This window comes from Mirounga angustirostris, unplaced genomic scaffold (genome assembly GCF_029215605.1).
Source record: "Mirounga angustirostris isolate CCGP_5_RB_7025 unplaced genomic scaffold, mMirAng1.0.hap1 SCAF_11, whole genome shotgun sequence".
Classification (NCBI taxonomy): Eukaryota; Metazoa; Chordata; class Mammalia; order Carnivora; family Phocidae; genus Mirounga; species Mirounga angustirostris.
In genome coordinates, this window is record NW_026991719.1 from 41,860,713 (window position 1) to 41,930,873 (window position 70,161).

The 70,161-nt window shown below is 47.6% G+C and overlaps 2 protein-coding genes, 1 non-coding gene and 2 pseudogenes across 8 annotated transcripts; 4 read left to right on the top strand and 1 right to left on the bottom strand.

The window, feature by feature from the left end:
• Nucleotides 1–2,715: 2,715 nt before the first annotated feature.
• RBM3 (RNA binding motif protein 3) lies at nt 2,716–19,639 on the top strand. Of its 6 annotated transcripts, none has more exons than XR_010406106.1 (8): nt 2,716–2,846; nt 3,431–3,550; nt 3,802–3,908; nt 4,552–4,657; nt 4,753–4,846; nt 5,309–5,394; nt 18,842–18,921; nt 19,602–19,639. XR_010406106.1 is itself a non-coding variant. In XM_064574017.1 (7 exons), the coding sequence occupies exons 2-6, from the start codon at nt 3,448–3,450 to the stop codon at nt 5,367–5,369; spliced, it is 471 nt and encodes a 156-aa protein (XP_064430087.1). In that variant the 5' UTR covers nt 2,716–2,846; nt 3,431–3,447; the 3' UTR covers nt 5,370–5,394; nt 5,713–6,278. The 6 variants fall into 6 exon arrangements, 4 of the variants coding, with proteins under 4 accessions (XP_064430087.1, XP_054363823.1, XP_064430088.1 ...); XR_010406105.1 differs by having other exon boundaries at nt 19,232–19,605; XM_064574017.1 differs by lacking the exons at nt 18,842–18,921; nt 19,602–19,639 and adding an exon at nt 5,713–6,278.
• On the top strand, nt 17,861–25,346 carry WDR13 (WD repeat domain 13). Its single transcript, XM_045877345.3, has 10 exons — nt 17,861–18,034; nt 18,842–18,921; nt 19,602–19,842; nt 20,530–20,639; nt 20,753–20,883; nt 21,433–21,740; nt 22,558–22,738; nt 22,841–22,982; nt 24,592–24,710; nt 25,082–25,346. The coding sequence occupies exons 1-10, from the start codon at nt 18,032–18,034 to the stop codon at nt 25,264–25,266; spliced, it is 1,500 nt and encodes a 499-aa protein (XP_045733301.1). The 5' UTR covers nt 17,861–18,031; the 3' UTR covers nt 25,267–25,346.
• Nucleotides 25,347–47,499: 22,153 nt separating this feature from the next.
• On the top strand, nt 47,500–47,603 carry LOC123851534 (U6 spliceosomal RNA). The gene has a single exon (XR_006792629.1). It is a non-coding gene; the product is annotated as a U6 spliceosomal RNA (small nuclear RNA).
• Nucleotides 47,604–63,151: 15,548 nt separating this feature from the next.
• LOC123843768 (single-strand selective monofunctional uracil DNA glycosylase-like) lies at nt 63,152–64,138 on the bottom strand (annotated as a pseudogene).
• Nucleotides 64,139–67,399: 3,261 nt separating this feature from the next.
• On the top strand, nt 67,400–67,493 carry LOC123851595 (U6 spliceosomal RNA; annotated as a pseudogene).
• Nucleotides 67,494–70,161: the final 2,668 nt, after the last annotated feature.

A 70,161-nucleotide genomic window follows, 5' to 3' on the forward strand; every position in this document is an offset into this window, starting at 1 on the left:
AATTCAAAAGTATCAATATTAAGCATTATCTCTGACCATAATACAATGAAATTAGCACAGCAAAAAGCTAAAAAAAAACCCACCATCTTTGGAAACTAACATTACTAAATAACCCTTAGATGAAAGAACAAATCATAAAGGAACTTTAGAAATATTTACAACTAGGCAGCATCTGGGTGGCTCAGTTGGTTCGGCAACCGACTCTTGGTTTTGGCTCAGGTCATGATCTCAGGGTTGTGGGAACAAGCGTGTCCAGCTCTGAGGTGAGCACTAAGTCCGCTTGAGATTCTCTCCCTTTCCCTCTGCCCCTCCCCCTGCTCGCACTCTCTTTCTCTCTCTCTAAAATAAAATAAATAGGGGCATCTGGGTGGCTCAGTCAGTTGAGCATCTGCCTTCAGCTCGGGTCATGATCTTGGGGGTCCTCCAATCGAGCCCCGCATTGGGCTCCCTGCTCGGTGGGGAGTCTGCTTCTCCCTCTCCCTCTGCCTCTGCCCTGCTCACGCACTCACTCACTCTCAAACAAATCTAAATAATTAATTAATTAATTAATTAAAATATTAAAAAAAGAAAGGGGGCCCTGGGTGGTGCAGCCGGTTAAGCATCTGACTCTTGGTTTCAGCTCAGGTCATGATCTCAGGGTCTTGAGATCAAGTCCTGAGTAGGGCTCCGAGCTCAGCAAGAAGTCTGCTAAAGTTTTTCTCTCCCTCTGCCCCTCCCTGTGTTCGTTCTCTTCCTCTGTCTCTCAAATAAATAAATCTTAAAAAAAAAAAAAGATTAACAACTAGGGTACCTGCCTGGCTCAGTCCGTAGAGCATGGGACTCTTGATCTTGGGGTCGAGAGTTCAAGCCCCATGTTGGGCATAGAGCTTACTTAAAAATATAAATAAATAAGGACGCTTGGGTGGCTCAGTCAGTTAAGCATCCGATTCTTGATTTCATGACTCAGGTCATGATCTCAGGGTCCAAGGGTCGAGCCCCACATAAGGCCCCATGCTTGGTGGGGATTCTCCTTGGGATTCTCTCTCTCCCTCTTCCTCTGTCCCTCCCTGCCCTGCTCCCCCCGCCCCCACGCTATCGCAAATAAATAAATAAATAAGAATCTTAAAATAATAAAATGTTAAAAAAGGAAATATTTACAACTAAATAATATAAAAACACTACGTGCAAAATTTGTAGGACACAGCAAGATCAGTTAATACAAGAAACCTGTAGCTTTAAATACATTTATCAGGAAAGAAAGGTTGAAAAAATACACTTTAGGGGCGCCTGGGTGGCTCAGTCGTTAAGCATCTGCCTTTGGCTCAGGTCGTGATCCCAGGGTCCTGGGATCGAGCCCCGCATTGGGCTCCCTGCTCCGCGGGAAGCCTGCTTCTCCCTCTCCCACTCCCCCTGCTTATGTTCCCTCTCTCGCTGTGTCTCTCTCTGTCAAATAAATAAATAAAATCTTTAAAAAATATACACTTTAAACCCAATAAAATGGTTAACTGTGGAAGGAAGAGAACAAAAGTTGGGTGCAGGATTAAAAGAGAATAAATAAAATGAGAGGCTTTTCATGGAACAACAATGAGGATGTGTCATGAACTGTAGAGTATGATCAGAGCTCAGACACTCTGAGAGGCAAGCGAGTACTTCTTTTTTGCATGGGGGCTCAGATTCTCCAAAGGCTACCTAAGACCATTATGTATATGCACAATGTGAAATCTAATCATGTCCATCCTGGGCATAGGAGGCCTGGATATGGCAAAAGTCAGACAAGTTCATTTTGTGGATGCATACAATTGTGCACTCTGAAAGTTAACAAATCTAGTCTGTATTTGGAGGGCTGATCCTTAGAAAGCTGGACAGGTCCATCCTATGGATAAGAAATTTAGAGTTTCTGAGAGCTGACTAACCCAGTCTTCCTTGACGGGGAGCTTAGACACCCTTTGAAAGCTGGACAAGACCAAATCGTGGGCAGTGAGCTCAGCCCCTCCTTGCTTTGGGTAAGTCCACTGTGTACTGTGAAAGTCTTTTCTGTGGATCAAGGGCTCAGGAACCCTGAGTGACAACAAAAATTGTTCTGTGGATTGGAATTTACTCCCTCTGAAGACTGGAGCATCCTGTTTTGTAGAAAGCATCTCGGGCAGTCTACTGGCAGGGAAATCAAGAGACTGGCTTCAGGAGGCTGTCAGATAAGGAGGAGGGCTGAAGTCAGAAATGAGAGGGAATGACGCCAGGCAAAAGGATCCCAGGACAGGCGGCTAGATGCTGGGCAGAGAAGAAAACGTAGGGATCTGCATCAGACACTGAGAAAATGCAGGATCTGACGTTAAGGACTGTGAAGGGTTAGGACGACAGGGAAAGTGTCGAATAAAACATCGGGCCCTTGAGGGATATGAGAGGACTGAGAGGTGAAGGAGGTTACAGTAATTACGTCTTGGGGACCTACAGGAAAATAATTGAGATGGTGAGGAAGACGCCACAACCAATGGGGGACTATGACGTCAAGGATGGCCAGGGTGATGTCAGGGCCGGAAAGGGGCGTGAAAGCGAAAGGGTTCGCGCGCATAAGTGAGAAGATGGCTGGGCCAGCGAACGTATACGACCCCAGGGTGCACCAATCGCACAAGGCTCGCCTCCGTTCCCGGAAGCATGCTGAGCTTATTGGTCCGTTTGCTCTGCCGTCCCTTCCTCCCACCCCCTTGCTGGCTTCAGCCAATAAGCATGAACGCTGGTGCGCGCGGGGGGACGTCTCGTGACGTGTACGCTACGTACGCTTTATCAAGCGTCTTCCCGCGCGGCAATCTTCCCAGTCTCTCCGCTCCTCGACCGTAGCTCTTCTTCTGGTCTTTTTGATTAATTTGCAGGTAAGCAGCACATGTCTTGTGAGGCGGCTGCTCCTCGCCTCACTGATGTGCGCCGCGCCGGCCAGGAGCTAGGTGCGCGAGTAGGGAGAGCAGCGGCTTCTGACACGTAGGCTCGGGCTTCTCCCGAGTGGGCGGGTCCCGTGCTGAGAGGTGACACTTTTCTGTTGGTGGGAGCCTGGCGCCTTATATCAGTGCGAGGAATGCTGGGAAGGACTGGAGACGTCGGTGGCGGGAGTGACCGCGCGACAGCCGAGATTTGCGGGCGCCCTTCTCCCCCCGCCACCACGTGACCGCCGCCATCTTATTCTGCGGGCGCAGAGAGAACGCGAGGGTGTTCTGGACTTGCGCAGCGGCACAAAATGACGGGCGTGGTGGTGATGATATGGGCATGCGCGAAGGCCGCCCCCAAATGGCTGCCTCCTTGATACGGCACCTCCAATTCCCGCCTTTTCTGCTTTTCTTTTTGGTCTGCAGTCGCCTGTTTTCTTCTTCCTGTGGTCTCCTCTTCTTCATCCTTTCTTGGTCCTGCTTTTTTCTCTCATCTCCACGGTTTCTCCCACCCCTTTTCGTACTCTTCTCCGCAGTACTCGAATTCGCTGCCATGTCTTCTGAAGAAGGGAAGCTTTTCGTGGGAGGACTCAACTTCAACACCGATGAGCAGGCTCTGGAAGACCACTTCAGCAGCTTCGGTCCTATTTCCGAGGGTGAGACATGGGCCAGATGTATGATGACCTGGGTATTTGTGAAAGTCTGGGGCCCTTGCGTTTCAAGGAATGGAAGGGGAAAAATCAGGACCCTAGGCTTTCACATACTCCTTTTTCTGTTCCTAGGTCTAAGGTGTAGTCTTACGAGAACCCCCTAACTTTCAATTGAGGACTGGTGGGAGGGGTCCATCCTCTACCTGACACCCTTTGTCGCTTATGTTTTTCTTACCCACATTCTCTCTTTTACCCAGTGGTCGTTGTCAAGGACCGGGAGACTCAGCGATCCCGGGGTTTTGGTTTCATCACCTTCACCAATCCAGAGCATGCCTCAGATGCCATGAGAGCCATGAATGGAGAGGTGAGGTCTCCTGCCTACATAGGGGCCCTGCCCCCATCTGCCACTTCCACCATTCTTTCTGTTTTTCCCTCTGTGTCTGCTAGGGGCAGCGCGGCCACCAAACCCCGCAGTGCCCACTCACAGGAGCATGACTGCCTTCTGTTCTAGGGGGTGGAGGGCAGCGGCAGACAGAGCCGGGCTGCCTGGGAGGCGACGACTGGTCCTGCATGAGGCCGAGAAGCCACCTGTGGATGGTTGACCTGCCCTGGGCTTAGGTAGTAGAGTCTGCAGACCTGCGGGCCTGGCCCGGAGAGGACCTCGTGAGTCTTCTGGGATGGACTCTGAAGTCTCAAACCAAGAGAGGTGTCTTTCTAGCCCTAATAGTGGGGCAGCTTATAGGAGTGGGGAGGAGAACTCAGCCTGAGTTCAGTCAAGATGTAAGTAGTAGCAGGGGGAACACGGTGGATTTAGGTCATTTTGTGGGGTTCTATAGCTCCTGATAAAACCGTTCTGGTCAAAGGAGCTTGTTATGGAACATGGCACCCAGAACCTGGTGCCCAGCAGGAGTTTCTGGGCTCTTTTGCCTACCTGCCCTACCCATTCTTCCCTTACTACTGCCCTGTTTGACCACTAACCCATCCTCCTTGTGTCTCCCCACACATAGTCTCTGGATGGTCGCCAGATCCGTGTGGATCACGCGGGCAAGTCGGCCAGGGGAACTAGAGGGGGTGCCTTTGGGGCCCATGGGCGTGGTCGCAGCTACTCTAGAGGTAAGTGCAGTAGTAAGTTTGGATATGGGGGAAAGTGGCTTATTAGTGACTTAATCTGGACAGCTGCCTTTAAACTTTTTCTTAATCTGCTATAGGTGGTGGGGACCAGGGCTATGGGAGTGGCAGATACGACAGTCGACCTGGAGGATATGGGTATGGATATGGAAGGTCCAGAGACTATGGTGGCAGGTGGGTAGCCAAGGGATTGGGGTACTGTGGTGGTGCTGTTTTCTTTTTAAGATCTCAGCTGCCTGAGAGTTCATACATACCTCATTTTGGTGTTAGCTAATGTTAGCTTTTACAAATTGTAATGAAACTCTTTAAGTATGTCACTCAGTACGTTTTGAGTTCTGTGTAATGCACTAGTAAATTGAAAGATGATGAAGTTGTAATAGGGTAGATGGTAATAACATGTTTATCGTGTCATGTTGGTTTTATGTTTATATTATTAGTGTTTAGTATGTTGTATGCAAGTTATATGTCAAGTAATTATGTGATTTCTGTACTGTATATGTTTGATACATTTGTTTTACACGTTAAAGTACGTATAATAACATACAGAACATGATAGGATGTGTAAATGCGTATGGTTTTTAATACTAAGGTGTCTAGGATATATTCGTGCTAACTGCTATGTATGTTTTCTCCCAGAAGCCAGGGTGGTTATGACCGCTACTCAGGAGGAAATTACAGAGACAATTACGACAACTGAGATGAGGCATGTGCACCTAATGTAGGTGAGGCTTATATGTTGCCACTGAGCGGACCTCTGTCCACCAGCCCTGTTATGTTCCACTCAACCTTTCCTCCTGCCTGCACTTAGTTCACCTGGCCCACCTGACACCATTCCTAGGCCTCCTTTGCTCTCAGGTGCCTGTCAGAATTAGTCTGCTGTTGGGAGGGGATGTCTAAAAACCTGTCTCCCTTGTAATCTCTTGCTGGGCATGGAGGAGATGAAGCAGCATTGCTCAGCAATCCTTATCGACCCTGGGAGGTGAGCGTGTGTGCCTCTGCCTTCCCAACATTACAATTCTCCCCCTTCTTGCTGTTCTCAGATACACAAGGAATAAAACTTCTGGTCCAGGATCATCCTTCCAAATGGCTGTATTTATAAAGATTTTTGGAGCTGCACTGACACATCTGTTTTAGTACATCAACTTCTATTTTTGAACTGAGCTCCCAAGGTAGCTTGTCACAAAGACCTTTTAGAAAGCTCCATGTGTTTTCTAAAATTTTCTCCCTTTTAAATACTAATCTTGGGACATTTGTAGAGTCTGGGTATTTTCCTTTTATCAGTTTTTCAGTTTGGACTCTCAGGATTACTGATTATGGCAAAAAAATGTTTGTTCAGACTGCTTTAAAAAAATAACAGGCATTTAAAAGCCTGTATACAATGTTTATCATGATGAGGAAGAAATTTACAAATAGCAAGTACAAGAAATCAAAATAATGAGAGGTGGGTTTTTTTATTCAAGGTCACCACCCTAAGTATACAGAAATTTCTTAAAATATTTGTGAATGTCCTTTTTTTAGTACTGGAAGAAAAAATATTCTGTTGTGTCTCATTTAGCATTTTAGGATGTCCACGGAGCTGATTAAAAAGTTGAAACATGAAAACAAACGGATACTGATACGTGTTTTTTCCTTGCTCAACCCAGTTTTCAAACTAAAAATGGAAGATCAAGAAGGGAGGCTTTTAGGAAAGAATTTAGTTGGGGGTAGGCAGCAGTTGCCATAAGAGTAGACCTCTCCAGCTCAAAGTTTGGTTGCGTTTGGATATAATGTGAAACGTGGGGGTGGTAGGAGTTACAGAGGAAATAAATAGTCTTGCTGGAATTGGGTTTCCTGAGATGGCCTCTTGGTCCCATTGTTTTGATCAGTGTCAGCTTGGGAATTAGACTGCTTGGGTTTGAGTCTCCCTAGCTTCTCAGCATCAGTGGGTGCCCTTTGCAGGATTGTTCTGAGAATTCAAGCACCTGGTGGGAGTTAAACTCTGTCATAAACAGCATTTCAGTTTCTTCGGACTCTGAAATGTTGGGAGGTGGAGGAAATGTACTAAACTCCCCTTTGTTTAGTACATTCTTTGTTTAGAATCCTGGTTTGAAAACAAGGTTCTAAAAGCTCTGGATTCAGATTCCAGGATTCGAACGAAGTCTCTGCTGCTCTCCAGCTATATTTGACCTTGGGTAGGACACTTAACCCGGTGCGCCTCAGCCTCATGGGCATTTCACATTTCTTCTTGAGGGTTAAGTACATTTAATAGGCATATACAGTCATTGAGAATAGTTAGCAAACCTCTTAGTCACAGGGATTCAGTCTTTGGTGCTATGAGGGTCTTTGGTGGTAAGGTGGTGGTAATGGTTGGGCCTGCTTTTGCACCTGTAGCTGGTCTTCATTCCTTGGTCCTGGTCCTGGTCCTGGTTCTGGCGGTTGCGTTGGAGTCCTATTAGCTTTATCCCTCCTTTTGGAATTTCTAATCAGTTCTGTGAGTGGCTTCCACCTAGTTGTTGGAAAAGTCAAGTACCACCGGATCGCCAGTTCCAGGACACTTTTAACTGCCTTATTTCCTCACTCATGGAGAGTGTTAAGGAACTCAAGGTGTTCCCTCAAAAGTCCAATATTGAAACCCCAATATGATGCTATTAGGAGGTGAGGTCCTTGGGGGGGCAGGGGTGATGAGGATTAGATAAGGTCGTGAAGGGTGGTGCCCTCATGAGTCACAAGAAAACTTCCCCCTTCTGTTCTCAGCCACGTGAGGATACCAGAAGTTGGTAGTCTGGGAAAGCACTCACCAGAGCTCAACTACACTGGCACCCTGATAGACTTCAGCCTCCAGAACTGAGAAATTGATAAGCCACCCAGTCTGGTGTTTTTACGGTTCCCTGAACTGACTGAAACTATAGGTTCCTGTTTTGGAAGAGTCCCAGTATTAGAAGCCTACCTCCCTGGTCCCAGCTAGTTGGGACAGGCTCCAAGGACTCTTCCACCCAAGTAATCATGAATCTGCTTTGGCCGGTGGGTAGAGACTAGAGAACTTTTCACAACTCCTCACTGGCCCACTGAGCCAGGAAAGGGGGCATTGGGGCTACCACCATTGGTTAGGTACTGGGTACTTGGTCTGAGGAGGCTTTCTGTGCTGGGCCTTTGGGGAGCCAAGGCAGTGGGGGCTGGCAGGAGGAGCACCATTACCACCCTGCAAGTAGGCTATGGTGGGAGGCACCTGCTCCCTGCCTGTTGGGAAGTGAAATGGTGTGGCTTGAGGCAAAATTCCATAATCAGCTGCAGAGTTCCTACAACAAAGTGATCCCTAAGTGACATCAATAAAGACCACAGCCACCTGCACCTGCTCTGCTCTCCTGATATTAGAAAGGTGCCTTGCTGGCTCAGTTGGTAGAGCATGTGATCCTTGATTCTCAGGGTTGTGAGTTCAAGCCCCACATTGGGCATAGAGCTTACTTAAATAGAAGATCCCTTGTAATCCAGCCCAGAAAGGCCGTCTCTTGCTGATTATTTGCTTTAAAGAAAAGGGCTTAGAGGACTCTGTTTTCTCACTGCAATTGCTGAATCAATAAAATTTGCAGATATGGGAGTCAAAGCCCCCTTAAAATACTTGTCCTCTGCTTCAGTTTGACCAGAATCTCACTAGTGTGCATGCTCATCAAGAACCCATGGAGACCAGAAACTCCATGCAGAGGTTCCTAAAGAACCTCTGTCCCAAGGCCTGTGAAGACCAGATCCTGGTCTGCAAATACTTGTATTTTCAAGCCTTGGATCTTGTCTAGACCAAAAACTTTGACCCAAACCTTTCTTTTTTTTTTTTTAAGATTTTATTTGAGAGAGAGAGAAACAGCATGAGAGGGGATAGGGTCAGAGGGAGAAGCAGGCTCTCCGACGAGCCGGGAGCCCGATGTGGGACTCGATCCCGGGACTCCAGGATCGTGACCTGAGCCGAAGGCAGTCGGTTAACCGACTGAGCCACCCAGGCGCCCTGACCCAAACCTTTCTTTTAAAACACCCCACCCCCTGCCCATTTCAAGAATAAATCCAAGGCCCTAACCCCTCCCACCCCATGTGAGTTGAAAACACTGTTTTCACATCCTGCTTCACAGTTTCATTTCTCTGCCTCCGGTTCAATGTGAAAAATAGGAATAGTAGTACCCACCAGACGGACATTTTAGGACATGGCAAATTACTGATAGTACACCCATAACCTTGCCCCACACACTCCTGGATTTGGGGGTGTAGGAAACTTGCAATAAGCTTTTCAAAATAAGCTGCTGTGAATACTCAAGGTATGTTAAGAAGGCATATTGGGTAATGATCAGTAGCCAGTGTTGCATGACCGCTTCTCAGGACAAAACCTGCCCCTGCCCAGCTGCGTTCTTCCACTGCCCCCCCCCTCTCCGCTAACATAAAGGCCGTGATCCTTTATAATTCAGAGTGCATAAATATCTGAGAAACTGGAAGTGTTTTTAGTTTTTTTCAAATTGGGTACAAGACCTGACATGGAGCTTTTCATAATCTTTTTAAGTTTGTTTTTTTTTAAAGATCTTATTTATTCATTAGAGCGTGCACACAAGCATGGGGAGAGGGATAGGGAGAAGCAGACTCCCCGCCGAGCTGGGAGCCCGATACGGGGCTCCATCCCAGGACCTAGAGATCATGACCTGAGTCAGAAGCAGACGCTTAGCCATCTGAGCCACCCAGGCGCCCCTTAAGTTTATTTTTTTAAGTAATCGCTACACCCACTGTGGGGCTCAAACCCAACCCCAAGACAGTCGCATGCTCTTCCAACTGAACCAGCCAAGCACCCCAGAGCTGCTGCAAAATGTGGTTATGGAGAGCTGCCCCATATCCTAATGGGTGGTCTTAACATACAGAGAATGCACAAAAGAAAGTTAAGGCTTCTAAATTGTCAAGAGCAGTGGCATTCTGTATAAGCATTCCTAGTACAATGTTGAGTCAAATTTTTTTAGCTCAATTTTAAGCTTCCTTTAAGTAAAACTCATCTTTGGAATTTTCCTTTGCTTTTTCTAGTTCTTAATAGTTGAACACAAGATTTGCAGTCTTTGTTTTTAACCCTTATGACTAATCCATAGTAACAGGTATATTTTTCTTCACTGGAGTCCAGTCCACCCATTTGTCTATGTAAGTGGAAGAAAGGCTTAATGAATGAAGCCCATATCGGGCTCCCAGCTCAGCAGGGAGTCTGCTTCTCCCTCTTCCTCTGCCTTTCCCTCTGATTGTGCTCTCTCTGTCTCTCTCTCAAATGAATAAAATATTTTTTTAAAAAAGATTTTATTTAGGGGTGCCTGGGTGGCTCAGTCGTTAAGCATCTGCCTTCGGCTCAGGTCATGATCCCAGGGTCCTGGGATCGAGCCCCGCATTGGGCTCCCTGCTTCGCGGGAAGCCTGCTTCTCCCTCTCCCACTCCCCCTGCTTCTGTTCCCTCTCTCGCTGTGTTTCTCTCTGTCAAATAAATTTAAAAAATCTTTAAAAAGATTTTATTTACTTGACAGAGCACAAGCAGGGGAGTGGCAGGCAGAGGGAGAAGCAGGCTCCCCACTGAGGGATGTAGGACTCGATCCCAGGACTTGGAGATCATGACCTGAGCCTAAGGCAGATGCTTAACCAACTGAGCTACCCAGGCACCCCCACTTCATTGTACTTAACAAAACAGCTGACCCAAACCTCTCAAATGCTTGTGAAGCCTGCATTTTGAAAAAATGCTTTGTGTTTATAATTGTTGAATCTCTGTGATAGGTACATGAAAGTCATTATATCAACACTCTTGTAAGTTCAAGATTTTCTATAACAAACTGTGAGGGATGTGGTTTGTCAGACCTCAGCATTGGCAGGGGAGGTGGGTAGCCGTCAGCTGTCTTCTGCTGGCCTGCCCTGTCCCCCAAAGACCTCTCCATAGTCACAGGCATTTCTACTCCAAAGGCCTCAAGAAACCCCGTTCTATAAATGCTAGCTTCTCTTTCTTGGCATCTGACACTGTTATTTTCCAGATACTGGCCCTAGAATCCCATCCTGCTTCCCTGCCCCGATCACAGATCTCAGGACCCCTCTGGCTTTTCCAGGCAGAAGGACTACCCTTTGCCCAGCACTGGAGGTCCTGCCTTCCAACCTCCATACCCAGGACCCCTTAAAACCTCTCTCCTGGTCTATAAAAAGGGGGATAATAAAGGCAGTAGCCCATTAAATGAGTTAAGACATGGGAAACACCTAGAACAGTGGTAGTTTCATGTGGTCAATAAATGTTAGCATTTGGTTTTTTTTTTTTCTTTTTTTAAGATTTTATTTATTTGAGAGCACAAGCAGGGATAAGGGGCAGAGGGAGAAGGACAAGCACACTCCCCACTGAGTGTGGAGCCAGATGCAGGGCTCTGTTCCAGGACCCTGAGACCACGACCTGAGCCAAAGTCAGATGCTCAACCGACAGACCATGACCTGAGCCGGTCAGACGCTCAACAGACTGAGCCATCCAGGCGTCCCAAATGTTAGCATTTGTTATGTGTGACATAATTGTAGGGACAGCAATGGATACAACATTTCTTTCCCTCAGGAGTCATGTCATGGTGGGGTCTAAAGACAGTAAAGTAATAAATCAGTGCGTAACATAATGTCAGGGAGTGGCAAGAACTAAAGCCAGGGTTGTGGAGAGTGATGGGATGTGCTATTTTATGCAAGCTGGTCAGGGAAGGCTACTCAGGAGGTGGTCTTTCAACAGAGACTTGAAGATAGTGATAGCAGGGGAGAGCAAGCAAGGAGGATATCTGGTGCAGAGGAATGGTTCCGCCATGGCACTCTGGCTGCCCTGCACGTCCCCACATAGACCACGTAGGCAGGCTGATCTAGGTATTGGCAGAACGCCCTGTGATCCTCAGAACACAGAGCACAAGAGGCTAGTGAGGAACTGCTGTGAGGCCATTTCTCACTCCTTGTCTACCAAAGAGGCTGTCATGAGGCAGTTTTGCATCAGCCATGGATCTGGTCAGGTATGAGGCTTTCTGTCCCTTTCCTCCCCTGACCTATGGCTGTAGAACTGCCTAGCATGGCATTTGCTCCTTGGCAATGGGCTGTGCTACCATCCATGCTGCAGTAATCCGGCCCCTTTCATTTTGGTGTTACCCAGAATGTGGGGCATGGGCTGGCATCTGTGGCTGGTCCTGCTTTCACTGTAAGTAACAAATCTCTCGATCGAAGGAGGGCTCGTTTCCTTCCTGGCCAAATCTGTCAGCCTAACCTTGCCTTGCCATCTGGGAGAGAATTAGAGGCAGAAGAAAAAGCAAGCAAGTACAAAGGCCCCGAGGTGGGAGCTTGTTTGGTATGTTGAGGAACAGCAAGAAGGTCAGGGTGGCAGGAGGCGAGCTTGGAGAAGTGACAGGGGCCTGGTCCTTTAAGGCCTCACTGGCCACAGGGAGAACTGTGGGCTTTTCTCTGAGAGGTGGAGGCAGGACGGGTGTGAGCAGAGGAGGGCTGAGGGCTGCCTTGGGTTGTAGCAGGACCCTCTGGCTGCTGTGAGAGCCAACAGGGAGGGCTTAGGGTAGTTGAGGCGGTGGTGGCAGTGGACATGAAGAGGAGAGGTTGCATTCTGGATGCATTCTGAAGGTGGAACTGACGGGACTTGCTGACAGCTCAAATGGTAGTGGTTAAGAGCAAGGATTCCCAGAGCCAGGTGGCCTGGGTACAAATCCAGCCCCAGCGCTTACTGACCGGCTTTGGGCAGGTCACTTAAGCCCTTTCCCTCCATTTCCCCATCTCTGACACGGCATAATAGTACCCATTTCATAGGGTTGCTGTGAGGATTAAAGGTTTTCTATGTCCATGAAGTGCTTAGGACAGTGCCTGGCACAGAGCACTTGTGATTAGTAGGATGAGTAGAAGTGTTTGCTGAGAGTGCATGGGAGAGAGCGTTCCAGAGCCCAAGAACAGTTTGTGCAGCTTTCAAAGGATGTGCGAGAAAGCCAGCGTGGCTGGAACCTAACAGGATTGAGTAAGAGCAACAAGGGGGCGAAGTTGGAGAGGAGGCCCGAGAGCTGCTCCTCACCACAGCTGGGAGCCATTGTGGATTTCGGGGTGGACCTGTCAGTGCAGAAGGTCAAAAGACAGGAGGGGAAATGGATGTGACACTCGGTGCCAGGGATGTATAGAGAAAAGAGGGATGGAGCGCTATTGTCAACACTGCTGGCTGGTTACCAGGGGTTGCTGGTTTCTGGTGTCCAGGATAAGAAAATGAGTCTAGTTCGACCTCTTGCCTGAGTCCACATGCTAGTTCTAATATCTTTTGCTTCTGTGACCATGGGTGGTTAAACCCCTCCAGGGCTCACTTTCCTCATCTTCACAGCGGGGCTAAATGTCACACCTACCTCACTAGGGTGGTTTGTGACAGTTACAGAAGACGGATGTAGTAAGAGCCTGGTAAATTCAGGCTGACCAGGCAAGGCTGATCTCAGGAAAGCAAGGGCGCCTTAATATTCGAAGAGCAATGAGATGTAGTTCAGTGTTTTAGCAGAAAAAAATGTGAAGAATCAAGGGCTGTATTGCCGGGGAATGAGGTACCAAACCCAGGGTCCAGTCTTTCCCAGGCCCACAATCTGGCCCCAAATCCTTCACTGAGTAAATGGAATTGAGATCTTAAGAGCAGAGCGACCCCAGTCCTGCCCTGTGAAGTGATTTCATCCCCCTCTCTGGGTCAGTCACTGACCAGCTTCATTGGCCTTATCTACACACTCAGCGTCCAGAGCTGTGTGTATCTGGCTCCTTTTCATTCAGGTTCCAACTTAAATTTCTTTCTCATCCCTCCTCCCTTCCCCCACAGCTCAGCAACACTAACCAAACTTCTATTTTAATGATAGTAAGTACCAATTTCTTATATGATCTTACTATTTATCTTTCCAATTACAGTGGCAGCTCCGTGAGAGCAGAAACTGTTTGTTTCAGTTACTACTGTTTTCCCAGTGCCTGGCACCTAGTAGGGGCTTGACAAATAAATACTGGTTGGAAGGCTGGCTCTCTGTTTCAGCTTGCTGGGGGCTGCTCAAGTGGTCTTGAGGCTTCTCCCAACTGCAGGAATCTTGTTTCTGACTCAGGCTATGGAGAGTCCTATTACCATTAGGACTTTGCAGAATAGGGGGCGCCTGGGTGGCTCAGTCTTTAAGCATCTGCCTTCAGCTCAGGTGATGATCCCAGGGTCCTGGGATCGAGCCCCACATCGGGCTCCCTGCTCAGCAGGAAGCCTGCTTCTCCCTCTCCCACTCCCCCTGCTTGTGTTCCCACTCTCGCTGTCTCTCTCTGTGTCAAATAAATAAATAAAATCTTAAAAAGACTTTGGAGATTAGGAGAACTTTGGCTTCAGAAGCAAATGTTTTCCCATCAGGAAATGGTAAGATTTCAGTTACGACCTTATGTCCTAACCCCTACTTGTCCCGTTTAGGAAGAAACTTCAGGGGTAAGATAAGTGAATAAGAACTCTGCACTCCAGGGGCGCCTGGGTGGCTCAGTCATTAAGCGTCTGCCTTCGGCTCAGGTCATGATCCCAGGGTCCTGGGATCGAGCCCCGCATCGGGCTCCCTGCTTCGCGGGAAACCTGCTTCTCCCTCCCACTCCCCCTGCTTGTGTTCCCTCTCTGGCTGTGTCTCTGTCAAATAAATAAATAAAATCTTTAAAAAAAAACCTCTACACTCCAGTTACACCTCAGCTCCATGTCTCCCATTTTGCTCTTTGGTCTTGATTCTCAGCATACCCTTGTCACCCCAAGCCACCCAGGCTTTCCCTCAAATTACACTGCTTTTTGTTCCTGAGGATGGGGCCCAGCTTCAGGCTTGGTGTCAGCCTGTCTTAGTAATGGAAAGTGGACACAGCTAGTGTGGTCCAGTGCTTGCCTTTGCATTTCTAAACTAGGGGGTGCTGAATGGGCAAGAGGCACATGAAGTTAGGAAGAGTCCAGGAAAGACATAGCCCCTGACCGTTTCTGCCACCACTCAAGTCGCTATTGTGATGTGGTGTTATCGTCAAAGAGCTCTGGCGTACCGTCTTTTCTGTCATCTGGCTAGGACCCTTAACCTTAACCATCAGTCTGACAGTAAAATAGCCCAGGTCCTGTTACAGTGAGTAGGACTTGTGGTCCCCTATGGGCTTCAGCTTTTTTATCTAGATGTCGTGTTTGCAACCAAGGTCATTCCCAGCCTCCACGAGCTGCCTCTGATGACTTGATATGCCCAGACCTGAGATCCTCCTGTCCCTACCCACTGACCTGCTGCCATTCTTGCAGATAAATTCTGCAACTTTCTCACCAAGCTCCCAGCAAACTGAAAGTGCCTTCTGTTAACAACTTGTTCAAAACCCCTTTTTAATCCAGTGAGAGTGTGTAAATATTTTAGAAAAAAAAAATGCAAAACACAACAAATGCAAGAGGTGGCTGTGGTTGTTAATTCACATTATTTCTGCACCAGAACTACCTCTGGCAGGTGGATCTGTTATTGGGAAAAGTTCTTTTTTTTTAAAGATTTTATTTATTTGAGACAGAATGAGAGACAGAGAGCATGAGAGGGAGGAGGGTCAGAGGGAGAAGCAGACTCCCTGCCGAGCAGGGAGCCCAATGCGGGACTCGATCCCGGGACTCCAGGATCATGACCTAAGCCGAAGGCAGCCGCTTAACCAACTGAGCCACCCAGGCGCCCCGGGAAAAGTTCTTAAAACAACTGAACATAGATAACCTTTAGTGGGTATTTTCTCTTCTCCAGACGCTCATCTAAGCTTTACAAGTATTAACTCATTTAGTCCTCCCTATAACCCTATGAGGCATTTTTTTTCCAGATGAGACTGAGTCACAAAAGGATTAACTGATTTCCCCAAGATCACAGCTCCTATTTGGCAGAGCCTACAGCGGTGGCCAAGTTATACTGCCTTTTTTTTTTTTATTTAAAGATTTTATTTTATTTTTATTTGACACAGCACAAGCAGGGGCAGAGGCAGGGAGAGGGAGAAGCAGACTCCCCGCTGAGCAGGGAGCCCGATGTGGGACTCGATCCCAGGACCCCGGGATCATGACCTGAGTTGAAGGCAGCCGCTTAACCAACTGAGCCACCCAGGCGCCCCTTATACTGCCTTCTTAAAAGTACTGTAGTACTGGGGCGCCTGGGTGGCTCAGTCGTTAAGCGTCTGCCTTCAGCTCAGGTCCTGATCCCAGGGTCCTGGGATGGAGACCCCCATCGGGCTCCCTGCTCGGCAGGAAGCCTGCTTCTCCCTCTCCTGCTCCCCCTGCTTGTGTTCCCTCTCTCGCTGTGTCTCTGTCAAATAAATAAAATCTTAAAAAAAAAAAGTACTGTAGTACTTGAAAAACAAACTGAGGGTTCTAGAGGGGAGGGGGGTGGGAGGATGGGATAGCCTGGTGATGGGTATTAAAGAGGGCATGTTCTGCATGGAGCACTGGGTGTTATGCAAACAATGAATCATGGAACACTAAAAAAAAAAAATACTATAGTACTCAGAAAAACAGCAAACGTTCACGCAACAGGTGTTGTGAACACTTTCTATGCATTAGCTCATTCCTACTTACATCAACCCTGTCATTAGGTTTTATGTAGTATAGCATTACAGGGGTGAAATTTTAAAATAATTTTTGAAATTTTAACATACAGAATATCGTAAAAACAAAAATCAATTCCAGCAGTTTAAGAGGGTAAGTCTCACTGGCATCCCTGACTTTCCTGTACTTTTTCCCCCCACCATGTTTTTTGGAAGCTGAGTGGTGGTATGAAGGGGTAGGGCCCCATCCAGGGAGGGTCAAGGTGTGAATGGGAAAGGCTTCATTGGTCATAGCATCCTTTATGGCAAGAAAAATACTTGAAAATAAACCCAATGCTGGTCACAAATAGGAGACCAGTTCAATAAGATGTCACCCTTGAACTCCCTGGGCTTCAGCTTTCTTCATCTGTGAAATGGGGGTAGTAAGGGAACCCACAACATTCAGTTATTAGGATTAAATGGATTAATACATGTAAATCACCATGTGTCCAGCATATTATCCAATAAATGTTAGTGGTTACACGTTTGTGCAAACAGTTTATCCTTTAGCAATCATCAAATAGAAGATATTCAAAAACACACCCATAGGGGCCCCTGAGTGGCTCAGTCGGTTGAGTGTCTGCCTTCAGCTTGAGTCATGATCCCAGGGTCCTGGGATTGAGCCCCACATTGGGCTCTCTGCTTAGCCAGGAGCCTGCTTCTCCCTCTCCCTCTGCCTGCCACTCCCCGTGCTTGTGCTATCTCTCTGTCAAATTAATAAATAAAATCATTAAAATTTTTTAAAAGACACCCACAGCTTAGTTACGTGGACAAGGGAGGTGCTCTGTCGATACAAAACAGAGTGGTCTATTTTTGTTAGAACACACAAAGCGCAATACGTGTTTTGGATGTGTCTCCTCATTTCAAGTGGCTTTAAAACTGTTCAGATTATTGTATGTTATTAAAAATAGTGTGAAAAAAGTTTTGAGAATTGTGGCAGTTAATGAATGTTAAGATCCAATAGGAAGCTACTAAACTTCGTATCTCGATTTTGTAAGTTCTGTTCATCCTGACCACACTAAGATGAATAGTTAGAGGGGCACCTGGCCGGCTCATTTGGTAGAGCATGCAACTCTTGATCTCAGGGAAATAAGTTTGAGCCCCACATTGGATGTAGATTACTTTAAAAAAAAGATGAGTAGTTAAGAGTTGCAACTTCCTGTTAGAGCTGAAATAAGGATGGTTCAGATAGCCTTTTGGGATCCAAAGCCTGTTGTGCCTACTTAATGTCTTCTGCCTTTTGAGACTCAGGCCCAGACCAAGCTTCCTGGGACCATCCAACCCGACCCCCCCACAAACACCCCCACCACAAAACAGACTCTTCTCATCCCAGGGTTGTATGGAGGCCTGTCAATCACTTTAAGAACTGGAGAACAGGGGCGTCTGGGTGGCTCAGTCGGTTAAGCGTCTGCCTTGGGCTGGGGTCATGATCCCAGGGTCCTGGGATGGAGCCCCGCGTCAGGCTCCTTGCTCTGCAGGGAGCCCGCTTCTCCTTCTCCCTGCTTGTACTCTCTCTCAAATAAATAAAATCTTAAAAAAAAAAAAAAAAAAGAACTGGAGAACAGCCTAGGAGCCTCTGCATATGTGATTATTATTATTTTTTAAAGATTTTATTTATTTATTTGACAGAGACACAGCGAGAGAGGGAACACAAGCAGGGGGAGCAGGAGAGGGAGAAGCAGGCTTCCCGCCGAGCAGGGAGCCCGATGCGGGGCTCGATCCCAGGACCCTGGGATCACGACCTGAGCCGAAGGCAGACGCCTAACGACTGAGCCACCAAGGCGCCCCGTGATTATTTTTGATGGTATGGCAAGTGATCAGCAGTGATGATGGGAGCCCCTCCTATGCTTCAAATCTTGCTTGGCCAAGATTGTGCTCCTAAGAATCAGTTTATTCCACGGTTTCAAAAGAAAGTCGTATTTCTAATTTTTAGTGAGTGATTCGCATACTCGCCCCTGTCTCTCTGGCCCTTGGATATTATTCTTGTGTATACAAAAAATGCCATTAGGGACTGGGGGTGGGTAGAACTTAAGGGGTGGAGCCTCCATCCTGTGCCGGAAGCGCGCTTGTCCCATAGCGCGCTTGCGTGGTTCTCCCACGCCCTGGGACGGATTCCTATCCATTCGCTCTGTGCTTGGCAGCTCTTCCTGGCAGCAGGCGGCCATCTTGCCTGGAGCCTGAAAGAGGGAGCAGAGAGACCGAAGGAAAGGGCGACACTGGTCTCAGGGCCGCTCCGGGGCCTCAAGAGCCGGAGGCAGCCCCGGAGGTGGTCTCTGAATCCGGGTCCTGCTCTTGAACCCGAGAAGGGAAGGCGGAGGGCGGGGGGAACAAGATGGATGGGGAATGCCAAGAAGGATTGCTAGACGGGAGGAGGGGCGTCGCTATGGTGACCGGGGAGGGGCGGGATCAGATCTGAATCGCTGTTGTGAGTCTTCCGGGAACTGCCCGGGAAGGGCAGGGCTGGGGTGATGACCATGCTAGCTGCCGGGTGGTATTTCGCGACGTCCCGGCGTCGAGGGACTCGGTGTCTACGGCAACGATCGCCTGGCGGAAGGGGAGGAATTAAATCCCTTCACTTGAAACGCTGACATTCCAGGCCCTTGTCCTGCAGGCTCCCGCGGGGGGACACGCCAGAAGAGGAGGCCGGGGAATGGCAGCGGTGTGGCAGCAGGTCTTAGCAGTAGACGCGAGGTGAGGCGTGGGGTCGAAGCCCATGGGAGCGGAAGTTACTGTGGTGCATGCGCAATGGAGATAAGTGAGGCTGGGCGGAGAACTTATGCGGCTGCGTGGGCATGCTGGAGGTGAGCATGCGCAGTAGCAGGGTGTGGGGGGCTTGCCGGCAGAGACGGGCTGGCAAGAGGGTCGTAAAGAGCATGCTGGGAAAATGCGGTCAGATCTGGGCATGCGCAAAGAGGCTGTGCTGTCAGAGCCTTTGGGAGGGGGTGATGGAGCTCAGGCTGGTGACATCCTATTCCCCACCATTGCCCCCCCCCCTCCGCAGACTTCTCTTACCATCATCACTTCCCCAATCTGACCCCATCACCATCCCATACTGACTTCCATCATTGCCCCACACTGACCCTCATCACCATGTTACCCTGAGCCCTACTGTTGTCTACACTGACACCTCATACCAACTCCAGCAAAGCTGCAGACGGCCTCCATTGTCCCCACAGTGACCTCATCGCCATGCCTTTTATTACTGTAGACCCACCCTCATCACAGCACCAGAGGGAGCCCGATCACCACTGCTGATCACTTGCCATCCTGACCCCTCACTGCCACACACCTCACTCTCTTTCACCATCCCCTGAGCTGATTGATTCCCTCTATCCTGTGCCTGCTGCCCACCCTGCCTCCCGCCATCATAGGTACAACGCGTACCGCACACCAACGTTTCCACAGTTTCGGACACAGTACATTCGACGGCGCAGCCAGCTGCTGCGGGAGAATGCCAAGGCTGGGCACCCCCCAGCACTGCGTCGGCAGTACCTGAGGCTGCGTGGGCAGCTGCTGGGCCAGCGTTACGGGCCCCTCTCCGAGCCAGGCAGTGCCCGTGCCTATAGCAACAGCATCGTTCGCAGCAGCCGAACTACCCTAGACCGCATGGAGGTGAGCTCCTCCCCACACTGCCTGCCACGCACGTCACCTGCCTCCATATACGTTCACTCAGCAGACATGTCGGGCACCTCTATATGCAAGGCACCGTGCCAGGCTCTTAGGATAAGCAGAGGGCAAAAAGAGATAATATATGATAGGTCAATAAATGGACAACAGACAAGATGAACAGGTTGATAAATAGGCAATAAACAAGATAAACAGGTCAATAGACATGAGAAACCAGATAAATAAATTAGTAATTAACACAGCTTATAGTGAGGAGTGCTAAGATGGAAAAGTAAAGCAGACTTGGGATAAAATGAGACTCATGTGGGGGACAGAGGGAAGCTATGTCTGATGGGGATGATCAGGAAAGGCCTCTCCGAGGAGGTGACAGTTGAGCTGAGACTGCAATGAAGCAAGAGACGGGGTTGAGTGGTTTTCAGGGGGAAAGTATCCATTCTTTCTCCACAGAACATTTATTGATTATTGGCCGACTGAGAGAGCATGAGAGGGGGGAGGGTCAGAGGGAGAAGCAGACCCCCTGCTGAGCAGGGAGCCCGATGTGGGACCCGATCCTGGGACCCCAGGATCATGACCTGAGCCAAAGGTAGTCGCCCAACCAACTGAGCCGCCCAGGCGCCCCTGGTTCTGGAGGACTGTTTTCAAGATGTGCCCACCCTGACCCTCTGTTTGCAGGACTTTGAGGACGATCCTCGGGCCCTGGGGGCCCGTGGGCACCGCCGTTCCGTCAGCCGAGGCTCCTACCAGCTACAGGCACAGATGAACCGTGCTGTCTATGAGGACAGGTACGCACAGGGGTGGCTGTGAGCCGGGGGCTTGTAAGGGGGAGAGGGGCCGTGGGGCCTGAATGCTAGCACCTACCTCACGTTACCTGCCCCCCACTCCTGTTGGGGCCCAGGCCCCCTGGCAGTGTGGTGCCCACATCAGCGGCAGAAGCAAGTAGAGCCATGGCCGGGGATACTTCACTGAGTGAGAACTACGCCTTTGCGGGCATGTACCATGTTTTCGACCAGCACGTGGATGAGGCAGGTAAGCCAGCAGGTCAGCGGGTTCCCTCACCACTCATTTGCCTGAACTGTGACAACTACTCAGCACATTCTTTCCTGGAACCCAGAGTCTCTGGCCCACCTCCGAAGGAGGAATTGCCATCCCTAAACCTTTCCCCAAGCCCACAAGCCCTCAGCAAAGTAAAGCGGTCTGCAAGATCTCAAGTACTTGGGCTATCGTAAAAGGGCTCGGCAGCTCAAAAGAGGACTTGGCAGGAGGCTTCTGGGGTCGTGAGTTGCTTGGAAGGGTTCAGAGCCTTCGCTACAGAGAACTCCCCTTGCAGCGGGCAGCGCAGGTTTTGCAGACCGCCAAGACTTTGGTAATCGTAAAGCGCTGGCTACAATTTAGGGAGCTTTTGGCAGAGGGCCTTCTCAGGTTCCCACTCCCGTTCTCAGCCAGGAAAGCCCTTGGCGCAGGCCCCTGTGCTTGGCGCAGTGGGTCCCAGCCCCCAGCCCCCGCGGCAGAGCCTTTTATAAATGAAAGCGCCCGGTGAGCATGCCGAGTCGCACCAACGGCTTCTTGGCATTGCAGTCCCAAGGGTGCGCTTCGCCAACGACGACCGGCACCGCCTGGCGTGCTGCTCTCTCGACGGCAGCATCTCCCTCTGCCAGCTGGTGCCCGCCCCGCCCACGGTGCTCCGCGTGCTGCGGGGCCACACCCGCGGCGTCTCCGACTTCGCCTGGTCCCTCTCCAATGACATCCTCGTGTCCACCTCGCTCGATGCTACCATGCGCATCTGGGCCTCTGAGGACGGCCGCTGCATCCGGGAGATTCCTGACCCCGATGGCGCCGAACTGCTCTGCTGCACCTTCCAGCCGGTCAACAACAACCTGACTGTGGTCAGGCTCCGGGGTGCCCGCTCGCCGAGGGCGGGGTGCCGGGCCAGGAGAGCTGTCCCAGGGAGTCAGTGTGGGGGGGGGGTGGGGGAGGGGGGAGGGGGTCCCCTCTAGTCCCTCACCACAGTCCTCCTGTGGTTAGACTCAGAGGGAAACGGGTCAGAACAGGGACACCGTGCTTGGTGGGGTGGGAGGGGGGGCTTGCTGTGATAGACTCCAGGGGGGGACTGGTCAGGAGGCAGAGTCCGGGCTCTGGTACCCCTTGGGTCCCATCAACAGCAGTGCTGCTGTCTTCCAACCCCGGGGGCTGCTGGTCGGCGGGCAGGGTGACTTAGTCGGAAGGCTTGGCTCATCCCAGTGGCACAGCCCCACTGTGGTCCGGCCCCAGGATGGAGAGTCGGAGGGCGGGGGAAAGAAGTGAAAATCTGGCCTGGCCCTGAGCGGGAGAGAGGGGACTGGCTGAGTGAGCCTGTGCTCTGGGATCCCTCCTGCTGCAGCACCGGCCCCAGTATAGTCAAGTGTCCGGCAGGGACCAGGCGGGAAGCAGACCAGCTGTCATTACCAGCCTAGGACGGCCCTGTGGTTTGCCTGTCACGGGGGGTGCTGGCCGTCCTGGTTAGACGGCAAGAGGGGCTGGCTCTAAAGGATCACAGGTCTCGGTCACCTCCCAGTCTACCCGCCACCCCCCCCCACACACACACACACTGGGGTTAGACTCCAGTAGGAACCTGCCAGTTCCATCGACAGCAGCTCCATTATGGTCAGACCCAAGGAGGGACTGGCTGAGAGCAGGATGATGGTGTGCTGGTCTCACCCACAGGTGGGGAATGCCAAGCACAACGTGCACGTCATGAACATCTCCACGGGCAAGAAAGTGAAGGGTGGCTCCAGCAAGCTGACGGGCCGGGTCCTCGCTCTGTCCTTCGATGCCCCTGGCCGGCTGCTCTGGGCAGGAGATGACCGTGGCAGTATTTTCTCTTTCCTCTTCGACATGGCCACAGGTAGGCAGGCCCCAGGCCTGCATCTGGGTATTAGCGCTGCCACCGTCCCAGCGCACAGCCCCCCCCCCCCTTATTTTGCCTCCTCTCCCCCCTTCGCTCCAGGGAAACTGACCAAAGCCAAGCGTCTGGTGGTGCATGAGGGGAGCCCTGTGACCAGCATCTCCGCCCGCTCCTGGGTCAGCCGCGAGGCCCGGGACCCCTCGCTGCTCATCAATGCTTGCCTCAACAAGCTGCTACTCTACAGGTAGGTCTTCCCTGCCCGGGCCGCCTCCATCAGACTGCGATGGCAGCCCTGGCTCCTCGTCAGAGGAGAACCTGTAGGGCCTCAGGGCCGGTCTCCTCCATCAGGTTAATTTGAGTGAGCAGGGGAGTCGGGTCTCCGTATGATAGTACCGGGTATCAGTGGGAGGGGTGGTGGCAGGAGTAGCTGATGCTTACATAGAAAGGGCTGCTGCCAGGCCCCGTGGAAACACCTCATACAGAGCACTCCACTTAATCCTCTGAACAGCACTGTGAGGAGGGGCTGTGATCGTGCCCATTCTACAGATGAGCAACCTGAGGCATGACATAGACTAGGGCCCTCTTGGAGCAGTGGTCCTTCCTTCCTTCCTGCCTTCCTTTCTTCCTTCCTTCCTTCCATCTATCCTTCATTTTTTTTTTCTTCTTCTTCTTTTTTGGTGTTTTTAAACGGAGGAATTTACTGTCCCCACTCACCTATGACACGTTACCCAAATGCAGTTCTCAGTCTGGGCTGCATGCTGGAATGACCTGAAGGGTTTCACAAGGTCATGGCCAGGCCCCGCTCCAGGCCAATGATTTCAGAAGCCCTGCGACGGGCCTGGGCACCTTGGTATATTGAAAAGTTCCCCAAGCGGGGCGCCTGGGTGGCTCAGTCATTAAGCGTCTGCCTTCGGCTCAGGTCATGGTCCCAGGGTCATGGGATCGAGCCCCGCATCGGGCTCCCTGCTCAGCGGGAAGCCTGCTTCTCCCTCTCCCACTCCCCCTGCTTGTGTTCCCTCTCTCGCTGTGTCTCTCTCTGTCAAATAAATAAATAAAATCTTTAAAAAAAATAAATAAAAAGAAAGAAAAGTTCCCCAAGCGACGCCCAGCCAGGCCTGAAAACCACCGCCGCCCAACAGGATGCTTTCTATTCTACTATTTTGTTTTTCTACTCTTTAAAAAAAAAAGTCACACATGCACATAAGACGTATGTGTAATTCTTAATTTAGGCATACTCCCAAATGTGGGGCTATCTCCTCCCCAGTCCTCTCCCTTCTTTCCTCCTCCTTCCTGCCACCTCAGCCAGCAACTCTGTATGTTCCTTCCTACATTTTGTTCTCTCCCCTATAACCCAAGGCGTGCGCACCCACCCCCACATTTCGGAGGGAGGGTCATTGTCTCACGGAAGTGGGCTCCTTGTCCATCCTTTCCCACATCTCGCTTTCCTCACCAGACGGCACCTGTTGAACTGCTCCCACATCCCCTGCAGTGCTGTTGGCTCAGTCGTTCTTTTGAATGGCTCGTCATTTTCCGCATTGCAGGCACGTCCAGTTTGGTCGGCCTTTCCCCTCCTTGTGCCCGTCTTACCACCAAGATCTCTTAGAGACCCCTAGAAAGAGAAACTAGTGAGTCACACTGCAGAGGCTCCCCATTTCCATCAACAGGTAGCTTCCAAACTGTCATGAACGCATGTACCAGCCCATGCTTGTTAGGTATGCGCAGTCTCAGAACCAGATTTTGTGAACCTTGAAAAGAACTTGGGCACCAGGGTGGGGACACAGACTGGCCCGCCCCCCGTTTGTTGCCGTCTGGAGCTGAGGCGATACCCCAACCCGCTCTCATCCTTCCCTCAGGGTGGTGGACAACGAGGGGACGCTGCAGCTGAAGAGAAGCTTCCCCATTGAGCAGAGCTCACACCCCGTGCGCAGCATCTTCTGCCCCCTCATGTCCTTCCGCCAGGGGGCCTGTGTGGGTGAGTCCCGCAGAGTCGGGGGGGGGGGGGTCTGGGTGGCTTGGGGCGGGGCAGGGAGCGGGGCTGGTGCTGATCTGGCTCGGACAGCGCAGCCCCCTGGTGCCCAGACTTCATGGGCCTTGAGAACTCTCACACCCCAACAGCCTCCCACTTTGAACAAAGACCCCCAAGAGTCCAGAAACCTCCCAACGTGAGACACAGCCTCCCCACCCCCCAAACAGCTCAGAGACCTCACACTCTGGACGCGGGACTAAAACAGCTAGGTGACCCAGGTCCAGGGACCGTCCCTCCCAGACCTCCCCACACCCGGGGCCCCCCTGCTGCGTCCGGCAACACCTCCCGACGCCCCTCTGTCTCTCTCCCCCACGCAGTGACCGGCAGCGAGGACATGTGCGTGCACTTCTTCGATGTGGAGCGGGCAGCCAAGGCCGCCGTCAACAAGCTGCAGGGCCACAGCGCCCCTGTGCTGGACGTCAGCTTCAACTGCGACGAGAGCCTGCTGGCTTCCAGCGACGCCAGTGGCATGGTCATCGTCTGGAGGCGGGAGCAGAAGTAGGTCCTGCCGTGTCCGCCTTCCCTCCCGCCTCCCGCTCCAGCCTTGTGTTTGTAAATAAAGTTCCAGTGGTTGTGCCCGTGGCTGGCTCCCAGGTCTCCTGGGGGTGGGCTCGGGGAGGGGGCGGCTCTAGCCCCCGAGTTGGACCAGGGTTCACTTCCGCATTTGTGCATTCCGGCATCGATTTCTTTACTTAGCAACCGGTCATTGAATGCCTCCCGCGTCACGGGCCCCCCTGTAAGTGTTTGGCTCAGTCATGCATTGGACAGACATTATTGAGCACCCACCGTGCACCAGGAACTGTTCTAGGCACTGGGGGTAGAGCCGTAACCTCAACTGACAGAAATGTCTACCTTCATGGGGCTTGCAGTCTATTGCAGGGAGATAATAGACAAAAATATGTCACAGGTCAGCTAAAGGTCAGGGTTAGGAGGACAGGAGGTAGAGGCGCAGGAGTGGGAGGTCACGTGCTCTTTTTGGTGCAGTGATCAGGGACGACGTTCCTGACGGGGACATTGAAACAGGACCTGCAGTGTGGGGGAGAGAAGATTCTAGGCAGAGAGGAAAGGCAGTGCAAAGGCACTGAGGCTGAAGTGTGCCAGAAGGCTCGTTGAAGAGGCCGGTGTGGCTGGACCAGAGTGTGGTAGGAGATGCGGTCGGACAGGCCCGATCCCGGAGAACTGCGTGGCCACAGTGAGAGGACTTGGGCTTTTTCTGAGTGAGAGGTGAGTCGCCCCATTGAGCGGAGGAAGGACGCGATCCCATTTGGTTGTAAGAGGACCCCTCTGGGTGCTGTGAAGCGAACAGACTTGGAGAGGGGGCAGGGGCGGAAGCGGGGAGACCAGCCACAAGGCCCTGCAGGAGTCAGGGTGAGCAGTGCTGGGGACTTGTGCCAGTGTAGTGACAGTGGGGGACTGGAGGAGGGGAGTACTGGCTTCTACCCCAGGAATCTCACGCCGTTAGTCTGCTGCTGGGCTCTGCTGGCTCCTCAGGAAGGCTGAGGCTCCCAGCCTCCCCGCCGAGGCTCTTCCCCACAAACAGGGAGCAGACGAGTTGAGGACGGGCAGTAGGAAGCCCGTGCAGAAACAACCATGGACCCTAAGGCTGAGCTAGCGGCTCCTGCTGGTGGGGGGAGGGGATGGGGATTCTCTCTCCATCCCCAGAGGAACCCCAGACCACCCCTAGCTCCTTCCACTCGCACCCAGGGCCCCAATTCAAGGCCCAGCAGAGCTGGGAGTCTGTAAAGTGATGTTCCAGTTTGAGGGGAGTCCCGAGTGAGGAGAGAAAGCTTGGGATATTGACAGAGGGCCAGAGAACCAAAAGCCCTTGTCAGTGACCTCAGTCACCAGGAAATGTCAAAGTTGCCAGGAATGCCAAGGAGGCTCTTGCTCCGGCCGCTCCCTTCCCTCCAGCTGCATAGGCTGCCATACCCAGGTGCTCAGTGGGAACTGTGGCCTACCATCGTGAGGCCTCAGGGTCAGGCCACAGAGCCACGGGCACTCCAACCTGGCCCAACATTATCCAGCTACCGAACTAACACCAGCAGTCTTGGAGGAGGAAAAATCACCGGTTCGTTGAAGCCACGGTTATTTGACAGTGTGGTTACTTGCAGCCAGAAGCTTTTCTACACGGTGCTTCCATCTTGACCTTAAGGCAAATGGTGATGAGGTAGGGACATCAGCGAGCTGGACGTTCATGATGAAGTTCATGCATCTGTATGTGTCAGAGGTCCCCCAAACCACGCAGACTCAATGATTTGCCGGGAGGACTCTTGGTCTCAGCATACGGTTGTATACACAGCTATGATTTCTTGCCATAAAAAAGATACAGAGCACAATCGGCAAAGGGAAATGGCACCCAGGGTGAAGTCCGCGGGAGACCAGGCACGAGCTTCCAAGGGTCCTCTACCAGTGGAGTCACAGGACATGCTTAATTCCCCCCGTCATGGCTCCTGGCAACCCAGAGAAGCTCATTATTAAAGGTTGAGTGCCCAGGGTTGTTTTGGGGGGCTGGTCACATAGGCACCTCCTGCCTGGCGCACACCCAACTTCCAGATCCTCCAGGAAGGAAAGCAGGTGTTCAGCATAAACCAGAGTGCTTATATGAACAGTTGAGGCACAGAGTGGTGAGAACCGTGGTGAAATCTAAGTTTCCAGATGCCAGCCAAGGGCCATCCTCGAAGCAGGCCTTTCCAAGGAGAGAAGTTCAGGCCTGCTATGTTAACTCTTTCTGAACACTATCCAACACCGAAAAGGTGCTCGGTTTCAACCAAAGTCAGTGGATGAACAAGATCAGTTGGGAGAACTTCATTTTTCTCTAGCACCTTCTTCATTTCTTCACATTCTTCATGTTGTTTATTGAATCTGAATTCAAGATGGCTAATCACAGATACTGTTATACATGATTTGGGGGGGTTTCTTTCTTGTGAAATTTTGAGGTGGCAGAGTTGACATCCTGCTTTATTTTATTTTGTTTTTATTTTTAAAGTGAACTCTATGCCCAACATAGGGCTCAAACTCACGACCCTGAGATCAGGAGGCACGTGTGACTGAGCCACCCAGGCACCCTGACATTCTACTTTAAATTCATTTTTGTGATACCTTTTCTTTTTTAAGATTTTATTTATTTATTTGACAGAGACAGACCGCGAGAGAGGGAACACAAGCAGGTGGGGTGGGAGCGGGAGAAGCAGGCCTCTCGCTGAGCAGGGAGCCTGATGCGGGGCTCGATCCCAGGACCCTGGGACCATGACCCGAGCCGAAGGCAGACGCTTAACGACTGAGCCACTCAGGCGCCCCATGTGATACCTTTTCTTGACTTACAACCTACGAGGAAATAAGTTATGAGCAAACGATTAAAAAAGTCATCTTATTGGTCAAATTTAGGCCTCTGTGAACTTGTCCATCATCCGTGTGCCTCCAGTGTGACATCAGATCTGGAACTCTTAACCATTCCGTCATCAACGCCACTCTAGTCTTGCCTCCAGTCCAGGCCTCCATTAACTGTTATATGCCCTTTGACTTTGAACCCATGTGTTTACTTCATGGAGAGCCTCTCTAGTCAGAGCTTGAAGTGGAGTCTTTGTTAATTATTACCTCATCAGTGTAGCACTGGTCAAATCTCAAACCAGGGCCTCTCTATAATGTTCCACCAGCTGTTGTCTTCTGATCTGACCTTGGATTTCGGATTCTGTCAATTTGTGATCGGTGCCCCTTTGCTTCAGCAAGCATTCCAACCTAGAGGACCCTCAGTCCAGACCTTGAATCTGGGCCTCCATTAATTATTTTACCATTATTCATTTATTTATTTTAAAGATTGTATTTATTCATTTGACAGAGAGAGTGCGCACAAGCAGGGGGTGCAGAGGGGACAGAGAGGGAGAAGCAGACTCCTCCCTGAATAGGGAGCCTGATGCGAGGCTCGGTTGGAGGACCCCGGGATCATGAACTGAGCCGAAGGCAGACACTTAACCGACTGAGCCCCCCCAGGCATCCCTGGTTTTCCTTTGAACTCGAGTCTTTTTAAAAACTCTTCCACCAGCAGCGCTACTGGGGTCTCAACTCTAGGACTCTATTTATAATTCCACCATCCATAACTCTTTGCCCTTGAATCCAGGCTTCAGTTAACTCAGTATCACTGCACCTCAGGTCTGAAACCTGAGCCTCTGGGAACTTTTCCACACTCACTGCTCCTCTGGCTTGACCTCAAGAACTGTACCACTCTCTGTACCCCTATGATCTCAGCTTGAACCCTGGCCTCTCTTTACTATTTTCCTATAATTGCTCCTTTGATCTTACCTTGAACCTAGGACACTGGTAACACTTGTAGCATCAGTCCCCTCTAGGCGGACTTCAGAACCCATGTGCCTGTGAACTATTCCATTATCACTTCCCTTCTGTTCTGACCTTGAACGTGAGCTTCTGTAAACTATTCCACCATCAATACCCCTCTGGTCTTATTTGGAATGGAAATTCTGCTGACTATTCTTTGGTCCAACTGAATCTGGGCCTCTGATTAATATCCACCGCCACTGGCTTTTTGCTCTAACTGGGCCTTTTTGAACTCTAGAACCATCAAGGCATCTCTGGTCTGACCTCAAATCCAGACTCTGTTAGCTTTTACTCCATCAAGACCTCTTTTTTTAAAGATTTTTTTTTTTTTAAAGATTTTATTTATTTGTCAGAGAGAGAGAGCGAGCACATAAGCAGGGGGAGCTGCAGGCAGAGGGAGAAGCAAGCTCCCCGCTGAGCAAGGAGCCTGATGTGGGACTGTATCCCACGACCCTGGGATCATGACCTGAGGCAAAGGCAGACACTTAACTGACTGAGACGCCCAGGTGTGCCAAGATTTTCTTTTTTTAAAAAGTAATCTTTACACCCAACATGGGGCTCGAACTTATAACCCTGAGATCAAGAGTTGCATGCTCTACCGACTGAGCCCACTAGGCCATCCAGGTGCCCCAAGACCTCCTTTGATCTAAATTCTCACATGGGTGTCTTTCAACTAATCCAGCATGACAGGCTTCTCAACCAACCAAAACCCAGAGCTTTTATTAGCTATTCCATTACTGGTGCCCCTCTGCCCTGACCTCAAACACAGACCTCTCTATAAACTGTTCCATCATCATCAACCCTCCACATTGAGGCCGCCTGATCTGGTTTTGAACTATTCCAAGGTCCCTCCTCTCTGGTGTGACCTCTATTAACAACTCCCACCATCAGTGCCCTTCTGGTCTGCCTTCACAACAAGGGTCTCTGTTAAATATCCTACCATCACTGCTCCTCTCACATGACCTTGAATCTGAGTCTTCCTTTCATATTCTAACAGAAAGACCCCTGCGTTTCCTTCGAACTATTCAACCTGCAGTCCTCTGCAATCTGACTTTGAACCCAGGCCATTTTAACTCTTAAGCCACAGTGCTACACTGGTCTGACCTCAGACCTGGTCCGCTATTAACCACCATAACGTCAATGTCCTTCTCATCTGTTCTCAAGCCAGGATCTCTTTTATTGTCATTCCACCTTCAATGTCATCCTGGTCCCTAATCAAAGCTCTTCCGCCATCCTTGTTCTCTTGTCTGTCTGATTCTCAACCAGGACTTATTTACTCTTCCATATTCAAAGTTCTGCTGGTCGAAAATTATCCAACACAGCCATTCAGCTATTCCCAAATCCCTCCATTCCAGGCCTGGCCCCAAACCCGGTCCTTGATTCAGTTTACCACCCTCAACTCCCCTCTGGTTTGACCTCAAACCTGATCCTCTGATATCTGCTGTGTCACCAGTGCCCTGTGGGTCTGCCATTGAGCTTACACGGTTATTTCTTCCAACACCAGTGCCCTTCAAATCTGAACTCCAACCCCAGACTCTGCTAAATATTTTAGAATCTATCCCCCTTTTGACTAAACTCAAACCCATGTATTTACTCAATTGTTCCCATCCCTCTTTCTCTGGTCTGACCCTAAAACAGGGCTTCTGTTACGTATCATACCCTGAATGCCCCTCTAGTCTGAGTTCAAGCGTTTGCTAACTAGTCTAATAGCAATATCTCTCAGCCTCGATATTCAAACTGTTCTTTTGAGTTGTTAATTAATTGCAAACTAATGAAAAATCCTGGCCCCGCCTACCTTGACCTCAAACCTGGGTCTCTTTATCCCACCGTCAGTGACTTTCTGGTCTATTATTGAACCCTGTGTACTCACTCCTCTACCATCAATGTCCCTCTTATCTGGCTTTGAACCACAGTCCCTGTTAATTCGTCCACTGCCAATTCCCCTCTGGTGGTGTTGCCTTTCACTGATAAGGCTACCACTGTTAATGCTCCCTTGGCCTGAGCTCAAACAAGGGCTTTTGTTAGTAACTTCGCCATCAATAATACTCTGTTGTTTTGGAGTGCTGACCCTGACTCCTGTTAACTAGTCCATCATCCATGCCCTGTTTTCTGACCTTAAACCTGGACTGTTGTTAAATTAAGTCTTCCAACATCTGTGCCCCTTTGGTGAGATTTCAAACCCAGGCTCATGGTAAATATTCTGGCAACAGTAGCCTTCTGGTCCAAACTCAGATTTAGGAGAGGAGCACCTACTAAACGTGTAAGGACTTCAGAGTGGTCACGACTGGTGAAATAGAGCCTGCAGTCGGATATAATGGGGTGAGAGGTTATTATGTGGACACAAGTGTTCGCAGAAATAAATGGGGACTCTAGTGGAGTCACAGACTGGGATATGGACACTCTCATGATCCCTACCTGACTCGGTGTGAGCCAAGGAATCTCCACAACCCAGTCTGTGTGACCCCAGAAGGTCCATCCCCCAGTATGTATGTACCCAGAAGTATCCACATTCCAGTCCCTGTGACCTGAGGAGCGTTGACACCCCAGTCTGTGCAACCCCAGAAGCATTCATAGTACGGTCTGTGTGACACCAGGAGTGTGTGTCTGTCTGACCCCAGTGTTTCCAAATTGCACTCTGTGGGACTCATGGGAGTCCACATCCCAACCTGTGTTACCCCAAGTGGGCCAACACCCCAGTCTGGGGGACTCTTGCAGTGTCCAGACTCCTGTCTGTGTGACCCCAGGAGTACTCACACCGCATTCACAGAAGAGAGAAGGAATGAATAGTCTTTCATTTCTGCTGCTGATAATTAGATAAACATAGAGTCAAATAAGTTTTTAAAAAACTTACAGGTACTCATAAGTTGAATTAAAAACAGGAGCTAGAACTTCCAGATCACTTGAAAAAATGATTCTGTAACAAAAAGTAGACCACTAAGGAAATACGAAGGAAGCATAAAAAATACTGAAAATATAAGGCACCTGGCGGGCTCAGTCGGTGGAGCATGCGACTCTTGATCTCAGGGTCATGAGCTCAATCCCCGCATTAGGCGTAATTCCTTTTTAAAAATTTAAAATTTCGGGGAATGCCTGGGTGGCTCAGTTGGTTAAGCGTCTGCCTTCAGTTTGGGTCATGATCCCAGGGTCCTGGGATGGAGTCCCACTTCGGGCTCCTTGCTCAGCGGGGAGCCTGCTTCTCCCTCTGCCTGCCACTCCCCCTGCTTGTGCTCTCGCTCCCCCTCTCTGTCTCTCTGACAAATAAATAAATAAAATCTTAAAAAATTAAAAATTAAAAAATTTTTTAAAATTCAAAAGTCAAATAATATCTAAATCAAAATGATTCAGAAAGGTTTTTTTTCAGTGATAAATATAAACGTGTGAGAAAAGACAGAGAAAAGAGCAGTTGCAATATACATTCAAGATAAAATTAAGGAAAAAAGCAGCAAACACTCAAAAAGGACCCTTTTTATAAGTCAAGGGCATGCTCAACATTGAAAGTATAACAGGGGCGCCTGGGTGGCTCAGTTGGTTAAGCGACTGCCTTCGGCTCAGGTCATGATCCTGGAGTCCCTGGATCGAGTCCCGCATCGGGCTCCCTGCTCGGCGGGGAGTCTGCTTCTCCCTCTGACCCTCCCCCCTCTCATGTGCTTGCTCTCTCTCATTCTCTCTCTCTCAAATAAATAAATAAAATCTTTAAAAAAAAAAAAAAGAAAGAAAGTATAACAGTCATGAATTTCTGTAGTCCACATAACAGAGACCAAGCCTTTAGCTAAAGGAACAGAAGACAGCCAAAGGAATCCTTGCCAACTTCTTCATATGGCTGGATCAAGTGGAGCAGTGTTCACACCAGACATTAAAAAATGAAATAGGCCTATAAATTAGGTTTAGCAGATAATGGAGGAAAATAGAGGAAGTGGACCCATGGTCTACCCATTTTCCCCACCCCTGGGCCCAAGGACAGATACTCTTGTGGCCTTGGATGTTGTCTCTTGCAGTGAATACGAATGGCCATAGGTACCATGTTGAACACTCCTATTAGATCTTGGCAACCCTAGGTCCATCTTCAGGAGCTTAGTCAATGGGAGAAGTCACTGATGGTCAAATTCTACCTCCAGCCTCGTCTGAATAAAAAAGATGTGCGGGGCGCCTGGGTGGCTCAGTTGTTAAGCAGCTGCCTTCGGCTCAGGTCGTGGTCCCAGGGTCCTGGGATTGAGCCCCGCATCAGGCTCCCTGCTCGGCGGAGAGCCTGCTTCTCCCTCCCCCTCTCTCTGCCGCTCTGCCTACTTGTGCTCTCTCTCTGTGTGTTAAATAAATAAAAATCTTAAAAAAAAAAAAAAAAAAAGATGTGCACCACCTAATTACCGAACCACAAGAAACCGTCAAGTTATTAGAAGAAAAAAAATTCTTCTGCGATGTCTCTTAAATCAAAGGAGCTCTGTTCTGATTGGCATGTAGAGATAAATATGCACTGGTACAAATCAAAATTCCCCAAATTCCAAGAAAATGAGGATATGGAATTTTTAATACCTTAAGCGTGCTAGATTTGAAAAGATTCTTTTAGAAGCAAAGAGAGTCCAAGGTCACGTAACTAAGGTAAATCTTTGGCAAATGAGACTCATTTAATAGTTGGGCTTCATAAAAATAATACGCTTTCTCTGATGATCGATGTTCAGTATAACACAAGTAGGCATTTTGTTCTACTTGGGTTTGTTTTTTCCTAAATGTATGCAGGTTCACTGACCAAATAAGCTACTCCTCCTCCAAAATAATGTTTGAGATGATGAAAAACTGAAGACTTGACTGGGTCTGGGGTGAAGGGTTCACTTCTGAGAGGTGCCACTCATGTGGCTGGCTCTGGCATCAGTCCTAGCTGCTGGCTGGGGTGCCCTCATTTCTCCTCCCCGCACCCTCCCTTCCTCCAGAACTCTCTTTCTCATGTGGCCTTTCCAACAGGAGAGCCTGGACTTCTTGACATATTGGCTGGGCTCAAATTGAAGGATGGAGTGAGAGAGAGAGAGAGAGAGAGAGAGAGAGAGAGAGAAAGCAAGCCACCAAGTGAGAGCGAGTACACCTAACATGGAAGTTGCAGTTTTTTATAAACTAATGTCAGTGATGCTATCCCCTCACTTCTGCCATTTTCTCTTTGTTAGAAGTCAGTCAGTAAATTCAGGCCACACTCGGGGAGGGGATCACACAAAAGCATGAACACCAGGAGGCCAGGATCCTTGGGGACCATCTTAGAAGCTGTCTGCCACATTGCCCCTAAGGTATGTGGGACCCCAAACCAATACTTGTTTACAGGATCTGTCTATATAAACACTTTGAAATGCATTATGAAGTCATGGGTCCATATGCAGAAGTGTGATTTGTTGAGGAAGATTTAGAACAAAGTGTAGAGAAGACGCACTTAGGTATTTGTTTATTGTCCACTCAAGGCACCCGAAGAATCCTTACAGAGTCCAGGCTCTATCTCTTCCTGTTCGGGTGTAGGAACCAACTCCTGATGTTCTTTATTGCCAAACGTGCCTAGAAAGGAAAAGCAACTAGTTTTTCACCTCTATGTAGAGAAGAACCCAGTTTTTCACCTCCTGTGTTTCTTTTTCTCGGATGTCTTTTTTGTGACTTGCCCAGAGTACTCACAACATTGCAGACAGCAGGGGCGCCTGGGTGGCTCAGTTGGTTGGGCGACTGCCTTCGGCTCAGGTCATGATCCTGGAGTCCCTGGATGGAGTCCCGCATCGGGCTCCCTGCTCGGCGGGGAGTCTGCTTCTCCCTCTCCCACTCCCCGTTTGTGTTCCCTCTCTCGCTGTGTCTTTCTCTGTCAAATAAATAAATAAAATCTTTAAAAAAAAAAAACATTGCAGACAGCAGATGTGGGAGGGTTTTCTCCCCCACACCAAGCAATTCTCTGCGACCCCAGCTGGGTGTCCTACAATTGAACTCAATTCTGACACCGTCTACCCAGAGAGAGTGTCACATCCCCAGGTTAAGGGCTCGGTCCCACAAGACTGTCCCGCCCACAACTTCAGATGCCAATCACAAGTAGTAGATCTCCAGGTGACCCACAACTTCTGTCAGATTTGGCTATAAATCAGAGGTTCCCATGACCCCCTCCTCAGTTTTGATTAACTTGCTAGAGCAGCTCACAGAACTCAGGGGAACATTTACTTACATTTACCAGTTTATTAAAGAATATGATAAAGGATACAGATGAACAACAGCCAGATGAAGAGATACACAGGGCCATGTCTGGGAGGGTCCCAAGCAAAAGAGCTTCTGTTCCTGTGGAGTTGGGGTGCATCACCCTCTTGGTGTGGCTGTGTTCGCCAACCTGGAATCTCTCTGAATCCCATGCTATTGGGATTTTTATTGGAAGCTTCTTCACACAGCCATGATCGGTCATTAACTCCATCTCCAGCCCCTCTCCCCTCTAGAGAACGGAAAGGGATGAGAACTGAACAGGAGGGATGAGGCTGAAAAGGCTTCTGATAAAGTCTTGGCCTTCTGGTGACCATCCTCCATCCTGGAGCCATCCAGGAGCCCACCCAGAGTCACCTCAATAGAATAAAAGATGCTCCTAGTGCTCTTATCACTTAGGAAATTCCAACGGTTTCAGGAGCTCTGTGTCAGGAACCAGGAGCAGAGACCAATCTATATTCTCTATTATCACACAGTACCATGGCTCTTTAGAACCTGTTTGTACTGGAAAAACATAGATCTTCTTACCTCTTCAGGTCCCTAAGCCATTTATTTAGTGCCAGTCACATCTTCCTCATGACACTGCATCATCCATTGGGCTGCCCATAAATACTGGCTTCCAGGGACGATTCCTACAGAAGTTGTCCCCGTGCTTTGTCGATAAGGACCACAAAAGCAAGTCTTCTGCAGAGTATGCAGGAACACGTAGACAATCCTTCATTTTCTGGTCATGTTAAATTTACCGTTTGGAATTTTATGGCAAAAATATGAAAACACACATCTTTTTTTTAAATATTTATTTATTTGAGAGAGAGAATGAGAGAGAGAGAGCATGAGAGGGGGGAGGGTCAGAGGGAGAAGCAGACTCCCCGCCGAGCAGGGAGCCCGATGTGGGACTCGATCCCGGGACTCCAGGATCATGACCTGAGCCGAAGGCAGTCGCTTAACCAACTGAGCCACCCAGGCACCCAGAAAACACACATCTTCTAACCATGTCTTCTCTTGAACTCTTTAAACAATAATCACCGCATTCTTAGAATGAGATCTGCTGCAACCTCAATTGCACCCCTGCCTTCCACACTCCACCGCCAGTGGGGAGGATAGGCAAGGGGCCCATGGCAGTGAGAAGAGAAGTCCCGTTTGTACAAAGAATGTCCATTCCTCATGTGGTATGGCTTGGGACCGACCTGGGGGAGCACAATGTCACCGCATTGATGAGCAAAGACATGCCGTTGGAGTTGTGGAGCAATCATCTCGAAGTCCTTGGAGGAGGTAGACATGGCCAAAAGGACTGCCTGATTCCTGATGCAGAGCCTCTGGAGGGAATGACTTCTCTGGGTGCCAGTGGCAGGGGACAAACTGGGTCCTGCCACCACTTTTGCCACCTTTGGGGGCTCTAGCCTGGAGGCTACCCCACAGCTGGAATGATGATGTGTAGGGATTGATACATGGGCCTCCATATGCAGCGCAACCCCAAGAGTTGGCAGTGGATTGTTCAAAACTAAAGCTTTGAATATGACCTATAAACGACATGAACAAGAGTCACACAAAATCGGTATGTCATCACCATTCTGATGGCCCGGTCTCATGAAATCCTGTAAAAGAAATGCCACACCAGTCAACAGGAGCAATCTCTTGCCAGGTCACCCCCCTGGAACTGACCATGGAGCACGGGGTCAGCACCATAGGTATAAGAACCAGAGTTCAGGGGCGCCTGGATGGCTCAGTCGGTTAAGCGTCTGCCTTTGGCTCAGGTCATGATCTCAGGGTCCTGGGACCGAGTCCTGCGTTGGGCTCCCAGCTCGGTGGGGAGCCTGCTTCTCCCTCTCCCTCTGCTCTTCCCCCCAGCTTGTGTGCGCTCTCTCTCAAATGAATAAATAAAATCTTAAAAAAAAAAAAGAGCCAAAGTTCATCAGGGCATCTATCTGACCCCATACATAAGGTAGAGGGTAAGAGCATCTCCAAGAGGGAGAAATGGGGATCAGGGCCCATGTGGGTCATGGTCCAGACCAGGGACTCTTCATTCAAATGGTACATCTGGCTCCAGCCACCAGAGGAGGGTTTAGACCACTTTGAGGAAGGCACTCCAAAGCATGGGGCCCCCTGCGGCTCAGGGACCAGAGCAAGGGTCCTCCTTGCACTGCCTGTGACTTACATGGAAAATATATATTACGTATAAAATATAAATTCCATATCATCTTTCATTAGGAAATTATTACAGTTAACTTATACTATATTAGAGTGGTAGTTTTAGAATACATGCATGAATTCTTTAATATTCCTCCACTCAAGCGACAATACTTAATACCCCTCCCCTTGAGAGTGGGCTAGACTTAGTGTCTCACTTCCAATGAACAGAATTTGGTGCAGGGACGGTGCATAACTTCTAACAGTAGCTCATAAAAGGCACCCATTGAGGCTTCCTTCTTGCTTGTTCTAGTGTTCCTGCATGCTCTACCATGCTCACTCTCTCTTCCTTTCTCTCTCTCGCCCTCCCCCTTGTCACCTGCTCTAGGGGACGACAGACACCTTATTGCAAGGACATATCAAGAAGACCTATGGAGGGCCCATGTGGTAAGGAGCGGAGGCTACCTGCCAACAGTCATGTGAATAAGCTTGAAAGCAGATCCTTCTGTGCAAACGAGCCTTGAGATGAGACCCCAGCCACCATTCTGGCCGACACCTCACGAGGGAGCAAGAGCGGAAGCCAGAACCACCCAGCTAAGGTACTCCTGCACACCAGCCCTCTGAAAATGTGCAAGATAATAAACTGTTCTGGTTTTAAGCCACTAAGTGTTGGGCAGCAGGTGATTTGTTACACAGCAAAAATAGCTGGTACAAATGTTATTGGTTAAAAATATTCAATAACACTTTGTAAATTCAGGTCTCCTGTTCACAGGTGGGATGAAGCAGAAGAAACAGAAGGAAAATATTTGCCTTTCTGACAAAGAACGCTCTTCATGTTTAAGTTTGTCAACTGCTGGGCGCCTGGGTGGTTCAGTTTGTTAGGCGTCTGCCTTCGGCTCAGGTCATGGTCCCAGGGTCCTGGGATCGAGCCCCGCATCGGGCTCCCCGCTCAGCGGGAAGCCTGCTTCTCCCTCTCTCACTCCCCCTGCTTGTGTTCCCTCTCTCGCTGTGTCTCGCTCTGTCAAATAAATAAATAAAATCTTAAAAAAAAAATAAAGACTATACTTAAATTATAATTAAAGTTTACAAAGAGTTTATTCTTGTCTGTTTAATCTGGAGAAGTGTTTGTTTATGTTTTTGTACAGAGGTTGCTTTCCATAGACACACTTAACGATGCAGCAGACTTGTTACACAGCTTGGTGGATAAGGCAGTGCCATGAGATGTCAGGAGCTGGGATCCCTGAGTCAAGGATTGGAGGAGAGCCACCTGCCCATTAGGAATACACATTTTAAACTTTACTGCTTCCTGCAGTCAGCTCCCAGGGCTAGGATGAGGCAAATAAAGTGTCTAGAGTGCAGAATTAATTTTTTTTTAAGATTTTATTTTTGGGGCACCTGAGATCGATCCTGCTCTACGGGAAGCCTTCTTCTCCCTCTCCCCCTCTCCCTGCTTGTGTTCCCTCTCTCGCTGTGTCTCTCTCTGTCATATAAATAAATAAAATCTTTAAAAAAAAAAAAAAAGCTTTTATTTTTAAGTAATCTCTACACCCAACGTGGGGCTCAAACTCACAACCCTGAGATCAGCAACGTGTGCTCCACCAACTGAGCCGGGCAGGAGCCCCTAGAGTGCAGAATTTAAGGAGACACTTCAACTAATGAGTGGCTAAATGAAATGTGGTCTATCCCTATGATGGAACAGTATTCAGCCATAAAAAAAGAGCGAAGTACTAATGCATGCTACAACGTGGATGAAACTCAAAGACATCACTTGATAGTGAGAACTTGAGGTTGCCAGGGAACCCCAGAAGGAGCTGAAAAATGAAGACAACGTAGAGAAGGCAAAGCTGAGGAATGCAGGGATTTCAAGCCCCTGGATCCAGCCTCGTCCAGAGTCAAACTACGCCTGAGCTTCTTGGTTGTATGCTGTGGGTCCGGAATTCAGAAGAGCAGCACTTCAGCGATAATGGCTTGTCTCTGCTCCTCTTTATCTGGGGTCTCAGCTGGAAGACTGGGAGGCCGAAGACCGGGTCACCTGAAGACTCCCTCACCAGTGTGGCAGCTGATGCTGGTTGTCGCCCACGTTTCACTTCCTCTCCACATGGACCTTTCCCCACCGTTGTTTTGGGCTTCCTTGCAGCATGGTGGCTGGGTTCCAAGTCCAAGCATCCTGAAAGAAAGGCAGGTGGAAGTTGGATCATCTTCATGACCTAGTTTTGGAAGTTATGTAGCATCACTTCCCCTGAACCCAAGGCACTGAGGCCATCACAAGGTCCCGCCCAGGTTCAGATGGAGAAGAAATAAGATTCTGGTTTTTTTTTTTTAAGATTTTATTTATTTATTTGACAGAGAGAAAAAGTTAAAGCACAAGCAGGGGGAGCAGCAGAGGGAGAGGGAGAAGCAGACTCCCTGCTGGGCAGGGAGCCCGACGTGGAAGGCTGATGCTTAACCAACTGAGCCACACAGGCGCCCCAAGATTCTATTTCTTGATGGGGAGTGACATGGTTCTGGAAAAGCAGATGGGACCAGAAATATTGCTGTGACCATTTTTGGAAATTATAATCTGCCACACTAACCACATAAGATACCAGGGATTTGTTTTACCTCTCTGGGCCTCAGTTTCCTCATCAGTAATGTGAAGATAATAGGGGCGCCTGGGTGGCTCAGTCGGTTAAGCGTCTGCCTTCGGCTCAGGTCATGATCCCGGGGTCCTGGGATCGAGCCCCGCATCGGGCTCCCTGCTCCGCAGGAAGCCTGCTTCTCCCTCTCCCACTCTCCCTGCTTGTGTTCCCTCTCTCACTGCCTCTCTCTGTCAAATAAATAAATGAAATCTTTTAAAAAAAATAAAAGTAATGTGAAGATAATAATAATGTCTATAGTGTAGAGAGAGAATCACATGAGATAATGCATATAATGGACTTAGCATAGTTCCTGCAACATGGCACGTGCTCAGTGAAAATTAGAAGTTATTGTCAACAGGGGCGCCTGGGTGGCTCCATCAGTTAAGCATCCGAATCTGGATTTCAGCTCAGGTCATGATCTCGAGGTCATGGGATCTAGCTCCGCGTCCAGCTCTGTGCTCAGCGTGGAGTTGGCTTGAGTGTCTCTCCCTCTGCCCCTCCCACCTGCTCGCACTCACACTCTCTCTCAAATAAATAAATAAAAATCTTTATTTAAAAAAAGAAGGTATTGTCAAATACCACTAATATTGAACAATCAGGTGTCTTGGTACAGCTGAAATAGGATGTTGTGGGTTGAATTGTGTCCCCCCTCCCGAAAGATACAGTTGACCCTTGAACAACAACACAGGGGTTCAGGGCCCCAACCCCCTGCACAGTTGAAAACCCATGTATAGGGATGCCTGAGTGGCTCAGTCGGTTAAGCGACTGCCTTCGGCTCAGGTCATGATCCTGAGGCCTTGGAATCGAGTCCCACATCAGGCTCCTTACTCAGCAGGGAGCCTGCTTCTCCCTCTGCCTGCCAACTCTCTCTCTCTCTCTGACAAATAAATAAATAAAATCTTAAAAAAAAAGAAAATCCATATACAACTTTTGACTCCCCCAAAACTTAACTACTAATAGCCTACTGTTGACCAGAAACCTTACTGATAACATAAACAGTCCATTAATATATAGTTTGTATGTTCTATGTATTATATACTGTATTTTTACAATCAAATAAACTAAGGAAAAGAAAATGTTATTAAGAAAATCATAAGTAAGAGAAAACACATTTACAGTACTGTCCTTTTTTATCAAAAATGTCTGGGGGCACCTGCTTGGCTCAGTGGGAAGAGCATGTGAGTCTTGGTCTCGGGGTTGTGAGTTCGAGCCCCACGTTCGGTGTAGAGATTACTTAAATAAATAAACTTTTAAAAATTAAAAAGAGAGAGAGACACACACACACAGAGACACACACAGGAAAGACTCACGTGACAATGGAGACAGAAATCAGAACATTACATCTGCCAGCTAGGAAGCACCAAAGATTGCTGGGAGCCACTGGAAGCTGGACGAGGCAAGAAAGGACCCCACTCTGAGAGCCTTCAGAGGGAGCATGGCCCTGCCAACACCTTGATTTCAGACTTCTAACCTCCAGAACCATTAAATAATACATTTCTGTTGTTTTAAGGGGAAAAAAAAGAGTCGGCCGACTTTTACTGGGAGCTTGCTCTGTGCCAGGCACTGGAAATAAGAAGGCGCCTCGGGTAAGGACCCTGCCTCTGAGGGGCTGACAGCAATTCCCGCAGTTAAAGCAATAAATGGAGGGGCTTTGAGAATGATGGTGTGGTGCTATGTAGAAGACGCTTTGTGTCCGGGGACCCCAAGACCACCCCCAGCCAGGTTCGATGATTCACTCTGAGTGACTCCATGTAGTTGTACTCATGGCTATGATTTTTTTTAAAGATTTTATTTATTTATTTGTCAGAGAGAGCACAAGCAGGGGGTGCAGCAGGCAGAGGGAGAAGCAGGCTCCCCACTGAGCAAGGAGCCCAGGACCCTGGGATCATGACCTGAGCCGAAGGCAGACGCTTAACCAACTGAGCCACCCAGGCGTCCCCTCATGGCTAAGATTTATGACAGCAAAAGGACACAAAGCACAATCAGCAAAAGGAAAAGGTGCGTGGGGCCAGGTCTAGAGGGAGCCAGGAACAAGCTTCTAAGACCCTTCTCCCAGTGCAGTCACACAAGACATGCTTAATTCTTCCAGCAATGAACTGTGACAACACATGTGACATTGTCTGTAGGGAAACTCACCTGAGCCTGATAGTCCAAGACTTTTATCAGGAGCCAGTCATGCAGGCACCCTCTGGCTAGTATGTGCAAAAATCCCAGATCCCAAGAAGGAAAGCAGGTGTTCAGCATAAACCACAGTGTTCGTAGGGACAGTTTAGGCACAGTGAGCCACTCATCATTTAGGGAATGGTGGGAACCCTCCCAAAATCTGAGTTCTCAGATGCCACTGTATCAGTCAGCTCAGACTGCCGTACAGGATACCACAGACCAGGCAGCTTAAACAACGGAAGGTTATTTTATCACAGTTCTAGAGGCTAGAAGTCCAAGGTCAAGGTGTCACCAACGTTGGTTTCTGGGGAGAACTCTCTTCTTTGCTTATAGACAACCATCTTCTTTTTTTAAAAAAAAGATTTTATTGGGTACCTGGGAGACTCAGGCGGTTAGGCGTCTGCCTTTGGCTCGGGTCATGATCCCAGGGTCCTGAGATAGGGCCCCGGGTCCGGCTCCTTGCTTGGCCAGGGGCCTGCTTCTCCCTCTCCCTCTCCCTCTCCCTCTGCCTCTCCCCCTGCTTGTGCTCTCTCTCTCTCAAATAAACAAATAAAATCTTAAATAAATAAAATCTTAAAAATAAATAAATAAGGATTTTATATATTTTAATATTTATAAAAATATAAAATATAAATATAAAATATAAAAAATATTTATAAATATTTATTTATTTGAGAGAGAGAGAGAGAGCACAAGCAGGGGGAGAGGCAGAGGGAGAGGCAGACTCCCCGCTGAGCAGGGAGCCCGATGCGGGGCTCGATCCCAGGACCCCAAGATCATGACCTGAGCCGAAAGCAGACAGTTAACTGAGCCACCCAGATGCCCCAAGGTTTTTTTTTTTTTTTTTTTTTTAAGTAATCTCTACATTCCATATGGGGTTTGAACTCACGACCACAAGATTAAGAGTTGCACACTCTTCCGACTGAGCCAGCCAGGTGCCCCTGGGTGAGATCTCTTCATATAAGGACACCAGTCCTATTGGATTAGAGCCCTGCTTATGACCTTATTTAACCTTAATTACCTCCTTAAAGGCTCCATCTCCAAATAAAGTCACACTGGGGGGTTAGGGCTTCAACATATGAATTTGGGTAGGGGGTTGGGGGACACAATTCAGTTCATAACACTAACCAAAGGTCAACCTTGCAAGCTGGTCTTTCTAAGGACAAGCAGTCTCTAAAGTCTCCAGACTGCTATGTTAACTCTTTCCTGCAGAGGCTCCACACCAGATTCTAGAAGCCTTGAAGTGGTTGCCAATTACATTGCTCCCTGGGAGGAAGGGGGCCTCATCTGGTGCTTGTAATATAAAGATTTTTTTAAAGTAATCTCTACACCCAGTGTGGGGCCCGAACTCACAACCCCAAGATCAAGAGTCGCGTGCTCCACCGACTGAGCCCGCCAGGCACCCTGGTGCTTGTAATCTAGATTACAATAGCTCTTTCCTCATGTATTGAGAAAGTTCCTGGCACCTTGACCACAACTATGAGACCAGAAGTTGATGTGTGAGCAGAAGGCAGCCTTACACGGACACAATGTAACAACTCACCCCTAAAAAGGGACATGCGTATTGGGGTGACAGTGATCAAAACCTCCCTTTGAGAAGTGACATGCAAGGGAGGCATGGTAGACAGCAGTTGATGACGTGAGCTTTGGAGGAAGACAGCGAAGTTCAAGCTGGATTGGATTTGTGGCTCTGAAGCTCTTATTGACATGACCCATGCTGCTATTTAATAAATATTTGAAGAAAGTTTTATTTTTAAAAAAGGTTTTATTTTTTTTTTAAAGATTTTATTTATTTGACAGAGAGAGAGGGAACACAAACGGGGGGGGGGTGGGAGAGGGAGAAGCAGGCCTCCCGCTGAGCAGGGAGCCCGATGTGGGGCTCGATCTCAGGACCCTGGGACCATGACCTGAGCCGAAGGCAGATGCTTAACGACTGAGCCACCCAGGCACCCCTAAAAAGATTTTATTTTTAAGTAACCTCTACACCTGATGTGGGGCTTGAACATACAATCCTGAGATCAAGAGTCGCACGCTCTACTGAGTCAGCCTGGTGCCCCAATATTTGAAGAATGCTTTAAATGGATGTTGTTTACCCTTGGTGAAATTAACTTGTCAAGTCTCAGTTTCATCATCTGTAAAACTTACGATGATAATATTCTCACAAAATTGTTCAATACGTTCAAGGATTAAAGTGCTGCTCCTGATGCCTGACTCAAGGTACGTGCTGAAAAGAAAGACAACTAGCATTAAATATAAATAGTCAGGGGATGATGGACAGTGACCTATGGGTCATACGAATGCTGGTAATTTCCCAATGATGCTGAGCCATCCTGGGGCTGCACTAAGCCATCAGCTTTGGAAGCGATGGAATTCCAAATGGCCGGGCGATGATGAGACAATAAGAACCTTCCCGACCTTACTATATGTTCTCATGGATCCTTGTAACAAATCTCCAGCACTTACCATGTGTTTAGATTTGTAGTAGTTGGATTCTTGGAAGCCTAAAGAAAAGGAGCACATAAATAAACACTCAATGGCACCATATCAGATGACCAAAAAGCAAAAAATGACCTAGTTCAGAATTTAGCCCTGGAGAAACAGAATGACTCCAGAAGCACTTATAATGCTAAGTGGGACAGTTCATAATAATGCTCCAACTGTCATAAATCTGTATGTACTGACTAGTAGAATGGCAATATGTAAAATGTGTAACTTCAGGAAATGCAAGAAATAAATGATGGAAACACAACAGCAGTAGGAGGCTTTATATTAATCAGCCTAGGATAGATGTAGTAGACACAGCAAAAATTGTACAATTAGGGGCACCTGGCTGGCTCCGTTGGAAGAAGATGCAACTCTTGATCTCGGGGTTGTGAGTTCAAGCCCCACGTTGGGTGTCGAGATTACTAAAATATATATATGTGTGTGTCTTTTGGTCAGTGACTATGGAACATTAAAAATTATTGACCCTCGGGGCGCCTGGGTGGCTCAGTTGGTTAAGCGACTGCCTTCGGCTCAGGTCATGATCCTGGAGTCCCGGGATCGAGTCCTGCATCGGGCTCCCTGCTTGGCAGGGAGTCTGCTTCTCCCTCTGACCCTCCTCCCTCTCATGCTCTCTGTCTCTCATTCTCTCGGTCTCAAATAAATAAATAAAATCTTTAAAAAAAAAAAATTATTGACCCTCATATTAGACCACAAGGAAAAGTTCAATAAATTCCAAAAAGGAGAATGGATACACACCACGTTCTCTGACCATAGTGCAATCAACTGAGATTCTTTTTTAATAGCTTAGAAAGAAACTTTAAAAAATACCTCTTTTAAACAACTCTTGCACCAATTTATCAATACACCAAAATTTGCAAGAAATCTAGAATAATAAGATTTAAAATTTCTCTGTAATGAAAACATTACATATCCAAGTGTACAGGGTATATAGCTAATGGGATCCCAGAGCAAAATTCACAGTTTAAGATATACTATACAAGATATCGTTGAGAAATTTCTAAACGACTAAATGTTCCCAAACCAAAATCAACAGACAAGTGATAAGCTGGGAGAAATGCTTGCAGTACACGAAAGACGGCAAAGGGTGCGATGTTGTGATTTATAAGGAATTTGGTCATTCATCTCTCACAAACATTTGGTCTTTGTCCACAGTTCCTGAATCACAGCTCCCCAAAGCCTTGGAATTTCCTAAGTGGGGGTAAGTGATAAATATATCTTTTGTTATGTTAATGAGAGGACTTTGGAAAACACTTTAGGATGGGGGCTGGTTGCTGGGGGAACCAACAGGTGTTTAGAGGGCTGGAAATTTCAGCCTCTTCCCCCCTCCCCCCGACTTCCGGGGATGGAGGAGGATCTGGAGATTGAGTGCAAACACCAACATCAGAGATTTAATCAATCATCCCTATGTAATGAAGTCTCCATAAAAACCTAAAAGAACAGGGTTCGGGGAGCTTCCGGGTTGATGAACACATGGAAATTTGGGGAGAGCGGCGTGCTCAGAAGGCTTGGAAGCTCTGAGGCTTTCCCCCATACCTCGACCTATGTATCTCTAACATCCAGCTATTCCTGAGTTATATCCTTCCATAATAAACCAGTGATCCAGTGAGTAAAATCTTTCTCTGAGTTCTGTGAGCCGCTCTTGCAAATTAATGGAACCCAAGGAGGAGATGGTGGGACACTCCAATTTGTAGCTGGTTGGTCAGAAGCACAGGTAATCCTGGACTTCTGACTGGTATCTGCCTTTGTGGTCGGGGTGCGGTCTCCTGGGATTGAGGCCTGAATCTGTGGACTCCGATGCTATTTCGGGGTAGATAGTGTAAAATCGAACTGAAATTGTGGACACTCAGCTGGTGTCCAGAGAACTGCCTGTTGGATGCAGGCAGTGGATTTGGGTCCAACACCCAAAAGAATGAGCTGCCTTTGTTAATTTATAAATCAATAAGAAAAGACAAAAAGTGAATAGAGATGGACAAAAGATATGAATGGAAAGTTCACAAAAAAGGGGAATAGCCAAAAACCCATGAAAATATGCTCAATTTCATTCATAAGTGAAGAAACCCTAACCAGTGCAATATTCTTTTCATTTGTCAGATTGATAAAAATGTATGTGTTTCATAATATCCAGTGTAGACAAAGGTATGAGGAAACGTGACGAGGATACTAGGCAGAAGGATAGACCTGAACAAGAGTTTTGGAGAAAGTATTTGGAGGAAGTTTGGCAATATTTATCAAAGTTTTCTATTTGTATACATTATGATCCAGGAATTCCGTTGCTAGGAAGTTACTTTGATTTGATTTGATTTTGTTTATTTTATTTAAAAAATATTTTATTGATTTATTTGTCAGAGACAGAGAGAGAGCGCAAGCAGGGTGAGCGGCAGGCAGAGGGAGAAGCAGACTCCCCGCTGAGCAAGGAGCCTGAGATCATGACCCGAGCTGAAAGCAGATGGTTAGCGGACTGAGCCACCCAGGCACCCCAGAAGCTACTTTTTAAATTTACGTTTTGAAAAAGTAGCTGTATATATGTTTTTAATAGGAGGGTTAACCAAAAATATATACATAGCTGTTTTTTAAAAAGTCAATAAAGGGGCGCCTGGCTGGCTCAGTTGGTTAAGCGTCTGCCTTCGGCTCGGGTCATGATCCCAGGGTCCTGGGATCGAGCCCCGCATCGGGCTCCCTGCTCAGCGGGGAGCCTGCTTCTCCCTCTGCCTGCCGCTCCCCCTGCTTGTGCTCTCTCTCTTTCTCTCTATCAAATAAATAAAATCTTTAAAATAAATAAATAAATAGTCAATAAAGTGCTCACTTGAGCAGCACATATACTAAAATTGGAACAATACGGAGATTAACACGGCCCCTGAGCAATGAACACACACAAATTCATGAAGCATTTCATATATATTATGACAAAGAATACCACAGGCCCCAAATGGCGTCACTTATATTAAGGCCCCATCAGTAAACCAAGACTTCACACCTAACCTAACTGCAGTTTCAGCCCCCCAAAAATGTCCTTTAACAAACAGTCAACAGGGGAACGTCCTGGTCAGCAAAAGGAAATTTGCTGATAGACCCCTTCCATTCCCCTTAGGAGGGTGACCTTGCCTAAAACAATGGTTCTTTGCTAATAATTTCCTTTTCTCCACTCCCTCTCTGCATTTAAAAACCTTTCCTTTTCTGTAACCCTTTGGAGCTCTCCTCTACTTGCTAGACGGGATGCTGCCCAATTTACGAATCAATTAATAAAGCCACTTAGATCTTTAAAATGTACTCAGTTGAATCTTTGTTATTTAACAATATAAAAAAGTAATAAAAGAATTGAAAGTCTGTTAAAAAGGTAAGATAAAATGGCTTCTTATGGGATGACGGGAAAGATTGAAGAGGGAAGAGACAGTCGAAGGTAGATTTCTCTGAAATATACCATACTGCTGTTGAGTTTGGAACCATGTAAATATAATAATCATATTATATAATTATATTCTATTTTAAAAGGCTTGTCATACCCCAAAGCAAGGGAATTATTGAAGACTACTTCAGTCATATCAACCAAGTTTAAAAGGCTCCTACCAGGGGTGCCTGGGTGGCTCAGTCAGTTAAGCGGCCGACTCTTGATTTCGGCTCAGGTCATGATCTCAGGGTCTTGTGATCAAGCCCCACGTGGGGCTCTGCACTCAGTGTGGAGTCTGCTTGAGATTCTCTCCCTCCCTCTCCTTCTGACCCGCTCCCTGCTTGTGCTTGCTCTATCTCTCTCTAAAATGAATAAATAAAGTCTTAAAAAAAAAAAAGTAAAAAACATAAAAGGCTTCCATTGGCTAAAGATGGGTCAATCTGAGCACCAAAAAGAAAAGTAACTGCAATGGATTGAAATACATCAACTAGCCACGAGATCATAATGATGCTTAAAAAAAATGTCATTGGCCACCTCTGGAGGATGCTAGTGAACCACTGCATTCTTTTTTTTTTAAGATTTTATTTCTTTATTTGAGAGAGAGAGAGACAGAAACAGAGCATGAGCAGGAAGGAGGAGGCAGAGGGAGAGGAAGAAGCAGACTCCCCACTGAGCGGGGAGCCCGACACGGGGCTCAATCCCAGGACCGTGGGATCATGACCCGAGCTGAAGGCAGATGCTCAACCGACTGAGCCACCCGGGTGCCCCCCACTGTATTATTCTGAAAGCTGGTAAATAAAGAGAGAAAAAGTACCTGACTAGGTAACTGATGATATTAAAGAATTATTGTTTAATTGTTGAGATAAGACAATGATGTATGGTTAACTTGTTCAAAAGAATTATTGCTTATAGCAACATCTTGAAATGATATCTGGGTTTGTTTCAAAGTAATCCAATGGGTATGGAGAAGTCGGTCAAGGTATGAATGAAAGATTCTTTTAAAGATTTTACTTATTTATTTATTTACTTATTTATTTATTTATTTAAGAGCGAGCCGGGGGGGGGGGGGCAGCAGAGGGAGAAGGAAAGGGAGAGGCAGAGAATCTCAAGCAGACTCATGTGCTGAGTGTGGTGTCCCACATGGGGCTCTATCTCACCACCCCAAGATCATGATCTGAGCCCAAATCAAGAGTCAGACACTCAGCCGACTGAGCCACCCAGGCGCCTCAGCATGGTGACTTAGAATTCTATGTCACTTCTCACAGAACTGAAAGGAATGTCTGGAGTCAGATAGCCTGGGTTCAAAACTCAGTTCTGCCATTTACTGTGTGGCTCTGGGCAAGTTACTCAACCTCTCTGTGCTTCAGTTTCTTCATCTGCAAAATGGGCATTGTAGTACCTACCTCGTGGGTTGTTGTGAGGATTCATGAATTAACACGTGCAAAGTATTTACAACACAGAGTGCCTGACACATCATAGGCTCTCGCTAAGCATTGGTTCTTGTGATTATACTTGTTGGGGTGTATCCTACAGGAAGACATGATGACGGATGAGGCAAGAGAAGTGGGTAGGATTGTAGGTTAAAGAAGGAGTGTGGCTTTTATTTGGCAGGAAGTCATTGGAGGGTTTTAAGCAATGCTCACAGCTAACACTGCGGACTGAGGACAGAAGCTTCATGTCTCACAAGTGGTTGCAACATGAATTTCCTACGTGTGCAATTAACTGCAAAATGCTTCAGGGCGAGCTGAAAACCTCCGACTGTGTTTACTAGAACCCTAGTCATTCCACACACATACAAAATGCAGTACCGCACTAATCCTAGTCTGTCTCAACTAGAAAAAGGAAAGCTAAACGTGGGCCAAGCTGCTATTTCCTTAACAGGAAGGTGTCCTGGGCTTGGGAAATGACTTATAAAGGGTGACATGACTCAGGATCCTATGAAGCTGGGACATGCAGAACTTTATTAAGTCACATTTCGTGCAAGCTATATGTATATTGGTTATATAACTGGAGTATGTTCTAGGAGTGTGTTCAAAGCTAGGTCTGATTAAGAGCACTATGCTTCTAAAAGGCACAATTCCAGGGGCACCCGGCTGGCTCAGTCAGTGGAACGTGTGACTCTTGATCTCATGGTCGTGAGTTCGAGCCCCATGCTGGGTGTAGAGATTACTTAAAAATAAAAATGAATGAATGAATGAATGAATGAATGAATGAATGAATGAATGAATGAATAAATAAAAATTTAGGGGCACCTGGGTGGCTCAGTCATTAGGCGTCTGCCTTCGGCTCAGGTCATGGTCCCAGGGTCCTGGGATCGAGCCCCGCATCGAGCTCCCTGCTCCGCGGGAAGCCTGCTTCTCCCTCTCCCACTCCCCCTGCTTGTGTTCCCTCTCTCGCTGTCTCTCTCTCTGTCAAATAAATAAATAAATAACTTAAAAAAATAAAATAAAATCTTTAAAAAAATAAAAAGCATAATTCCAGTCATCAGTTTTTATTTTGGCAAATTAGAAACATACCACAAGGGGTGCCTGGCTAGCTCAGTAGGGAGAGCGTGCGACTTTTGATCTCGGGGTTGTGGGTTCGAGCCCCACATTTTGTGCAGAGATTACTTAAATAAATAATTATTTGTGTAAAAAAAGAAAGAAACATTCCACAAGTTTGGAGAGCAGCAAAAATGAACATTCTGGATCCACCCCACCTCCAACCTGTCTGTACTCACGGCCAGTCTTATTTCATCTATGGCCCACCTACTAGGCATGCCTCAAATTATTTTGAAGCAAATTCCAGACATCATATTATTTCATCTAGAATATGTCAGTATGTGTTTTTGAAAGATAAAGACTCTTTAGAAAACCTAACCTCAATACCATTTTCTCATCTAAAAATAATAATAATTTGGGGAGCCTGGGTGGCTCAGTCTAGGTTAAGTGTCACTATCTCATGGGTCCTGGGTTAGATCCCCAGGTTGGGCGTCCTGGTCAGCATGGAGCCTGCTTCTCCCTCTCCCTCTGCCCCTCCCCCACTCGTGCTCGCTCTCTCTCTCTCTCTCACTCTCGTGTGCCCTCTCTCTCAAATAAATAAAACCTCAAAAAATTAATAATAATTTGTAAATAGCATCAAATACACAGTCAGCCTTCACATTGCCCTGATGTTGTATATATATTAGGGGAGGCTTTCATAAGGATGCTGTGTACTGGGACACCTGGGTGGCTCAGTTGGTTAAGTGTCTGCCTTCAGCTGAGGTCATGTTCCCCGGGTCCTGGGATCGAGTCCCGCATCGGGCTCCCTGCTCAACAGGGACCCTACTTCTCCCTCTGCCTGCTGCTCCCCCTGTTTGTGCGCGCGCTCTCTCTGACAAGTAAATAAAATCTTTAAAAAAAAAAAGGATGCTGTGTACCTCCATAATTAGGCATGTAACTGTTAGTGATCGCTTTCTGTGATATCATCAATCACTGATGAGCAGAGGTTGGATCATTTATTCACAAGGGGTGGCAAAATGGAATGTTTTGATTCCCTCATTCCTTCTTCCTTTATTAGCCCAAATATATCTATAAAGGAGAACTTCCCCTGGCCAACTTTTTGGCGTGTATAAGAAAAACAGGAGAGCTGCTCGATTCCTGCCTCCTCTTTACCAGTTTTCAGTATCAAGTGTTGTTTCCCTGAGCATCCTCTCAAGGAAAACCATGAGCTATTTTTATTTAATGAGCTATTATTATTTATTCGTGAACTTGTAAATTTCATATTGTTTTAAATTATAATTCCAATAAATTAACATGCAGTGTTATAGTAGCTCCAGGTGTACAGTATAGTGATTCAATAATTCTATATATTTCTCAGTGCTCATCAAGGTAAGTATACTCTTTAAATTTCACCCATCCCCCACCCACCTCCCCTCTGGTAGCCATCTGTTTGCTCTCTATAGTTAATTAAAAGTCTAACTTGTGGGTTTTATTTTTTAAATTTGTATTATTTTTAAAAATATTTTATTTATTTTTAAAAAATGTTTTATTTATTCATGAGAGTCAGAGAGAGAGAGAGAGAGAGAGGCAGAGGCAGAAGGAGAAGCAGGCTCCCCGCCTAGCAGGGAGCCTGATGTGGAACTTGATCCCAGAACCCTGGGATCATGACCTGAGCCAAAGGCAGACGCTTAACCATCTGAGCCACCCAAGCCCCCCAAAAATATTTTATTTATTTGATACAGAGAGAGAGCACAAGCAGGGGGAGAAGGAGGCTGAGCAGCGAGCCCCGAGGTGGGACTCGATCCCAGGATCCGGGGATCATGACCTGAGCCCAGGGCAGGTGCTTAACCGACTGAGCCACCCCAGTGCCCCTATTTTATTTTTTTTTTAAGATTTTATATTTCATCATCTCTACACCCAAGGTGAGCCTCAAATTTAGAACCCCGAGATCAAGAGTTGCAGCTCTACCGACTGAGCCAGCGGGGCGCCCCTAACTTGTGAATTTCAAACACGTTTATAATTAATGTGTTTCTTTTAAAAAAAAAAAGATTTTATTTATTTGAGAGAGAGAATGAGATAGAGAGAGAGAGAGCATGAGAAGGGGGAGGGTCAGAGGGAGAAGCAGACTCCCCGCTGAGCAGGGAGCCCGATGCGGGGCTCGATCCCGGGACCCCAGAATCATGACCTGAGCCGAAGGCAGACGCTTAACCATCTGAGCCCCCCAGGCGCCCCTAATTAATGTGTTTCAATCCATTGCAATCATAAGCCTCGTGGACGCTCCAATTGCCCATCTACAATCAGTGGGATCATCTTGAACTTGGCTTCTGGATCCTTTCTCAGAACTTCCCAATTTTCTGCTCTAACAGAGCGTTCCTTTCTTTCTGGTAGTGCTGGCTCATCCGGTGGGCCCAGGGGCCTTGAGGCTTTGTCAGAGTTTCCTCTTGGTGACAGTGTTGCTCCAGAAATACCAAGAAGTCCGCCGGCCCTCCTTCCACCCCCTTCCACACTCGGCCTCTGCTCCCGCCCTTCGGGTCTGGAAAAAAATGCCAAGGAGCCGCAGGGCCTCGGGAAAGGAGGCCACCTGCTGCCGGCTTTGCAGGAAACCAGCTGGCTGGACTTGCCTTTCTTCTTTGACCCCGAAATCAATCTGAGATCGAAATGGCAAACTCTCATCAGACATCATTTCTAGAATTCCATTTCTACCCCCGCCCTCGTTGACTCCACCTGAGATCCCTGCCAAGTTACCGTGGTGCCGAGCAGTGCTGGAAAGTCAAGGCCTGGAGGAAAGAAAGCAGCCCCCTAGGTCGGGGGGTGGGGGTGGGGGGCTCACCCACCTCCCAGGCCCCCGGGTGTCCGCCTCCAGGTGCGGATCCCAGTACCGAGGCCCGGGGTTCTCAGAGTGCGCTGGGTGGCTCAGCAGCATCTGCATCCCTGGGAACTTACTAGAAATGCAAATTCCCAGACCCCAACCCAGACCCCCTGGATGGGAAACTGGGGAGCCCGTGTTGAAGCAGGCCCTCCAGTGGATCCCGAGAATCACTGCACCAGCCCAGGTGTGCTCAGTGGGAAGTAGCTATCTGGGGCAAGGCTGCGGAGGACCGGTTAGACGGTCCGGACCGGTTGGTCAGTGTGCACCATGCACGGCTCAGGGGACGCGCCCGGGCGCTCCACGCGGAGGGGAAGGACAGTTTGCTCTTGTGGTTTTATCACTGATACTGGAACCCGCACCCTTTCTCATGCCCTTAAACAGCCTTCCATTGCTTCCCATCTCCTTTACTTTCATTTCAGAAAGAGTGTTTAATATTCTCATTGGAAAAGTCCACTCCCCGAGTGCCTGGCCGGCTCAGCCCGTGGAGAGTGCGACTCTTGCTCTCCGCCCCGAGTTCGAGCCCGAGGCTGGGGTAGAGAGTACTTTTAAGCAGGCTTCCCGCCGAGCAGGGAGCCCGATGCGGGGCTCGATCCCAGGACCCTGGGACCATGACCTGAGCCGAAGGCAGACGCTTAACGACGGAGCCACCCAGGCGCCCCTAGAGAGCACTTTTATTTTTTATTTTTATTTATTTATTTTTTAAGATTTTATTTATTTATTTGAGAGAGAGAGAATGAGAGACAGAGAGCATGAGAGGGAGGAGGGTTAGAGGGAGAAGCAGACTCCCCGCCGAGCAGGGAGCCCGATGCGGGACTCGATCCCGGGACTCCAGGATCATGACCTGAGCCGAAGGCAGTCGCTTAACCAACTGAGCCACAGAGGCGCCCCTAGAGAGCACTTTTAAAAAAAGAAAGGCCATGCTGCTCAGAAGTTTTTCAGAAAACAAAGAACTGTATCGGAGATATTTCTACATTTCCATGTTTATATTTACATAAATGTTTTTATAAAATTGGGTTCACTTCTACATATTATTTCAAAATTTTATCTGTTCACTTTTTTATTATTGAAGTGTTCTATTCGTTTCAGCTGTACAATACATCATTCAAAAATTCTATATATTACTCTGTGTTCATCAGGGTAAGTGGAGTCAGCATCTGTCACCAAACAATATTATTACAATATTATTGACTCTATTCCTTATGCTGTACTTTTCATCTCCGTGACTTATTTATTTTGTAACTGGAACTTTGTACCTCCTGATCCCCTCTTATCTATTTGTACATATCATTTTGGATGGTACTGTTACACAAGATGTAGTTTTCCAGTAACTATAACTCGTGAAGGCATATTTTACAATTTTAAAATAAAAATGTAATAATCAGGGGCGCCTGGGTGGCTCAGTCGTTGGGCATCTGCCTTCGGCTCAGGTCATGATCCTGGGGTCCTGGGATCGAGCCCCGAATTGGGCTCCCTGCTCTGCGGGGAGTCTGCTTCCTCCTCTCCCTCTCCCCCTGCTTGTGTTCCCTCTCTCGCTGTGTCCTTCTCTGTCAAATAAATAAATAAAATCTTTTTTAAAAATGTAATAATCACAATGAAGAAATTAGAAATACAGAAAATATTTCAAATCTCAAATTTCTAGAAATATATCCAGTATTATTGGCTTTATTTGCATAATTTCAGATTCTATTTACATACACTCATTCAATTATATCTAATATATGTGAGCAGGGATACAAAATGCCCAGGGTTCATCAGTATAATCCATATAATACTCATCATTCATCTTGTAAGATATATTTAAGTGTATATGTAAGCATATTTATAAACAATACACATTTTTTCTTTTATACAATTAAGACCGTGTCACATACAGTGTTCATGCCTGCAATTCATCATTTATCCCACGCCCCATATTATGACAATGTCCCTTATAGTTGTTCTCAAAGTGCCTATTTATTTTTTATAGATTAAAAAAGTGTTTATTCTAATTGGAAATTCAACACATTCATTTACAAAGTTTAGAAAAGTTAGAAATGATTTAATAAGCAAATAATTTACATATTTAAAAATTTTAGGTGCAAGGGGCACCTGGCGGGCTCAGTCAGTGGAGCGTGTGACTCTTGATCTGAGGGGTGTGAGTTCAAGCGTGACCCTCCCCCCCCCCCGTTTGGGTGTAGAGATTACTTAAAAATAAAATCTTTAGGGGAGCCTGGGTGGCTCAGTCCGTTAAGCGACCTGCTCTTGATTTCAGTTCAGGTCAGATCCCAGGGTTGTGAGATTGAGCCCTGTGTCAGGCTCCATGCTCAGTGGGAGTCTGCTGGATATTCTTTCCTTCTACTTCTCCCCCGCCATTTTCTAAAATAAATAAATAAATCTTTAAAATAAAATAAAATAAAACCTTTTTTTAACTTTTTTAAAGATTTTATTTTATTCATTTATTTGAGAGAAAGAGCACAAGCAGGGGAAGGGGAGAGGCAGATTCCCCATTGAGAGGGGGAGTCCCATGTGGGGCTCCATCCCAGGACCCTGAGATCATGACCTGAGCTGAAGGCAGACCCTTAACTGACTGAGCCACCCAGTCGACCCTAAAATAAAATCTGTAAAAAATAAATACATAGGGGTGCCTGGCTGGCTCAGTCGGTGGAGCATGTGACTCTTTTTTTTTTTTTTTTTAAGATTTTATTTATTTATTTGAGAGAGAGAGCACATGAGAGGAGGAAGGGTCGGGAGGGTCAGAGGGAGAAGCAGGCTCCCTGCCGAGCAGGGAGCCTGATGCGGGACTCGATCCCGGGACTCCAGGATCATGACCTGAGCCGAAGGCAGTCGCCTAACCAACTGAGCCACCCAGGCGCCCCAAGAGCATGTGACTCTTGATCTCAGGGTTGTGAGTTCAAACCCCATGTTGGGTGTGGAGCCTTAAATAAAATAAAATATAAAATAAAATTTATAAATTCATTTCAGTTTAGGCTTTTATAATATTTCTATTTCATATAAAAGTGGAATTATTTTCTACAGTTTCTTTTTAAAGATTTTATTTATTTATTTGACAGAGAGAGAGCACAAGCAGGGAGCACAGCAGAGGGAGAGGGAGAAGCAGGCTCCCCGCTGAGCAGGGAGCCCAATGTGGGGCTCGATCCCAGGACCCTGGGATCATGAACTGGGCTGAAGGCAGACGCTTAACTATCTGAGCCACCCAGGCGCCCCTATTTTCTACAGTTTTATAGAATATTTCTCCATCACGTTACGATCATTACTCATAAGTTTGTATTCCCAGAATTATCCAAAAAATAAAGGCTTAAACAGGCTAATCCTATTCTTCAGACCCAATGACTTTTTAACTTAATCAGCAGCCATGATTTTTTTTTTTTTTTTTTTAAACTTTGCTTTCTTTTTTTTTTTTTTTTTTTTAAAGATTTTTATTTATTTGACAGAGAAAGACACAGTGAGAGAGGGAACACAAACGGGGAGTGGGAGAGGGAGAAGCAGACTCCCTGCCGAGCAGGGAGCCCGATGCGGGACTCGATCCAGGGACTCCAGGATCATGACCTGAGCCGAAGGCAGTCGCTTAACCAACTGAGCCACCCAGGCGCCCTCAGCAGCCATGATTTAATTCAATCTATATGTACATTTGTTTCACTTCCTGGATTGATTTAGGGGTTTTTATTCCATTTTTTCTCCCAATGCCTTGGAAGTTATATTTTCTATTCTTATTATTTTAATCTTTATATAGAATTCTTTTCAAACTTAAACTTACCTACATTTTCTTTTCTTTTCTTTTAGAAGATTTTCTGGGGCACCTGGGTGACTCAGTCTTTAGGCTTCTGCCTTCTGCTCCGGTCATGATCCCAAGGTCCTGGGATCGAGCCCCGCATCGGGCTCCCTGCTCAGCGGGCAGTCTGCATCTCCCTCCCCCCCTGCTTGTGTTCCCGCTTCTCACTGTGTCTCTGTCAAATAAATAAATAAAATAAAATAAAAAGATTTTCTTTTATTTTTTAAAAAATTTTAAAGATTTTTATTTATTTATTTGTCAAAGAGAGAGAGCATGAGCAGGGGGTAGAGGAAGAGGCAGAGGGAAAAGCAGACTCCCCAGTGAGCCAGGAGCCCGATGTGGGGCTCAGTCCCAGGACCCTGGAATCATGACCGGAGCCAAAGGCAGATGCTTACCCAACTGAACTACCGAGGAGCCCCAAACCTACATTTTTTTTTAAAGATTTTACTTATTTATTTGACAGAAAGAGAAACAGCGAGAGGGAACACAAGCAGGGGGAGTGGGAGAGGGAGAAGCAGGCCCCCTGCGGAGTAGGGATCCCAATGCAGGGCTCGATCCCAAGACCCCGGGATCATGACCCGAGCCGAAGGCAGATGCTTAATGACTGAGCCACCCAGGCGCCCCCAAACCTACATTTTTTTTTAAAAGATTTTATTTATTTATTTGAGAGAGAGAGAATGAGAGACAGAGAGCATGAGAGGGGGTAGGGTCAGAGGGAGAAGCAGGCTCCCTGCCGAGCAGGGAGCCCGATGCGGGACTCAATCCTGGGACTCCAGGATCATGACCTGAGCCGAAGGCAGTCGTTTAACCAACTGAGCCACCCAGGCACCCCCAAACCTACATTTTTAAAAAAAGATTTTATTTATTTATTTTGACAGAGAGAGACAGTGAGAGAGGGAACACAAGCAGGGGGAGTGGGAGAGGGAGAAGCAGGCTTCCTACTGAGCAGGGAGCCCGATGCGGGGCTCGATTCCAGGACTCTGGGATCGTGACCTGAGCCTAAGGCAGACGCTTAATTACTGAGCCACCCAGGCGCCCCAATCCTACATTTTCTTAACAATAACTAAAGTTAATAAATTATTGTCCATTTTAAGAAATTTTTATTTTTATTTATTTTAAGATTTTATTTATTTGAGAGAGAGAGAGCACTTGAACAGTGGAGAGGAGCAGAAGGAGGAGCAGACTCCCCGCTGAGCAGGCAGCCTGACATGGGGCTGATCCCAGGATTCTGGGATCATGCCTGAGCCCAAGGCAGGCCCCCAGGTGCCCCTATGTGCTCTTTTTTTTTTTAGTAATCTCTACACCCACCTTTTGTCTGGAATCAGCATCTTCCAGTAATTCACCAAAATGATCAACACAAAGGGAAAGAGGAGAGGTACCTGCTATATGTTCTCTAGCCCTTTTAGAAAACATGGAGCTGTTCCTTTGGCCACATAGATGCAAATTTACGAGAAAGGTGATATTGTGGACATCAAGAGAATGGGCACTGTTCAAAAAAGAAGCCCCCCAAATGTTACTGTGGCAAAACTGGAAATCTACAATGCTACCCAGCATGCTGCTGGCATTCTTACAAACAAGTTAAGGGCAAGATTCTTGCCAGGAAAATTAATGTAAGCATTGAGCATATTAAGCCCTCAAAGAGCGGAGATAGTTTCCTGCAGGCATGAAGGAAAATGATCAGAAAAAGAAGGAAGCCAAAGAGAAAGGTACTTGGATTCAACGGAAGTGCCAGCCTGCCCCATCCAGAGAAACACACTTAGAACTGATGGAAAGGAGCCTGAGTTGTTGGAACCCATTCCCTATGAATTCATGGCATGATACATGTAAAAAAAAAACGGGGGGGGCACCTGCCTTCGGCTCAGGTCATGATCCCGGGGTCCTGGGATCGAGCCCCGCATCGGGCTCCCTGCTCGGCGGGGGGTCTGCTTCTCCCTCCCCCACCCCCCTGCTTGTGTTCCCTCTTTCGCTGTCTCTCTCTGTCAAATAAATAAAATCTTTAAAAAGAAAAGACCTCAAGATTGTACAAAAAAAAAAAAAGTAATCTCTACACCCAACATGGGGCTTGACCTCACAACCCCAAAATCAAGAGATGCATGCTCTTCCAACTGAGCCAGTCAGGCAGCCCTCTTTTTTTTAAATTGTAGTTGACATATTAGCTTCAGGTGTTCGACATGGTGATTCAACAACTGTATACACCGTGAAATGCTCACTACGGTGGGTATAATCACCATGCATCACCACACCCAGTTATTACAATAGTATTGTTTTTTAAAGTTTTTATTCACTTATTTAAGTAATCTTTACACCCAGTGTGGGGCTCCATCTACCCACCCTGAGATCAAGAGTCACACACTTCACCGACTGAGCCAGCCCAGAGCCCTGACAATGTTATTGACTAGATTTCTTGTGCTGTACTTTTCATCCCCGTGACTTCCTTATTTTATAACTGGAAGTTTGTACCTCTTGATCCCCATCCCCTATTTCACCCATTCCCACCCCCCTGCCCTCTGGCAACCATCAATTTGTTCTCTGCATTTATGAGTCTTTCTCTCTCTCTCTCTCTCTCTTTTTTATTGCCTGCCTTTTTTCCCCAATGTATTTATTTGTAAGTAAGTAATCTCTACACCCAACGTGGGGCCCGAGCTCAGGATCCCAAGATCAGGAGTCCACACGCTCCACCGACTGAGCCAGCTAGACGCCCCTATTTCCTGCTTTTGAAAAGCTTAATGTATCACTTTGCTTTAACAAGAAAAGATTCATCGGGACCACAGGATACTGAAGGTTAACTGGGCAGTGATATAGACCTAGGTTTAAAACAGCTTTTAAAGAAACTACTACAATCAGTCACGTAAGAAGTATTTATTGAGTATTTACTATGTGCCTGGCCCTGTTCTACGGACTGTAGACATCAAAGGAAAAACTGCTCTAATATTCTGCATTCAACTGAATGAGAAATGAGATACCACGGTGATCCATATTCTTACAAATTTAATCTGGTTTTTTTTCTGAACTTTTTCAGGATTTTTTTTTCTTTTGATCCTTGTTCTCTCGAAGTTTCACTACTATTTCGATGGCTCGGAGAAAGCATCAAGCTAAGTGGACTAGAAATGTCAGGATTGGGGCGGCTGGGTGGCTCAGTTGTTAAGCGTCTGCCTTCGGCTCAGGTCATGGTCCCAGGGTCCTGGGATCGAGCCCCGCATCGGGCTCCCTGCTCCACGGGAAGCCTGCTTCTCCCTCTCCCACTCCCCCTGCTTGTGTTCCCTCTCTTGCTGTCTCTCTCTCTGTCAAATAAATAAATCAAATCTTTAAAAAAAAAAAAGAAAAATCAGGACTACCAGAGCAGATGGTGGAAGAAGGGTCAAAGATGAAGGCCTGCTGGACTGAGTCTATGATGTGGATCTGGGAAATCCCCACAAAAACCCACTGAGGACGATGTCCCCTGCGAGGGCCCAAGGGATCCTCTGTTCACCAAAGTGATAAGGAATGCCTTGGTGAGGGGCCCCCGCATCACTAACAGGATGGATGGTGGCGCTCCTCTGTCAGCCATGGCCAGTGGGCGCCAGTCAAGGAAGGAGGTGGATGGTGGGGCTGGGTGGGGAGTAAGGGGAACAAGAAGGGCCTTGGGATCAGCCTGGGGTGCTCCACCCACCCTTCAGGTTGCCCAACACGAAGGTCCATGAGGGGTTCAAGATCAACAAAAACATCTACTCTCTTTTTTTAAAAGATTTTATTTTTTATTTTTTTATCTTTATTTTTATTTTTTTTTAAGATTTTATTTATTTATTTGACAGAGAGAGACACAGCGAGAGAGGGAACACAAGCAGGAGGAGTGGGAGAGGGAGGAGCAGGCTTCCTGCTGAGCAGGGAGCCCAATGCGGGGCTCGATCCCAGGACCCCGGGATCATGACCTGAGCCGAAGGCAGACGCTTAACGACTGAGCCACCCAGGCGCCCCTATTTTTTATTTTTTTTTAAAGATTTTATTTATTATGTTGACCATCTTTTTATCTTTTTTTTTTTTAAGTAGGCTCCACGCCCAACATGGGGCTCAAAGTCACAACCCTTAGATCAAGAGTCATTGGATGCTCTACCCACTGAGCCAGCCAGGCACCCCAGTGTTGACCATCTTTTTATGAGCTTGTTTGCCATCCTTATAATCCCTTTGGTGACGTATCTATTCAAATCTTTTCCCCATTTAAAAAAAATTAGGCTTAAAAATATAAAAAAAAATTAGGCTTCTTTTCTTTTTTTTTTTAATTTTACTAATTTTTTTGACAGACAGAGATGGAACACAAGCAGGGGGAGTGGGAGAGGAAGAAGCAGGCTTCCCACTGAACAGGGAGCCCAATGCGGGGCTCGATCCCAGGACCCTGGGATCATGACCCGAGCCGAAGGCAGATGCCCAAGGATTGAACCACCCAGGCGCCCCAATAAATAAAATCTTAAAAAAAAAAATCGGGCGCCTGGGTGGCTCAGTTGGTTAAGCGACTGCCTTCGGCTCAGGTCATGATCCTGGAGTCCCGGGATCGAGTCCCGCATCAGGCTCCCTGCTTGGCGGGGAGTCTGCTTCTCCCTCTGACCCTCCTCCCTCTCATGCTCTCTGTCTCTCATTCTCTCTGTCTCAAATAAATAAATAAAAAATCTTTAAAAAAAAAATCGGGGCGCCTGGGTGGCTCAGTCGTTAAGCGTCTGCCTTCGGCTCAGGTCATGATCCCAGAGTCCTGGGATCGAGCCCCACATCGGGCTCCCTGCTCGGCAGGAAGCCTGCTTCTCCCTCTCCCACTCCCCCTGCTTGTGTTCCTGCTCTCGTTATCTCTCTCTGTCAAATAAATAAATAAAATCTTTAAAAATAAAAAAAAAATCTTGTTTCTTGGTTTTTCTCTCTCTCTCTGCCCTTTGCTCATTTGTCTGTTTCTTAAATTCCACATGAGTGAAGTCATATGGTATCTGTCTTTCTCTGACTGACTTACTTAACTTAGCATAATATTCTCTAGCTCCAACCATGTGATTGCAAATGGCAAGATTTCATTCTTTCTTATGGCTGAGAAATATATATATATAAACCACTTCTTCTTTATCCATTCATCTATTGTTGGATACGTGGGGGGCTTCCATATCTTGGCTATTGTAGATAATGCTGTTATAAACATAAGGGTGCATGTATTCCTTTGAATTAGTGTTTTTATATTCTTTGGGTAAATACCCAATAGAGCGATTACTAGAAGGCAGTTCTGTTTTTGATTTTTCGAGGAACCTCCATACTGTTTTCCAGAGCGACTGCACCAGTTTGCATTCCCACTGACAGTGCACGAGGGTTCCTTTTTCTCTACATACTTGCCAATACTTGTCTCTTTTGTTTTTGGTTTTACCCATTCTGACAGGTGTGAGGTGATATCTCATTGTAGTTTTGATTTGTATTTTCTTGATGATGAGTGATGTTGAACAGCTTTTCATGTGTCTGTTGGTCATCTGGATGCTTTCTTTGGAGAAATGTCTGTTCATGTCTTCTGCCCATTTTTTAAATTGGATTAATTGGTTTTTGGGTGTTGAGTTGTATAAGTTCTTTATATATTTTGGATAAGAGCCCAATATTGGAAAAAAAAAAAAAGAACCCTATATTGGGTATGTCACTTGCAAATATCTTCTCCCATTCTGTAGGCTGCCTTTTAGTTTTTTTAAAAGATTTTATTTATTTATTTGACAGAGAGACACAGCGAGGGAGGGAACACAAGCAGGGGGAGTGGGAGAGGGAGAAGCAGGCTTCCTGCTGAGCAGGGAGCCCGATGCGCGGCTCGATCCCAGGACCCTGAGATCATCACCTGAACCCAAGGCAGGCGCTTAACGACTGAGACACCCAGGCACCCCTTTTTTTTCTTTTAAAGATTTTATTGATTGATTGATTGATTTGAGAGAGAGAGCACGAGTGGGTGGAGGGGCAGAGGGAAAGGGAGAGGGAGAAGCAGACTCTCTGCTGAGCGGAGAACCTGAGAGATCATGATCTGAGCCAAAGGCAGCCGCTTAACCAACTGAGCCACCTAGGTGCCCCGGTTTAGGAGTTTTTAATGCTTGGAATGAAAAATCACAGGCTGGGTTTTCATAAAGTTATTGGTCCATCTCTGGCAGGGCAAGGATCTGCCCTCATCCAGCAAGGTCTTCGAAGTGGGGGGAGCTCCTTCTGTAGCGTGGTACAGTGACGCCCCAACCAGGAGGCAAAAAAGCAAGAAGTATAAGGAGCACCCACCTGCCAGGCCCAGGCACGACACAAGGCACTTTCAAGTGTTCTCTTACTTAATCCCCACACCTACCCCATGAGGTAGGGATCCCCGTTTTACCGATGAGGATCCTGAGGCTTGGAGGGGTTCATCAAATTTGTCCAAAGTCATAAAGTTCACAAAGTCATCAAGTCTCAAAGCCGAGATGAAGAAAGCCAGGTCTTCTGGTCTTCCCCACTCTGCCACGCTGAATTCTTTCTCTGATCCAGCCTCAGTGTCCCCTAAGAGGTTCACTCTTAGCATCCGTATCCCTCGCTTTGTCCTGGTCCCTCTGACTGAGGGCACTCCAGTCCCAGCACTGGTTGCTTCGGGTGCTCTTGGGGCGGGGTCAACACAGGTCCCCCAATGCTCAACCGGTCCTGGACTATGCTCACTTCCCCAAAGGGCACCCCAGTCTGGGCCATGCCAACGGGCCCAGGGTTCATGCCCAGGAAGAGCACTTCTTTGGGGCCCTGGCAGTACCAGGTCACCTAGCTGCGGTGAGGCTCCCACACATACTCCGCAGGATTGTAGATGATGCCCACAGGCTCTGAGAATTGCAGTTGGCTCAGTTCAGCACTAAGCCGCAGCTCCTCCTCCAGGAAGCCCTCAGCCACGCTTTGAGGGCAAGGCTGGGGCTCTATCAGGGCCCTGGGAGGCTCATGGAGGGGCCCCAGTGGATAAGCCTGGGGCACAGCCATGTCACTGCCCCCCTTTTCTTTTTATTTATTTATTGATTGATTTATTGATTTTTTATTTTTTTAATTTTTTAAATTTTTAAAAAATTTTTTTATTTTAAAGGTTTTATTTATTTATTTGACAGAGAGAGACACAGTGAGAGAGGGAACACAAGCAGGGGGAGTGGGAGAGGGAGAAGCAGGCTCCTGGCTGAGCAGGGAGCGGGATGCGGGGCTCGATCCCAGGACCCTGGGATCATGACCTGAGCCGAAGGCAGACGCTTAACGACTGAGCCACCCAGGTGCCCCTCACTGCCCCCTTTTTCAATCCTGTTTAAAACGACCTTCTACCAAGGAGTCTTTCCCGATGGACTCCTCTCCATTTCTACAAGCCTGAGTTCACTCCACGCTCAGCTGCCCACTTTGCACTCCAATTGCTCCTGAGGGTTTGTCCGGCTCTGGGTGTGTTTCCATCATGTCTGGGCCTCCCATGGGGCAGGGATCAAGGTTCTTCTCCCCCATGGGACCTCGGGGTTGACAGAACAGCTTGATCCATCAACCTGTTCTCCGACCCTAGCCTGGTTCAGCTCTCCACCCGGTTTCTGCCTTTTAGTTTTGTTGACTGTTTCCTTCGCTGTGCAGAAGCAATTGTTCCAACACTGTTGAAAAGACTCTCCTACCTCCATCGAATTTCTTTTGCATCTTTGGCAAAAATCAAATGTCAGCATTTGTGTGAGTCTATTTCTGAGCTCCTCTGCCCCATGATATGTGTGTCTGTTCCTTTGCCAGTACCACGCTGTCTGGGGTACTGTAGTTTTGTGGGTGTTTTGTTAAGATTTTATTTATTCATCTGAGACACAGAAATACAGAGAGAAAGAGAGCATGAACAGGGGGAGCGGCAGAGGGAGAGGGAGAAGCAGGCTCCTCGCTGAGCGGGGAGCCCGATGTGGGGCTCGATCCCAGGACCCGGGGATCATGACCTGAGCCGAAGGCAGTCGCTTAACCAACTGAGCCACCCAGGCGCCCCACCCAGGTGCCCATTGTATATTTCTTTGGTTATCAATTCTACATCGGTTTCCAATGCGATTGAATTTTGTTTGTTGACCTTGTACACTGCAACCATGCTAAGCTTATTCATTAGTTCTAGGAGGGGTTTTTTGTTTGTTTTTCTTTTGTAGATTCCTTGAGATTTTCTACGTAGACAGTCTTGTTGTCTGTGAATAGAGGCAGTTTAATTTCTTCCTTTCCAATCTGTATGCCTTTTATCTTTTTTTAAATTTAATTTTTTAAAAATTTATTTATTCATGAGAGTCAGAGAGAGAGAGAGAGAGGCAGAGGAAGAGGGAGAAGCAGGCTCCCCGCCTAGCAGGGCACCTGATGCGGGACTCAATCTCAGGACCCCGGGATCATGACCTGAGCCGAAGGCAGTTGCTTAACCATCTGAGCCACCCAGGCGCCCCTTAGCTTTTTTTTTTTTTTTTTGTAAGCTCTATGCCCAATGTGGGGCCAGAACACTCAGAACCCCATGATCAAGAGTCATTTGCATGCTCCACTGACTTCTAGGCACCCCTTACCTTTTTTTTTTAGAGAGGGAGAGAGAGGGCAGGGAGGGGCAGAGGGAGAGAGAGAATCTCAAGCAGGCTCCATGCCCAGCCATGGGGCTCGATCTCACAACCCTGAGATCATGACCTGAGCCAAAATCAAGAATTGGATGCTTAACCAAAGGAGCCAGCCAGGCACCCCCAAGGTCTTTGTTTTCCCAAGAAGTTCCTGAATGGTCCTTGATTGCTTCAGTTTCTTTTCTATGCTCCAATTCAGCATCATACTAAAGATCAGATGATTTGGAGAAAAATTAATTTGTGCAAAACATAACCAAGGAAGATTTAGTTAAATTATAGGTTTTCTCTCTTTCTTTTTTTTTTTTTTTTTTAAGATTTATTTATTTATTTGGGAGAGAGACAGAGACCATGTGCCGGAGGGGCAGAGGGAGAGGGAAAGAGAATCTCAAGTAGACTCTGAGCTCAGTGCAGAGCCCAACTCGGGGCTCGATCCCATGATCCCGAGATCACGACCCGAGCCAAAACCAAGAGTTGGAAGCCCAACTGACTGCACCACCCAGGTGTCCCTATAGGCTTTATTTCAGCACACTCGGTTGATAATAAAATTTATAATTCAAGTAACATCCAGAGGTCTTTAAGCATTTAATGGTTAGAGACCAAACCTATTTGGGGTAGATCATGGAAATGGCCCTAATTCTCCACTCTTCCCTATATCCATGCCCATGTGCACTGTGACTTCAACAGTTTCTCCCATCAAGAGGTGGTCTACTTTTTCACCCTTTGAATCTCAGCTGCCCTTGGACTTGCTTTGGCCTATAGGACAGTAGCAATGTGATATAAGCAGAGGCTTGAGACAGGCTTACATATGCTGTTTTTGGGAACTCTAAGCCTAGGCTGGACTGCTGGAGCAGGGTTGAGCCAAGCCAACAGAGGCCGCTCTTAGACTTACCCGCCTGCCATCTGCCAGATATGTGAGCAAGGCCATCCTTTACCCTCCAGCCCCAACTGAGAAGGTACCCGAACCACCCAGCTAGCCCACAGAATCATGAGAAATAATTTAAGGTTTATTGTTTTAAGTCACTAAGTTTGGGGACTGTTTGTTATGCAGCAAAAGCCAGCTAATAGGGGCGCCTGGGGGCTCAGATGGTTAAGCATCTGCCTTCAGCTCAGGTCATGATCTCCAGGTCCTGGGATTGAGCCCCGTGTCGGGGCTCAGCAGGGAGTCTGCTTCTCCCTCTCCCACTCCCTCTCGCCTTGCTTGTGCTCTCTCTGTCTTTCTCAAATGAATAAATAAAATCTTTAAAAAGCCAGCTAATAGACAATTCTAGAATGATTTATATAACACCAACATAAAAATGGAAAAAGATATTTTTAAGTAACCCCTTGCTGTCGTTCAAACATCATCAAAAAAATCTTTGCATAGAGCTTCTTTTTGGAAATGAAGGAAAAGTTTATTTCTTTTTTTTAAGATTTTATTTATTTATTTGACAGAAAGACACACAGCGAGAGAGGGAATGCAAGCAGGGGGAGTGGGAGAGGGAGAAGCAGGCCTCCCGCCGAGCAGAGAGCCTGATGATGCGGGGCTCGATCCCAGGACCCTGGGATCACGACCCGAGCCGAAGGCAGACGCCCAACAACTGAGCCACCCAGGCGCCCCTAAATAAAATCTTAAAAAAAAAAATTTAAGGTGTTTGCACTTCAAAAGACACTAAGAAAAGGAACAGGCAGTGCTTGCTTTGGCAGCACATACACTAAAATCGGAGCAATACAGAGAAGATTACCGTGATTGACACACAAATTCGTGAAGTGTTCCATATTTTTACAGAAAAAAAGTAATACCCATTAAAATGATAAAATTAAGGGCTCAAGCCGACAGAGCAAGTGACTCTGTTTTTTAAAACAATTTTTAAAAATATTTTATTTATTTGAGAGAGAGAGAGAGCACAAGCAGGGGGAGCGGCAGGCAGAGGCAGAGGGAGAAGCAGGCTTCCCACCGAGCAGGGAGCCCGATGCGGGACTCGATCCCAGGACCCCAGGATCATGACCTGAGCCGAAGGCAGACGCTTAACCGACTGAGCCACCCAGGCGCCTTCATAGGCTAGTATTCATAGCAGCGTTATTCATAAGAACACAAATCCAGAAACTATCCATATGTCTATTACTGATGAACGGATAAACAAAATGTGGCACCTCCGACACGCAATGGATTCCTAACAGCAATAAAAAGGAACAGAACACTGACAACATAGATGAACCTCAACAACATTACACTAAGTGAAAGAAGCTAGATACAAAGTTCCATATGTTGTATGAGTCCATTTATATGAAATGTCCATAAAAGGCAAATCCATAGAGCCAGAAAGGTCAGTGGTTGCCTGCGACTGGGGGTCGGGAGTGGGCAGTGACTGCAAGTGGGCTCGCGGGAAATTTTGGAGCTGATGGAAAAGTTCTGAAAGTGGCTTGTGATGATGTTGGCGCGAGGCTATAAATGTACTAAAAATCATCGAACTGTACACTAACAATGGGTGAACTTTGTGATATGGAAGCTATACGCTGATGAGACTATAAAATGTGCCCAGTGCCAGGAAAGACGGGCAGGTTTTATCTTGCCCCTGCAGCCCCGGCACCTCCAACCACAGTGTGTGTGGCCGGAAACCAAGACCAGGGTTCACCCTCGCGCCACAGATGAGAGAGAGGGAGCTGGGGGGTGCTGCAGCCGTAGCTGTTCTCCTGACCAGACACTGCCAACCTCCCCAAGGCCTGGCCATTAGAAATGTGAGGAGCTTCTCCAGAAGTCTTTGCGACAAAATCTTTCTTTCTCTTGGCTTGAAATCCGACTTTTCCAGGCTTCCACAAATATACCAGGGTTTCTGTACTATCTCCCTGTTTCCCCCCCCAATTGTTACCGATGACAAGTGGGGTATGGCCACATCACTTTCTTCCTTTTTTAAAAAGATTCTATTTATTTATTTGAGGGAGAGAGAGAGAGCATGAGTGGGGTGAGGGGCAGAGGGAGAAACAGACCCCCCCCCCCCCCGCCAAGCGGGGAGCCCGATGCGGGACTCGATCCTGAGACTCCAGGATCATGACCTGAGCCGAAGGCAGTCGCTTAACCGACTGAGCCACCCAGGCGCCCCCACACCAATTTCTTAAACCAAGAAGGGATCACAGGTACTGCCAGGCCTTAACACCATCAAAAAGACCTTTTGTTTGCCTTTGGGAAGAAATTCCCATTTCCCCCAAGAAGGTCTTCCGAAGTTTTGCCCCAAATCTCCTTAGCCCCCCAGCAGATGTCCCTAAAATGTTATCTGGAAAAGTGGGAGTTACCTCTCTTCTCTCCTTCCTGCTCAGTCTGTGACATCTTCACACCCGTTCTTTTTTTTTTTTTTTTTTTTAACTAGAAGTTTGTTCCTCTTCATTGTCTTCACCTAGACCACCCATCCCTCCACCCTCCTCTCCTCGGGTAACCACCAGTTTTTTTCTCTGTACTTATGAGTCTGTTTTGTTTTGTTTTGTTTTTTGTTTATTCCTTTTTGTTTTTTAGATTCTACGTATACGTGAAACCATAGGGTATCTGCCTTTTCTCTGTCTGACTCATTTCACTTAGCATTATACACTCTAGGTTCATCTATGTTGTTGCAAATGGCAAGAGCTCATTCTTTTGTTTTTAAGATTTTTTATTTATTTATTTGAGAGAAAATGAGATAGAGAGCATGAGAGGGGGGAGGGTCAGAGGGAGAAGCAGACTCCCTGCTGAGCAGGGAGCCCGATGCGGGACTCGATCCAGGGACTCCAGGATTATGACCTGAGCCGAAGGCAGTCGCTCAACCAACTGAGCCACCCAGGCGCCCCAGAGCTCATTCTTTTTTTATGGCTGAGTAATTCTCCATTATATATATGTACCACATCTTCGTTATCCATTCATCTATGGTTGGACCCTTGGGTTGCTTCTGTATCTTGGCTATTGCAAATAACACTGCAATAAACATGGGAGTGTGTATATATTTTCAAGCCAGTGTTTTGGTTTTCTCTGGGTAAATACCCAACCGTGGAATTACTGGATCATATGTTTTTTTTATTTTTAACATTTTGAGGAAACTCCATACTGTTTTCCACAGGGGCTGCACAAGTTTGCATTCCCACTAACAGTGCACAAGGTTTCCCTTTTCTCTGCATCCTCACCAACACCTGGTGTTTCTTGTCTTTTTTTAAATAATTATTCTTTTTTTAAAGGTTTTTATTTATTTATTTGATAGAGAGACAGCGAGAGCAGGAACACAAGCAGGAGTGGAAGAGGGAGAAGCATTCTTCCAGCCAAGCAGGGAGTCTGATGCAGGGCTGGATCCCAGGACTCTGGGATCATGACCAGAGCCGAAGGTAGATGCTTAACGTCTGAGCCACCCAGGCGCCCTCTGTCTTTTTGACAGTAGCCATTCTGAGGGATGTGAAGTGAGATCTCACTGTGGGTTTGATTCGTTACTTCCCTGAT

Bases quoted from the DNA above. Each gene is read 5' to 3' on its own strand.
- RBM3 (XM_064574017.1), top strand. From the start codon at position 3,448: ATGTCTTCTGAAGAAGGGAAGCTTTTCGTGGGAGGACTCAACTTCAAC. The intron at 3,551-3,801 runs GTGAGACATGGG...TCTTTTACCCAG, and splicing joins CTTCGGTCCTATTTCCGAGG to TGGTCGTTGTCAAGGACCGG. The intron at 4,847-5,308 runs GTGGGTAGCCAA...GTTTTCTCCCAG, and splicing joins TCCAGAGACTATGGTGGCAG to AAGCCAGGGTGGTTATGACC.
- WDR13 (XM_045877345.3), top strand. The intron at 20,884-21,432 runs GTAAGCCAGCAG...TTGGCATTGCAG, and splicing joins CCAGCACGTGGATGAGGCAG to TCCCAAGGGTGCGCTTCGCC. The intron at 22,983-24,591 runs GTAGGTCTTCCC...TCCTTCCCTCAG, and splicing joins AACAAGCTGCTACTCTACAG to GGTGGTGGACAACGAGGGGA.